Raw genomic sequence first — 70,939 nt, 5'->3', positions numbered from 1 at the left:
TAAGCCCGATGGTCAGTTTCATGGTGGTAATAATAGAGGTAGAGGTCGCTCTTATACAACCCGTGGTCATGGTCGAATTGATCAGAGAGATCGAAAATGTGTTTATAGTGGTAAGACTAATCATATTAATGAAAAATGTTGGGATAAATTTGGTAAACCTACCTGGGGCAATTTTATAGTCACAAATAAGGGTGCCCCCTCACACACTAGATCCCATGAGGAAATTCAGCAGTTATTACAGCAATTGGGTCAACTGACTGCTTCTTAGACTACCGAGACCTCTCCTTCTTCCTCAATGAGTACCATGATGGCTAGTACATGTATGAATGCACTAAATGTGTCTCATTCCCTCTTGGATCATTGATTCAGAAGCCTCTACACATATATCAGGTATGCCATCTCCATTTCAATCTATTCGTCTATCTCATTCATATCGTCGAATTACTTTAGCTGATGGATCCACCTCTCCCATTCAGGGGGAGGGTATAGTTTGCACTATTCCACAAATATCCTTAGATTCTGTTTTATTTGTACCAAAATTTCCAAATAATCTCTTGTTTGTGAGTCATATAACTAAATCCTTAAACTGTTTAGAAGACTATTTATGGACTTAAACAGAGTTTGCGGGCATGGTTGGAAAAGTTTAGTGATGTGGTACTACAATTTGGCTTTTATAGGAGTCATTGTGATCATTCTAAGTTCCTATTAAAAAGGAAGACTGGTAAGGTAGTTTTGGTTGTCTATGTAGATGACATTGTGTTATTTGGTGATAATCTTGATGGAATTACAGAAGTTAAAACAATATCTTGCCACATATTTTCAGACAAAGGATTTGGGCTCTCTTAAGTACTTCCTGGGCATTAAAGTCGCTCACCCTTTTCTTCAACATCCACCTGAGTGTTTTCAAAAGTTGCCTTCATAGAATCTAATGATGCCATCATTTGTAACCATATGAAAATACATAGAAAGAATGTGCTTTTGGCGAACATGAGAAACGAATTTCCATACTGTTTATGAAACATGTAATGTTTCCCAAAGTACATACCTTCATATGTATTTCCATGCCGAGCTTACAGAAAAATTGTGGATTCCATGTTTGGCTTGCAGAACATGAACATGTTGATCGTGTTGTTCCACGTATCTGGAACTACAACCCTTCAAGCCATAGGGACATCACAATGTAAATATTGTTGGGAAGGATTGGCATATAAATTAGGATAGGGATGGCAGTGAAACATCTCGCTTAATCAATCTGAGAAAATTGAATGGATCAATCAGTTTCGAGAAACTAGAAACTAATCTAAAATAAGCAACTTAGCAATCCACATAAGCATCTAATAAAGTCCAGGAGACATTTGTTTACTGATCATATAGATCATCCTCATTCTCCTTCTAATATCTATACTTATTGCTTGGAAAGGTTATAGAAAATTCTACTAAAATTTGAAGCTTCTTTTATAGGGAAAGATATTATAGATTCACTATAAGAACATTAAGAGAGAGAGAGATTTACAAAGAATAATCTTAATTACACAAAGAAAACCTTAAAATCCAATACAATCATACAACTACATCTACAAAAGCATTCACTCGCAAAAAAGATTCATCAATTCCCAATCATTTGAAAACTTTCATATTAAAAATTTATCAAGTAAATTAGATAACTTCAAGATAACTTACAGAAGCATACAAACCTGGAACCGACCTTAGTCATGATTTCATAACAACACACGCTTAGACGAGTCAGTAGCCGAAGGATAACGAAGTGTCTTCCTTCTCGTGAAGTCATGAATATTCTCATTAGTCGGTAAAAAGCCAAAATTTACATTGAAATTTGATTGCGCATCCAGTATTTCTCTAGTTGAATATAATCACTATTGCTTAATAAATGCAGAATCATGACTAACTTGTTGATGAAAAGTTGGTGGGAGCATGCGTCTGTTGTTATGAAATCATGATTGAGGTCGGTTCCAGGTTATGTATGCTTTTGTAAGTTATATTGAAGCTATCAAACTTACTTGTTAAATTTTAAATATGAGAGTTTTCAAATGATTGGGAATTGATGAATCTATTTTACGAGTGAATGGTTTTGTAGATGTAGTTGTACGATTTTATTGGATTTTAACGTCTTCTTTGTGTAATTGAGATTGTTCTCTGTAAATTTCTTTCTCTCTCTCTCTTAATGTTCTTATAGTAAATCTATAATATCCCTCCCTATAAAAGGAGTTTCAAATTTGAGTTGAATTTTCTATAACCTTTCTAAGCAATAAGTATAGATATAAGAAGGATAATAAGGATGATCTATATGATGAGTAAACAAATGTCTCCTGGACTTATTGGATACTTATGTGGATTGCTAAGTTGTTTATTTTAGATTAGTTTCCAGTTTCTCAAAACCGATAGATCCATTCAATTTGTTCAGATTGATTAAGCATGACGTTTCACTGCCATCCCTATCCTAATTAATATGCCAATCCTTCCCAGCAATGTTTACATTGTGATGTCCTTGTGGCTTGAGGGGTTGCAATTCTAGATACGTGGAACAACTCGATCAACATGTTCGTGTTCTGCAAGCCAATCATGGAATCCACAAAGCCAGGCATAGAAATACATATGCAGGTATGTGCTTTTTTGGAACATTAAGTGTTTCGGAAACAGTATGAAAATTTGTTTCTCATGTTCACCAAAAGTACATTCTTTCTATGTATTTTTATATGGTAACAAGTGATGTCTTCTTGCCAGACGAGTTAGCAGTTGAAGGATAACGAAGTGTCTTCCTTCTCGTGAAGTCTTGAATATTCTCATTAGTCGGTAAAGCCAAAATTTACATTGCAATTTGATTGTGTATCCAGTATTTCTCTAGTTCAATATAATCACTATTGCTTAATAAATGCAAAATCATGACTAACTTGTTGATGAAAAGTCGGTAGGAGCAAGCTTGTTTTTTTATGAAATCATGATTGAGGTCGGTTCCAGGTTATGTATGCTTCAGTAAGTTATCTTGAAGCTATCAAATTTACTTGATAAATTTTTAATATGAGAGTTTTCAAATGATTGGGAATTGATGAATTTTTTTTACGAGGGAATGCTTTTGTAGATGTAGTTGTACGATTTTATTGGATTTTAAGGTTTTCTTTGTGTAATTGAGATTATTCTCTGTAAATCTCTGTCTCTCTCTTAATATTCTTATAGTGAATCTATAATATCTCTCCCTATAAAAGGAGTTTCAAATTTGAGCTGAATTTTCTATAACTTTTCTAAGCAATAAGTATAGATATAAGAAGGAGAATGAAAATGATTTATATGATCAGTAAACAAATGTCTCTTGGACTTTATTGAATGCTTATGTGGATTGCTAAGTTGCTTATTTTAGATTAGTTTTTTGTTTCTCAAAACTAATTGATCAATTCAACTTGCTCTGATTGATTAAGTGAGACGTTTCACTGCCATCCCTATCCTAATTAATATGTCAATCCTTCCTAACAATGTTTACATTGTGATGTCCCTGTGGCTTGAGGGATTGCAATTCCAGATATGTGGAACAACTCGATCAACATGTTCATGTTCTGCAAGCCAAGCATGGAATCCGCAATTTTTCTATAAGCCAGGCATGGAAATACATACAAAGGTATGTGCTTTTGGGGAACATACGTGTTTCAAAAACAGTATGGAAATTCGTTTTTCATGTTCGCCAAAAGCACATTCTTTCTATGTATTTTTCGATGATTACAAGTGATGTCTTCTTGCTAGACGAGTCAGCAGCCGAAGGATAACGAAGTGTCATCCTTCTCGTGAAGTCATGAATATTCTCATTAATCAGTAAAGCCAAAATTTACATTGAAATTTGATTGCGCATCCAGTATTTCTCTAGTTCAATATAATCACTATTGCTTAATAAATGCAGAATCATGATTAACTTGTTGATGAAAAGTCGATAGGAGCAAGCTTGTTTTGTTATGAAATCATGACTGAGGTTGGTTCCAGGTCATGTATGCTTCTATAAGTAATCTTGAAGTTATCAAATTTACATGATAAATTTTTAATATGAGAGTTTTCAAATGATTGGGAATTCATGAATCTTTTTTACGAGTGAATGGTTTTGTAGATGTAGTTGTACAATTTTATTGGATTTTAAGGTTTTCTTTGTGTAATTGAGATTATTCTATGTAAATCTCCGTCTCTCTCTCTCTTAATGTTCTTATAGTGAATCTATAATATCTCTCCCTATAAAAGAAGCTTCAAATTTTAGCTGAATTTTCTATAATCTTTCTAAGCAATAAGTATAGATATAAGAAGGAGAATGAGGATGATCTATATGATAAGTAAACAAATGTCTCATGGACTTTATTGGATGCTTATGTGGATTGCTAAGTTGCTTATTTTGGATTAGTTTTTGGTTTCTCAAAACTGATAGATCAATTCAATTTGCTCAGATTGATTAAGCGAGACGTTTCACTGCCATCCCTTTTCTAATTAATATGCCAATCCATCCCAGCAATGTTTACATTGTGATGTCCCTGTGGCTTGAGGGGTTGCAGTTCCAGATACGTGGAACAACTCGATCAACATGTTCATGTTCTACAAGCCAAGCATGGAATCCGCAATATTTTTGTAAGCCTGGCATGGAAATACATATGAAGGTATGTGCTTTTGGGGAACATTATGTGTTTCAGATGCAGGATGGAAATTCGTTTCTCATGTTCACCAAAAGCACATTCTTTCTATGTATTTTCAGATGGTTACAAGTGATGTCTTCTTGCTAGACGAGTCAGCAGCCGAAGGATAATGAAGTGTCTTCCTTCTCTTGAAGTCATGAATATTCTCATTAGTCGGTAAAGCCAAAATTTACATTGAAATTTGTTTACGCATCCAGTATTTCTCTATTGCTTATTAAATGCAGAATCATGACTAACTTGTTGATGAAAAGTCGGTGGGAGCAAACGTGTGTTGTTATGAAATCATGATTGAGATCGGTTCCAGGTTATGTATGCTTCTGTAAGTTATCTTGAAGCTATCAAATTTACTTGATAAATTTTTAATATGAGAGTTTTCAAATGATTGGGAATTCATGAATCTTTTTTACGAGTGAATGATTTTGTAGATGTAGTTGTACGATTTTATTGGATTTTAATGTTTTCTTTGCGTAATTGAGATTATTCTTTGTAAATCTCTCTCTCTCTCTCTCTCTCTCTCTCTCTCTCTCTCTCTCTCTTAATGTTCTTATAGTGAATCTATAATATCTCTCCCTATAGAAGGAGCTTCAAATTTGAGCTGAATTTTCTATAACCTTTCTAAGCAATAAGTATAGATATAAGAAGGAAAATGAGGATGATCTATATGATCAGTAAACAAATGTCTCCTGGACTTTATTGGATGCTTATGTGGATTGCTAAGTTTTGCTTATTTTAGATTAGTTTTAGGTTTCTGAAAAATGATTGATCCATTTAATTTGTTCAGATCGATTAAGTGGGACGTTTCACTGCCATCCCTATCCTAATTAATATGCCTATCCTTCCCAAAAATGTTTACATTGTGATGTCCCTGTGGCTTGAGGGGTTGCAGTTCCAGATACATGGAACAACTCGATCAACATGTTCATGTTCTGCAAGCCAAGCATAGAATCTATATTTTTTCTGTAAGCCAGGCATGGAAATACATATGAAAATATGTGCTTTTGGGGAACATTACGTGTTTCATGTGCAGGATGGAAATTTGTCTCTCATGTTCGCTAAAAGCACATTCGTCGTATGTATTTTCAATTGGTTACAAGTGATTTCTTCTTGCTAGACGAGTTAGCAGCCAAAGGATAACGAAGTGTTGTCCTTCTTGTGAAGTCATGAATATTCTAATTAGTTGGTAAAGCCAAAATTTAAATTTAAATTTGATTGCGCATCCAGTATTTCTCTAGTTCAATATAATCACTATTGCTTAATAAATGTAGAATCATGACTAACTTGTTGATGAAAAGTCGGTGGGAGCATGTGTGTGTTGTTATGAAATCATGACTGAGGTCGGTTCCAGGTTATGTATGCTTCTGTAAATTATCTTGAAGCTATCAAATTTACTTTATAAAATTTTAATATGATAGTTTTCAAATGATAGAGAATTGATGAATCTTTTTCACGAGTGAATGGTTTTGTAGATGTAGTTGTACGATTTTATTGGATTTTAAGGTTTTCTTTGTTTAATTGAGATTATTCTCTATAAATCTCTCTCTCTCTCTCTCTCTCTCTCTCTCTCTCTCTCTCTCTCTCTCTCTCTCTTTCTAAGCTATAAGTATAGATTTAGTATAGATCCATTCAATTTGTTCAGATTGATTAAGCACAACGTTTCACTGCCATCCATATCCTAATTAATATGTCAATCCTTCCCAGCAATGTTTACATTGTGATGTCCCTGTGACTCGAGGGGTTACAGTTCCAGAGACGTGGAACAACTCGATCAACATGTTCATGTTCTGCATGCCAAGCATGGAATCCACATTTTTTCTATAAGCCAGGCATGGAAATACATATAGGTATGTGCTTTTGGGGTACATTACGTGTTTTGGATGCAGGATGGAAATTTGTCTCTCATGTTCGCCAATCAAAGGATAATGAAGTGTCTTCCTTCTTGTGAAGTCATGAATATTCTCATTAGTTGGTAAAGCCAAAACTTACATTGAAATTTGATTGGGCATCCAGTATTTCTCTAGTTCAATATAATCACTATTGCTTAATAAATGTAGAATTATGACTAACCTGTTGATGAAAAGTCGGTGGGAGCATACGTGTCTTGTTATGAAATCATGCCTTAGGTCGATTCCAAGTTACGTATGCTTCTGTAAGTTATCTTGAAACTATCAAATTTACTTGATAAATTTTTAATATGAGAGTTTTCAAATGATTGGGAATTGATGAATCCTTTTTACGAGTGAATGGGTTTAAAGATGTAGATGTAGTTGTACGATTTTATTGGATTTGATTATTTTTTTTGGGAATAATTCTTAGATCTTTCATGAGTAGTGGACTGGTTGGAGTTTTATTTGATATTTCTTATCAAGTTAAATGTTTTATAGTTTCGATAATGGAAGATTGTGAGATTTATGTGGTATTTGGTATCCATTTACACCTTTTATTTTTTCTGTAATGCAAGGTTGAAAATTAGTTTATAATGTTTGGCCCTAAACTAGTTGTCTAACAAGCACAAATTTGTATTATGGATTATTTTTTATCATCTATTGATACTCTCTTTTTTGTCTTTTTGTTTTTTTTTTTTTCATTATAAGACTGATATCGATCATATTTGAATTCTTTATTTTAATTTTTGAAGAAAAAGAAACCAATAAATTTATTCTCTTGTTCAAAATATTAGAATAGAAAATGGGACTCAAAACAGAATACCCTTATTCGGATGAACATAAAAAGAGGAAACAAAGTTGGCAAAACTAAATTATTAAAAACTAAAGTGATGAATAAAAATTTAAAACCCTTCCTGTCAAGGCTTAGCTTCACATATGTCACACGTCGGATCTCCATTAATCAATAATGCAACCATATAAAATGGATTGGGCATGTCATTGTTTGATGGGCCGAGTGGCCATCAACAGCCACCAACAGCTGTCCGACGACAACCTCTGAGAGGGAAACAATTGACCATCGCCGATGTATACCATTTTAGAGGCATTTATCAATTTATCAATCTCTACCCTTTTCGGACTCGCAAGTTGATGGATACCTGAAAGCATTGAAAAAATTAATCATATCTAGTTAGAGTTTCTTCGATTTTTCTCAAGGCTTTTTCTTTTCTGGTTTTCTGAGTTGGCTGAAGCGAGTGGTGCAAAAGGTGATGAAGCCAACAGAGATTTATCTTTCTTTGACAATGAGATCGCTTGTCATCCTTTCCAAACACTATGATTAGTATTGAAGAGAGGAAGGCGAAGGTCCAACTCGAAATCAAAGGCGTGACATTTGGGTTTTGAGTCATCAAAACACTAATCACTGTGTCTATAATGCGGCTTCCAAATATTCCTCGATACGGTCATGATGAACTCGATCATGACTAAATCAGTGTTTCATGAGAAGGGAACTTTCAGCCATAATCTATGACCAGGAGCTTAGATTCTTGACTCCCATTTCAATACTTTTTTGACTTTGGGGTATCACACTAAACTTTTTTGGTAGCTTGAGGAAACATCATAAGTCAAAGAGAGTGGGTGAGAAAACAAAATGTGGGGAAGCTCAGAAGATTAGGAAATCAAACATAAGAGCACTCTTGATCCGTTTCTTCCCTTTTAGATACGAAAATGGATTCTCTATCTATTACTGGTTCCCTCCCAGCACTGACATTCAGTTGGTCTATCTATCTCCGCCGGAAATCAGGGGAATCTCCCTCCGGTCTCCACCGAGTTATCCAACTGTAGAGCTTCAAATTGAAGATTGCTGGCTGTAAAACTATGATCTTTGATCAACACTTTCTCTCAAAGACATGGGCATTAGAGCATTGATGGGTCGGTTTTGATCGTACGCAAATGATTCTTCTGAACGACCTCCTGAAAGAAATAATAATAATAATCGCATCTTTAATGTAGTGATCACCTAACCATCTTTCCACCCATTATGCGCACTACGTTTCATTCCACAATCAAACGAGTGCCGAGGAATCAATGGAACAGGTGAAGTAATAACCCGGCAAAACCAAAGAGCACCGGATATAGGTAGGGTTGAAGGGTGATCCTTTCTGCCGCAGATCCCCTGAGCAGCATTGGCGGACATATGCGTCGCCTTCGTTTCATGAACACACACAATTACCTCGAAAGAAAAGATGGATTGGACACTGCATCCATCATCGTACCTCATCCTGTAATTCTGAAAACTGGGAGATGTACGTAATTGTTCTCTTCTCCAATATGGAAAAGAAAAAAACTATGGGGGGTGAAGTTGACTCTTTTGTAGTGGTAATTGACCTCACCAGGTAGATTCGCGAATCCAACTGTAAGCTTTCTTTTGTCCTTCAAGCTGGAATCTATTGAATTGTTTTAGCCAGTGCACTGCCCACTGCCCACTGAGTTTGATTAATACTTTCTCCTTCTCTTTCTCTTTCTCTTTCTCCTACTGCCCCCTGGCCCCGGTGTAGTAGTCAACATGGGATATCTTTGTTTAGTTGCATCGTTGATGAAAGATGTCGTTGACTTCTTTCCTAATTTGACCTTTTCTTCCTCCCAAGATCAGCAATCGCCAGAAACTTATTCACATTGTGAATATCCAAAGGAAAACTGCGTGAAAGAAGCAGCCCGTATGAAAGGCAGAAAGAGATAAAGATGCGATACTCATACAGCACAGAAAGAGAAACCTGATTGCATGCCATGTCACTGGCTCTTATCTCCACCAACGCGGCAGGCCGAGAGTATGGAAGGTCAACTCGATGGATTTGGGCTTTCATGTCTTTTTCAAGCCCAAGATGGAAAGACCCATGCCGATGCAGCAGACTAGGAGGACGTGGAAAAAGCCAAAAGGAGAGGGGATGCCATTGCCACCTCTTTTCCTGAATCACGGCAAGGATGGATTCTTTTTTCGTTTTCTGAAGAAAAAAAATAATAACCACTGCACTTTGGAGAAATTTATTTAAATGGAAGGGGGTACAAGTGACACTGTTATGTTTGGTACTTTGAGCGTGGGAGCTGAGCTGTGGCCTGGAATTGGCCACCGTACTGCCGCTACAGCACGTGCTACCATGCGTGCTCCATTCTCTTTTTCATTCTTATTATTATCTTTTATCATTTTCTAATTTATTTATTTGTATTTTTTTATTTCTAGTGTTGCCTACCATAGCACTTTTTTTCTGCAAAAAATTAATAATAATAATAAATAAATAAATAAAAGAGAAGAAGTGAAAAAAAGCGGCCACCATGAAAAAGGTCGTACAGAGATCGCACCAAAAGACGCGAAGAGAGTGGGGCGGCGGTGGTGTTCTCTCCAGGGTGCTTCCACGTGGCCCAATCGGTTGCCTTTTCCGATTTTTTCTCATTAAAAAACGGAGTGTATGATTGTCAAAACAACCGTTTCCTCTGCCAAGGAAACAACTTTCTTTGCTTTGGACCGACTCCTGGTGAAGATGTCTTCTAGAAAGTCTCAAGAAAGAGACTACGGGAATCCATATTCCTAAGACGGCTTTTTGTTTAACTGACATACGCAGATTCATAAATTTTGTTCGCAGAAAAAGCGGACAGGCGGATATTCTTAAAATCAGCATATTTTAAAGAATTTAAGCAAAGTGCGCAACCGAAACGTGACGTGTGTGATATATAGATATATCGGTTTCCGATTCGTAGTCTTTTATATTATCGTCGTTTCGGGTTACTAACAACTAGTAAAGGGGAGGTAAAGGAGCGAAGAGAACCATGAAAAGGGATGCAAATTGCAACTTGTATTATTCTATGACGAAAGCAATCGAGGAAAAGCTCTCCCTCTATAAGTCTTAAACAAATCCTCCAGCTTTTTCTTTCCCCCGATGAAAATCCGGGAGCTGCAAGGACCGTACAGTTTGGAAAACATCCCCCTTTATCGATCGACTGCGGGCATCAGCCAGAAAGTCGACTGTAAGAAACAAGATCGAACCATTACGAGGAGCCTCGCTACTGGGGATATGACACGGATCGCTCCATTAGAGACCTGGTTAAGCTCCGAATAGAGGGTGGAGAACGTAAGTGTTAAGTTTGTTAAGCTCCCAAAAAGCATGACACCGGTAGCTTGTGTACCTGATACATTCTCTTCAAAAACATCAAACCGTGATAACTAGTCCCGTCTTCGTTAGCCTTGCGCGGAATGAACGAATTGCGTCTTGCTTTTGCTTTAGACACTAACAAAAAAAAAAAAAAAAAAAAAAAGATTTCCTGTATTTATGGGTTTGTCAGTTTCTTCATATAATGTGCTCTGGACTATCCCCCAGGTATTGGGAAGTTGATATATAACAGTACGGTAGCAGCACTAGATAAGAGAGAAGACAAAGACAAATAAAGGAACCCAGAGAATCTCAGAAATGTTCATAAGCATCGAGATGGCAATAAAAACGAAAATGCGAATGCCTGTATTGAGGTTTTTAAAAGTGATTATTTTCTGGGAGCCTTTCGGTATGTTCAAGTTTTGGATATTTGCTAGAAGCTTATGCATGGGAAAGAAAGAATGACCTGAAACAGAATATCTGAAAAAAATAGTTGAGTAAGGACGGTGACGGTGACTCGGGAACTCAGGCCCACTCCTGGACTGGATCGGCGAATATTGAGTACCGCAGGTGAGTCTTGTAGGACGTACCGGTTGACACGTTGAAGGTGGAGAGTTGATGAAAAGTGGATGAGGTTTGGGGCGGGGGCCGCAAGTTGGCTCACGGAGCGTATGTCAGCGGTTTGGAGGTGGCGGGGCAGATAAGTACAAAAGACTGCAACGAGGAGGGGCCTACCTGCCTGCCTCTGAACCTGAAGCCAGCAGTTTCAGTTTCGGTGGTGTGTGCACACTGCACACAGCACTGAACTTTTGAGTTCAGTTTGGTTTAAACGTTCTTCAGAGAGGAACGAAGCCAAGGTGGAGGTGCGCACGTTAAGCATTACTGGAAAGGTAGGGAAGTCTGGAGAAAGAGGGGTCAGCTGTCTCCTTCCTCCCGTCTGCCGGCTAAATACAAGCTGCCTGGCAATACGGTCCCCTTTTTAATCAATCTCTTAGACCTCACTGGTCGTCTTCACATTCATCCCCCGTCAATGCCGTCAATTTTCTCATTTCCTCTCTCTCTCTCTCTCTGTTTTTAGTTTTTCACTCCAATTTGATGCGCTCCTTTCGCGTTTTCGACGCTTCTGCGTTAAAGAGTTTATTGCTCACTGTCCGGTAATACCTAACTACGAGATAGACTATACAGTTTTTTTTTTTTTTTCCCACTACCAGTAGCAGCAATATTTAAACTCTTTGACACGTTGAACAGTGATGTTGTAATCATAGCCGTTGGTTTTCCATCGTTTGGATGACGGAATCTAGCATTCGTCGTTTGGGAAGATCAGGCGCTAACGAGAAAACAGGGATACTTACCAAAAGAAAGGAAACAAGAGGGAACAGGGAAAAGAAATGGGGACGTCTCGGCTCGATTGAGGAGTCAAGTCGAGAGCTTAGTACTCAATTTTGTTGGCGCGCGTTATGACGCTAAAAAGCTTATCATCGGCTGTGTCGCAGAATTTCCAGGCAGTAAATTTTACGCCTGGTCCTCGAGGTCGGAACACGGACCCGTTTTAGGTTTCTCGACGCTTTTGCTGACGTTGGAGCTGGTACTGTCCACGTGAGGCACCAATCAAAGGGGAGGGTGCCGCCAGCCTGGTCTCCTGGCCGAACCAGCACGAGCGCCTTGTTCGTGTGACAGATCCAGCGATCGGATCCCCGTTTTTTCTGTTTCCACGTCACGATTCGACCAGCAACTCGACACTTTCCCATTATAGGAAGCCGATTTATCTTTAGCACTAGTGTTGGGCATTTCAGTTTTTTTTTTTTTTTGGCTTTTATTATATGACACTTTTAGCCGTTTTAAAGACTTTAAAAAGTGGCACTAGTTAAATCATCAAACTGTTGTGCTTAGTGGGGACTAACGTAAGTTGCAATTACATATTAAGATGCCTCAATATATCAAAACCGGGACTTTTTATACGCACGTGCGGAGTACTAAGCCCCCTTGTATTAAATTTGGTAGCATAAATGAATAATCACATGCGCTAAAGTAACGTCCGGACACCCAGTTGAAGAGTACTTGACTCACTCAAGGGCAATAAGGGATGTCTCCTGCTCCATTGCTGGGAAATTCCAGTTGACCCACTTAGTAGTTATAGCGAACCCAGCTGACAAATGTTTGACTCTTCCGGGAACGTTGAAGGGACAATCTGCGGGCCTTTCACTAATCCGGGACTCGAGCGCCAGTCGCACCTGCACCAGCGCGCGCCTGTGGTGGCTCCCTAAGCCCGCGGGTGAGGCACTTTATTGTCTTCCGGCAGTGATTACGCTGGAGCGCTTCATTTCCGGGTTTTTCCATTTTGTTGATCCATTATTCTATTTAGCATGGCAGTGAACGGGAAAGAAAATGAAAATCTATCAGGATGCCGTACTCTGTAGGAAATTCGTTGGAAATTGAAATTCTGACAAGCGAAACAAGTAAGAAGGAAAGAGCGACATGCCAAAATCCACCAAAAGCTTAAACAATTAAAAGAAATATCAATAATTCATTAGACCCATTGCTCCAACGCGCGTCTCCCTCGCCTCTCGCCTCTCTATATATTAACACTGCCTCTCAGGACTCATTTCAGCAAATCAACTACCGATTCGGAGAGCAGAGAATAGAAACATTTTTCTCCTCTGCAAGTATGTGTAATCCGAATACAAACACGTCGGAGAAAAGTGCTCCGCCACAACCGCATCTTTACCTCTCCGTAGTCTCCCTCTCCGAACCCGGTGACGTAAAACCGGGGACATCGCCAAAAGGGTCCCAATTCCAATATCCCTGTATCTCGGAAATAGTCGCGGAGTCGAGATCTCTTTTCCACCTTTCGTTTCCGATAGCGATGACAGCACTACTGCTCTACTCGCGCTCTGTAGTCTCAATGCTTTTTCTAGGCTCGCTTGGAGAGCTGGAGCTCGCGGCCGGGTCGCTAGCCATCGCCTTCGCGAACATCACCGGCTACTCGGTACTCTCCGGCCTGGCTCTAGGAATGGAGCCCCTTTGCTCGCAGGCCTTCGGTGCTCGCCGCCCAAAGTTGCTGGCCCTGACCCTCCACCGAGCTGTGCTCTTCCTCCTCTCCTCATCCGTACCCATCTCTCTTCTCTGGGTCCACATGTCGAAAATCCTCATATTTCTACGGCAAGACCCTAAAATCACCTTTCTCGCCCAAAAGTATCTCCTTTTTTGCCTCCCGGACCTTGTGTCGGGCTCCTTCGTCCACCCGATGCGCATTTACCTCCGCGCGCAGGGCATCACTCACCCTCTGACGCTGGCGTCCGGCGCCGGCGCACTCATCAACGTGCCCGTCAACCTCCTCCTCGTCAACCACCTCCGCCTCGGAGTGGCGGGGGTGGCCGCTGCCTCCGCGGTGTCCAACTTCGCCGTCGTGCTGTTCCTGATGGCTTACGTGTACGCGACGGGCATTCATGTGCCAACGTGGACCCCTCCCACCGTGGAGTGCCTACAAGGCTGGGGCCCACTCGTGAAGCTCGCGGCGCCGAGCTGCATATCCGTCTGCCTGGAGTGGTGGTGGTACGAGATCATCATCATCCTTTGCGGCCTCCTGCCGGACCCACAAGCTTCAGTCGCCTCCGTGGGCATCCTCATCCAGACCACTGCGCTCGTTTACGTATTTCCCTCGTCTCTCGGATTCGCGGTCTCCACACGTGTCGGAAACGAGCTCGGGGCAGACCGGCCGGATAAAGCCCGGGTATCGGCAGGCGTCGCTGTATCGGCAGCGGCCATTATGGGGATCCTCGCAACTGGGTTTGCGACGGGGATGAAGGACCGGTGGGGCCGTTTTTTTACTTGCGATGCTGAGATCCTACGGCTAACGTCCGCGGCGCTCCCGATCGTGGGGCTCTGCGAGCTTGGCAACTGTCCGCAGACGGTCAGCTGTGGGGTCCTTCGTGGAAGCGCGAGGCCGGGCGCGGCCGCGAACGTGAATCTCGGCGCGTTTTATCTGGTGGGGATGCCATGCGCGGTGGGGCTGGCGTTCTGGCTGGGGGTCGGGTTCTGCGGGCTTTGGCTTGGGTTGCTAGCCGCCCAGGTTTGCTGCGCTGGGCTCATGTTGTACGTACTGGGGACCACCGATTGGAACAGTCAGGCAGATCGGGCCTTGGTGCTGACCTCTGCCGGAGGTGGAAGCGGAGTGTTGGAAAAGCACGGGCACCAAGCAGGAGACAGCGAGCCGTTGATCACGATCAAGGTGGGATCTCAATAGAAACTCAAAACGAGTAAAAAAGATCGACGCTCTACCAAAAGAGATTAACTATTAAAATGTAATTTGTTAATTAATTTTTTTATGAGGTTGGCTTGTGAATCATTAATTTTTTTTGTTGAAAGAGAGAGAGAGAGGGTGGGTTCGTTAAAGAAAGAAACGGAGAATTTTTGTCCTTGAAACTGTTTTTATAATTGTAAGTTGTAACTCTTCTTGATTAATTTTTATATTTACTATTAATTACTGTACAAATATCAATTCCCTTCTTCAATGCGGAAGAGGTGGTTCACTCCATGCGTTTTCACCAGCGATGCGTTGGGCTTGGAAGGCTGAACCGGTTAGATGCTGTCGCATATGGAGTGAACTTTAAGATATGTCGTTACGTATGGGACATGGAGGTTGCAAACAAAAAAGAAACAAACATTTTAAGTTGTTGACCGGTGAATGTAAATAAAAAAGAGAGATAGGAATTAAGAAGGAAAAAAAATAATCTGTAACTGTCTAGACTCCACAGATTACAGAAGTGGTCCTCGAATTGAAAATGGTTAAAGAGTTTTTTATCAGCATATGCTATGCATGGCTGAACACCTTCGTCCAGTGGGTCCCGTGACACATGGTCTTTGGCTGATTATTTTAAATATCTCTCCGCTAAACAACACAAACGATACGGTTTGTATGTACCTCTGTGACTATGATATATTGGTTCTTTGTTCCGATGATCAGAATAGCACGGACTTTTCTGACTTTAGTGCTTCTCCTTTCTTGAGTGGAACTCCGACGATATCCCAATGACCCATTCAAAAGGCTTTATCATCGTACACGCTTTACGCTGCCTAAATCCTTGACTCTCCATGCATTAGCAACGGTGAATACTAACGCATAAAGTGCTCAATTCTCAGCGGAAACCATCGAAGCCCCCTGGATTGGAATATAACTTGCTTTCAGGAAGCGAGATTGGCAGAGATGTTCATGTATGCTTCTTCCTATTATCCTTCTCTTCGAGTCGCAGGAAGTGGGGAATCAATTGGGCGTTTGTTTTCTTCTTCCCCTGCAAACTGAGACTTCCCAAATCTCCAACCAAAAAAGTGGAGCTGCATTGTTTTCTGCACAGTTGCTGTTTATATAACTTGTACACTGATGAAAACCATGCAGCCGTCCAGCTACCCACTAATGACTGACCCTTCACGCAGTGAATTAACGTGGACACTGTGCCACCACTCGCGGCTGATTCGCTAGCGAACAGAGAAGCTTGATGTCTGACTGATTGATTGGTTTGGAAACAATTTTGCTGCGGAAAAGGAAGACGAACAGGCTATAATATTTGAGGGAAAGTAAAATCGATTTACATTTCTTTGCAAACTGGTTTCTCCGCACTTCACGGTGCCCGTATTCATGCTTCTGGAGATCTAGGCTGGCGTTTCCCAGTACCCGTTTTGGAATCGGGTGCTCCGCCTTGAAGGTTCGAATTTCGAGCAAGAAACAGAGATGATGATGCTGTGCAACAACGGAGGCTCCAAATTCTTCAGACTAGTATCTTCCTAGAATGACCAAGCATAACCGAGTATAAGCCTAATTTCAACTCGGACCACGTGCAGAAAATCATGATCGAAGGTCCTCCATCCGTTTTGGATTTCGGGCCCACCCAGATGCAAAATTGCACGTGCAACTTCTCGTGAATTCTGCCTGTCAACACATGCTCTGGTTTGACGACTCTGGCATTGCCCTTTGCAGGTTGCTGTAGCCACCGAGCAGTGAATAAAGGAGTGAACTCCAGACTCTGGAGTCTTGTCATCGCAGATTAAAAGCTGAAAAATAAGGACAAAATAGATTTACCGCTCATGTTGAAATTCAATGGAAGTCTCTCGTGCGGAGGCCACTGCCACTAGTTGTCTAAGGTCTTGACACTGGACGTCTCTAAGTAGGCGAAAGGAAGGAAGGAAGGAAGGAACGGGTGATTGTAATTTTTCGTTGGGTTGTTAGATGGAAAAAAACTTGGAAAATGAATGGAATGGATGGACGGTGAAAGGAGGCGGAGATGAGAGGTAGGCAGAGCAGGGGACGCAGCAAAGGCTGCAGATAAACGGGATGTCATCGGAAAGCGGGACACTGTACAGGGACGAGTCAGAACTGTTGTTGTTAGCATCTACGACAGGAGTCGCTCGGGGTTCGCGGTCGGGGGGCCATGACTTTTGATCAGAGGGTGCGTACTAAACCCTCTCGCTCCGTGCCTTCTTGACTGCACTTGGCCTTTGACCACTCGCAATCAAAACGAATTACAAGTACTACCGAGTTACCTGAACAAAATAATGGCATTTCGAGCGTATGCCACGGACGCACGGCCACTCGGCCTGCATCCATCAAAAATGCCCCGGCACCCTGCCCCACTGACGGTAACCCCTACTCTCCGTTGTTACTCCTCATCTGTTTTTTTTTTTTTTTTTTAGTGTGAACGATGAATCTTGTGGTCAAACTGGCTTTTCCACCGTAAAACAGGGACAGGTGTGGGTCCTCTAGATGGATGCATGCCACTCTTAGAGTTGCTCTTCTATGCGAACGCCGTGAACGTGCCCTTGTGTCGTCTTGCACAGCTGCTTTCCTGATGCCCCGGTCGTGGTCCTGCCCTTTAAGAATCATGAATCAGGTCCAGGCAGAAGACTCTTAATTTTTATTTTTATTTTTGTTAGATAGTAAAAATGAGTTAATTCATCTCATTGAGAATATCAACACAATTCAATGATCCTCCAAATTGAATGAAGTAGCAAATCACGTTTTCCATATGACTTAGATAAGAAACATAAATGAAATATTGGAATATTTCATAGTCAAAAGAGTAGGAAAGGGATGAGGGTAATGAGCGAGCCAGATGAGTTGAGTGGAGGTAGGAGGCATGATGCGGGTAGTGCGGCCACGAGTGAGAAGAGAAGAGAAGAAGTGGAGTGTGATGTGTGGTCCACAGTCGGTGAGTAGGAGTCTACAGAGCCGCCCCTCCCGCCGATGTGTGAAAAAATAGTGGTAGAGAGGGAGAAAGACAACATCATTCCCCACCCATGATGCAAAGACCTTTCAATCTTATCTGCTTTCGTATGTTTAGAATTGTAGCCGGGGCCTGACCACAAAATATTTTAAGGCTCCTCTCCTCACCCGTCATTTCTGTGGAGGCCTGAACCTGTCGATCTTAGAGGCAGCAGCTGAACACTCTTTTAACATCTTTATGATATTATTGCCGCCATGTGACTCGTTCGATGCGGAAGCCTACTTGCACGATTTTGATAATTTATTTTTCCACGTATTTGGGTGAAACAGCCGTGACATGTCCCTAAGGAACATGCCTGCCGCATGGCATCTGTATTTCTATTTCCGACTTATGTAGCAGCCCCATCATATTCAATCTCCTTTGATGGTAACACGTGGGGGCCCCCCCGCCGATGCCGACATCTGTGTTACCTAGTGCATATAGATATATTGTCAACCGAATCAGTCTCAAGGAAACAAGTGAGAAACTGAAAATCAAAGAGGGGACATACAATTTCTCCCAATTTTGATGTGGATTAAACAGATAAGTGGGAGAAGATAATGTCTGACAAAGTGAAGTCGCCCATTAGTTTTCAGTCAACAACGAGTCCACTTGCTGGACATTGGTTATCAACTACTGATTATTGACTTCCTCAAGACTAAAGCCAAAAATATAAATTTCCAACTTTTTGACTTTTTAAACAATGATACTTATTTTTGTTCTCTTCTTATCTGTGTTTCGAGCAAAGAAGGTGGAGAGAAAAAAAAAACAAAGAGAAGAGATGGAAAACGAAAGAGAAAATGGAAGATAAATATAGTTTTTTTTGTTTTGATATACGGCCATCATTTTGTGAGAGAAATATTATTAACTAAGAGGGAAAGTGCCAAAACATCAATTATTACCTAATTCTTTCCCCTAACTAGATCTAATTCAAACTAGTCCATGTAGGTCGAGACTAGGAGTGGCATCAAGCCGAGCCGAGTTCGAACCTGCCTATGTTCGAGCCGAACCTCGTCTCGAGCCTAAAATTGTTATCGTGCTCGAGCCCAAAAATTTTAACCAAGCCGAGTTCCAGCCTCAACATACAATTAAAATTTTTTAAAAAATATATATCAAATAAATTGTATATAAAATTATACATATATTTTACAAAAAACTGGACATGACTTCTACATAAAATTAGGCATAACCTATATATATAATACATGTATAAGATTGGGCATAACCTCTTCTTAAAATTGAGCATAATCTATATATATAATACCTGTATAAAATTCGGCATGACCTCTACTTAAAATTGGGCATAATCAATATACATAATACTTGCATAAACACTCCATAAACACTCCATAAAATTATCTATACATTCCATAAACACTCCATGAAATTGTTTATACACTCCATAAAATAGTCTTAACACTCCATACACTGCATAACATTATAAATAAACTCTATACAATAATCAAACACAACAAAATTAAATGAAATATTACTATCAATTTACAATTACCCAAATAAAAACTATAAATCCATTATAAATTTATAAACTACAGTTGTTTCTCTTAATGCTAGAAAATAATATACGTCCCTGCATGAGTAAAATCTCCACCGATGACAAAAACAAGAAAATAAAATTAGTTATTGTCAGATAAAAAAAATACTTTTCCACTACTAGTTACTTAATGTCGTTAAAAATATTAAAATTACCATGATGAGAGAAACATGAAAAATCATGTAGCTGGTAGCATTATCTCTACACTCTTCTTCTCAGGTTGTAATCATAAAATAAAATTTTAATAAATAAAATTAAAAAATATCATAATAAATAATTAATCAAAGAAATTCAACTTTTGATTTTTCTTTACACCATGAAGAACCCGAACCCGAACCCAATCACTGCCACAAATCAAAGCTTAAACTGTATTTGGTGCCAAGGAAAAACGATATGAGTTTATTACTCTACCACCAGCACTAAATGTAGACTCTAAAGCTACTGTGGATATGGGAATTACAAGGATGTCTGCTGCTATCTTAGATAATACCCGAAATTTCATATGATTCACTTTCCACCATTCTAAAATATCAAAATCATATTGTGAAGTTTCCTCACAACTATATACGCCTTCTTCAAGATAAATTTCCAATTCTGACCTGGTGAATTAACTATACCCTTTTGTTTCATATCATTAACTTTGACCAACCTGAACTTGATGAAGGCCTATGACTTGTGGAAACACTCATAGAGTTAGTACTTGAAACAATCTCTTCATTTCTAATATCCACATTATACAAGGATACATATTCATTGTAGATCTCATATAAGGTGCGTCGAACTAAATTTATATTCATTGTAGCTTCCTCCTTAAAATATATCACTGGAAAACACATTTTGATCAACTTTAATTTGACCTTTGGATTCAAAACTAAAGCAACAACCATCAATAAAATGCATTCACCCCAGTACTTCTCAAATTTCTCTTTCATTCTACTAACCATTGTCCTAATGAAAATATTTTCATTTGTAGAATGAAAATCCAGAACTTCTTTTACCCTATATACCTCACTAAGGTACAAATTAGAAGTAGGGTAGTTACTCCCAGAAATTATATTAGTAACTGCATTAAAAATTTCTAGAATCTCACACACCATGTCAACATTTTCCCATTCATCAAAACTTGGCAAACAATCATAAGTTGGTTCTCTAACTTTAAATCTAGAGAATGCATCTTTAAATTTTAATGCAGAAGACAACATGTCATAAGTGGAGTTCCAACGAGTTGGACAATCAATAACCAACCTCTTTTCACCAAGTTCTAATTGTTGTACAATTTCAGAAAAAGTGTGAAGTCTAGCCTCAGACAGATTTATGAATTTGACACTTTCACGCACATTATCAATGATATCCTTAATCTGAACAAGACCATCTTGGACTAAAATATGAGCACAACAACGCACATGAAACAACTTTCCACCACACACCAATTTTTTTTCCTTGAAAAATGTTGTTCCAAAACTCTGATACAAACATCATTATATGCAGCATTATCAACTGAAATATTAAAAAATTTATTTTCGATCTCCCACTCTTTCAAACACTTATAAATAGCATCTGCTATATCAACGCCACGAGGAGGAGGAGGAACATGTACAAAACTCAAGATTCGTTTTTGTAGCTTCTAATTACTGTCAATAAAATGCCCGGTAATAACCATGTATTCAATTTTTTATTTTGGGACTTCCAAAGATCTGTGGTAATACTAATCTTGTTAATCTTTTTTAACAAAAATTTTAATTTTTTTTTTCTCTGCTTCATACACCTCCATACACTCCTTCTTAATGGTCTTACGGGATATTTTCTCATAATTCATATTTGCCATCTTCATTAAAAAATTAAATCCCTTCTCTTCTACTATCATGAATCGATGCTCATGCATAAGAATCCAATGAACAATGAGTACTCTCATTTTAGGTTGATCATATTTTCCTCCAAAATCCATAAAAGGAAGTCCAGATGGACTCTGATCAACATTAGACCCCGCTCCCATTGGTAGAAAGTTTAAAGTTTTTTGTTTTCTCATTGCCACTTTTCTACTAGTGCAATGTTTCAAATGTCGACTCATATGTGTGGTCACTCCACTACTAATAACACTCAAATCGATTTTATAATGAACACACTAAGCCTTTTTTGTACCATTAAGTGATACTTCTTTGAATTCCAACCACACATGAGACTTTTATGTCTTTTTGAAGTATGGGTAGAGTCACATTCATCCTCATTTATGGTAATTTCATCTGTGCCCACTTCTATGACAGAGGGTAGTAACTCTGGTGGAGTTGAGTCACTATTTATGGCCACACTAGAACTAGTATTAATTATTGATGTCAATTGAGAAGGTGTTGACATTCTTACTTCTACAAAAAATCAAAGTTACAGATTAAAAACATAGTGAAAAGAAAGTTATCCAAACAACAAAGATCCTACACATAATTTAAGATATTTGTCTATTCTTAGAGGAAGGTACGTGACGTTGTGACAATTGGGAACGACCCTTGTCTTTCAATGCAGTGGGGTCTCTTTGAGCCTGTAGACCTGCACGCAATAGTTCCCAGTCCAATATATCGATCCTTTTTTTATATATAAATTTAAAAACTTCTAAGAAAAGGAAATAAGCACACCAACATTCTCTTCTAATATTCTGATGAAATTCAACCTCAATACAGAGACATTAATGATAAAAATGAAAAAAAAATCAAGACTTACAGAAACAGAAAGTGTGTTCGCCGTTCAAGGATATCTCCAAAAGTCTTTCTAAGAATGAAGGAGCACTGCTGAAACGAAACAAGAGTTAGAAATTTTGTAGGGTTAGGTCGTCCACAAAACAAAACAAAAAATAGAACATTAAATAAAATTCTTACCTCCCATCGGACCGTCACTTTCATCTCGTCAGCGAGGAAGAAGTTCGGATGAAGAAATCGAAGAGGAAGGATAAAAATCGATTGCAAAAAAGAGAGATAATTTACATCCGTATGTATCTAACGTATCAATTCAATGAAATATTGGGTATAAATGTACTGTATTCCAAAATGTTATGATCTAATATGTATGAAGAATACATGCTTACTAGACTTGTTACTAGTCTAACATAACAGAATTGGGTTGAGTTCCATATGCATAAAAAAAAGTTTTGTTTTGGTGAACAACAAATTAATTATTATGGTTGTTTTATGGACCACAATATTATATTTAGGAATAGGAAGAGTTCCATAGGAATAAGAAAAAGACACATAAAGAAAGAACAAACTCTGATCTCACCAGATAGGTTTTCTTTTTATAGTTATGCAGTTAGGACATGATTTTTGTCTACACAATTGCTTCAAAGAACATGTTATCTCTCAAGTTATTGAAAAAAAAAAAAAAAAACAGAACCAAGTTACAATAGAAGCTGCAGAAAAAAGATAAAGACTAATCATTGTATTTTGGATAAAAAAGTTCACTACTAGATAAAATATAATTAATATGGACATAATCTATATGAATAGAGATCAATATAAGTACTGAACTAGCAAAAGTAGATGTGCACTGTACATTGAAAATGTTGATAATCCACATTTTGTGACTAGAAGAAGGGCTTTGAGACTTTGTCCACAGGAAAATCGTATAGGATACCAAATGTAGGACAACATATGAATGACGACAATACAGAATGCAATGTCGAGCAAAGGATGAATGATCCTTTTCAGCTTAAACAGATTCTTAAGAGAGAACAAAAGTTTTATGCATTTAAAACCAATACCGCTGATAGCAATATAGGTGGAAATTGGAAGGTCAAAGTTTAGGCCTGTGAGTAATAAGATATTCTCTTCATGCTTAAAAAAAACCACATGATAGAAAACGGATACGAGATAAACTTATTGATTGAGGAAAAAAGGTTAAAAATGATTAAAATGATGTATTTAACTTTATCTGGAACATATACAACGAACCCCAGAGTCCTGTCAACCAAAGGCTAACTACACTTACAGAAGATAAAAATGAAAAAAAAAAATCAACACTGAAATCACAGAAGAAGAAAACGTACAGAAAATAAAAATGAAAAAAAAAATCAACACCGAAATCGCAGAGGATGAAAACGTACAAAAGATAAAAATGAAAAAAAAAAATCAACACCGAAATCGCAGAGGAAGAAAATGTACAAAAGATAAAAATGAAAAAATAAAAAAATCAACACTTACAGAAATAGAGTGTTCGCCGTTCGAGGATATCTCCAAAACCTTTCAAAGAATGAAGGATCACTGCTGAAACGAAGCGAGAGTTAGAGATTTTGTAGGGTTAGATCGACGACTCAAAAAAAAACACATTAAATAAAATCTTACCTCCCGTCGGACCGTGGCTTTCGTTTGTCAGTGAGGAAGAACTTCAAATGAAGAAATCGAAGAAGAAGAAGATAGAAGAGGAAGAAATCGCAGAGGAAGTCGAAAAAATCGAAGTATTTGACAGAGATTGAGGAATCAGAGAGGGAGAGGGAGAACGAGGGATTTGATGACCAAAATCCCCCATTTCCCATGAATACCCGCCAATGGACTGTGATTTTTGCGAGAAAATCATGCTGAAATGGCATGGAAATGGCAAAGAAGTATGGGTTCCCAGACAGTAGGACGGAAGGGAAGAGACGGGACTCTCTTTCCCGAAAATTTTCCTAACTCCCCCCGATTCCCGAATCGCTGCTCGTTAAAACGAACCGGTTCACGAGCCGATGAGCCGAACCTGGCTCTGCTCGAGCTCGATATATAACGAATCGAACCGAGCCGGCTCGGTTCAAACCACTCCTAGTCGAGACCCTCAATGGTACAAAATGCAACGACATACAAAGGTACAGTTGAATACATGGAAGAAAGAAGTTAAAAACAGAAAAGATCAAACTTAAACAATCATATCAATTAAAAATTTTACAAGCATCTTAGTAATTTTTTCATGTGGCAAGGTTTTGGAAGACGAATATTATACAAAATGTCAAGAGTATTCAACACTTCAACACTAAATTAAGATCGCCTCAATCTCCATTAATAAATGAACAGAATTTGGCACCACTTAAAATTCCACATAATCACCCAAAACCCAAGCACCACAAATATGTTCATATATATAGTCAGTTTGTAAAAGACAATGTAAGACCAATCAAAAGATGAGTTCAATGTTGTGTGAGAGAGAGAGGAGAGAGAAGATAGACGAGGGAACAAATGACTGAGAGAAAGAAAAAAGCGCAAAAAAGACTGAGAGAAAGGAAAAAGGAAAAAAAATAGTGTAAAATTGCCTCCCTGCTTTCCTACTTTACTTCCCTAAAGACTGTGTTTGGAACAGAGAAAGTGGAAAGAAAAGAAGTGAAAAGAAAATAATAAAAAGAATTTGTTTTCTCTTGTTTGGAAGCACATAGAAAATGGGAAAATAAATAAAAAATAGTAATAAATTAAAATTTTAATGATTAAAATTATATATAAACCTAAGAACTAAAATAACTCTAAATTAAAATATTATTAACACTTTTATTTATCCAATTACAATCAATATTATCAATAAATTTTTATTTATAAAATTATTATAAATAAACATACTATATTTTTAAAAGCTCAATTGTTTGTATATTTTACCTTACTATTTCTAAATGAAATAGATGTTCTAAGAATTGTTATATATTGAGTAGAAGAGTTTGCAACATCTTCCATTTCATTATTACCATATTTCAGGGAAGTACAACAATCTCTCAAGTTTGATGTGATAATCCCTTATTCCAACTCATTCACCTCTCTTTAGGAGTAATACCACTAGATCCGGTTGTACGATCTTTCAAAATAGATTTATATCAATTTTGTTTAGTATCTGGATCGGCCTACACATTTAAAAATTATTAAACAAAATTAGTCTACAAGAGAATTAAATTGTAAAAAAAATTAAATTTGTATGATACATTAAAGTAATTGTCTCACATTTGAGAAATTGTTTCAAACATTATTGTTGTTTGAAAAAAATTGAATCCTCAATCACTATTATGATGGAGCTCATGAAGTGTTAGTAAATTTTCTCTTCCCATGCACTTGTATACATTTCAAACAATTAGACTCAAAAAGCCTGGGTTATGGATCCCAAATCATAATGCAGTCTTAAATGAACTCGTAGTCTTTATTGAGAACTATGGGGCTCCAACTTACTTTTCCTCTTTTCTCATTGGTTGCTAATATCCTTTAGAAGCAATTAAGGCTTTGTTATTTGAAGGTTCTGGCTCCTGCAGGCTGCAGCTAGTATGTTTGATTCAAAATTGCGACAGGCACAACAAGACGGACTCACCGTTGCTCATCATCTCTTGCAACGCATGTCCCCCGAGGAGATCCTAAACTCAACGTAACTAGAACCTAGATGGGACTGTAGAGGAGTGGCACGACGTCGTTGGGGCTGCTCGTCTTCTTCCCCTCACATCGTAGAAGGATTTGCAGCACGTCTTTCATGGAAGGCCGAGCCGATGGTAAGGTACTCGTGCAAACGACGCCCAATTTGAATACCTTCTGCATTGCGTCTGCGTAATCAGGTTCCTCTATCGCCTTGTCCAGGGCATCCTCTATCAGGTTCTCCTCTTGAAAGAGCCGCCATGCCCATTCTGCCAAGGACGTGTGCTCCCCGCCGTCGTGAGGTCCCCTTCCGGTAGCCAGCTCCAGGAGCACCACTCCGAAACTGTAAACATCGCATTTCTCGCTCACTCTTGTCGTGTGCGCGTATTCTGTGTTTGCAGTCCAGACTCCGAGAATTAGTAAATAATTAAACTACCCCGCTTAAATAAATACGCACTGTAAACTGCCACCGATACTCATATTTCCAAATCCATTAGTTGGCCCCCTCTTTTTCGATTTAGGAGGAGGTAAGCCTCGGTACGTTAATTTGAATTTTTTGAATGGATAAAGAGATGAAGAAATGTAATTCAGGAAATAAATGAACTCCTCGTACCAGGTGCTATGTAGCCGAAAGAGCCGGCGACAGTGGAGACAGTATCGGGGTGACCGGACTTGGCCAGCATCCGGGCCAAGCCGAAATCAGCGATCCTCGCCTTGAATTCAGAATCCAAAAGTATATTACTGGATTTGACGTCGCGATGGATGATGGGAGGAGAGCAGGAGTGGTGCATGTAGCACAGTCCCTGTGCAGCGCCCACCGCGATCCCGTACCTCGTCGTCCAGTCCAACACCGTTCGCTCCCCTCGCATCTTCTCGTGGAGCCACCGGTCCAAACTGCCATTATCCATGTACTCGTACACCAGTAGCTTCGAGTTGTCGCTGGAGATGCAGCACAGCAGCTTCACTATGTTTGCGTGTCGAATGCTCCCCAGAATCTCAATCTCCGCATGGAATTCCTTCTCTAGTTTATCGTCCAGGAGATGCCTGTCGTTCCCGATCTTCTTAACCGCCACGTACTCCGTCCCATGACGCCTGATCGCGATTCGGTAAATTTTTCCGGTCGCACCCTGCCCGATCATATTATTCTCGGTCAATCCCTGCCGTATGCTCGACTCGTCGAAATCGACCCGTTGGAAGGAGGTCATCTTCCATGGGGCCAGATCTTGACCCTGCTTTCTCCGCCGGTGATCCATCCACACGACCCAAGAATACCCGATGGCCACGATGAAAACCAGACCCACGAGAACTATTATCATTACCAGCAGCCGAGGGGATAACTTGGTCGAATCCCTGCTCCCGGAGAAGCAGCGGAACACGTTTAATAACGTATGATCTGCACAAAGCCCACTGTTGTCAAGGAAGCTCTCGTCGTACGCCAGGTTTTGAAAATCGACAGGGATCGGACCGGTCAGTAGATTACACGAGAGGTTGAGATAGGTCAACCGCAGGAGGGAGAGCTCCGCCGGTATTTTGCCGGAAAGTTGGTTGTTCGACAGGTCAAGAGAGTTGAGGTCGCGCAATGAAGCGATCGACGTGGGAATTCGTCCGGAGATCCGGTTATTGTGAAGATTAAGAAGAGTGAGCGATTCCCACGAGATGATTGTGAAAGGTAACTCACCTGAAAGTTGATTTCCGTCTAGGTTTAGCGACTCAAGCAGAGGAAGCGCGGTCAAACTTGTCGGAATTTCGCCAGAGAAGTTGTTGTTGCTTGCCTTGATTACTTTCAAGTACACTGACGCAGAAATTTGCGACGGAAGCACTCCAGTGAATTTATTGTTCCCAATTTCAAGACGTTCTAACGCTCTCCCTAATCTATTTGGAAGGTTGCCAGTAAATGAATTCTCGCCTATCATTATTTCGTAAAGATGCTTCAAGGACCAGAAGCTTGCCGGGATTTGGCCCGAGAATTGGTTTTTGTAAAGTTGCAAACTTTCCAAGCTTTCACAACGAGCCAGAGATGCTGGCACGGTCCCGCTCATATTGTTCGAGAAGAGGACCAGACCTCGAAACGCGCTATTCATACATAGGTTTTCAGGCAAAGTTCCAGACAATCTGTTGGTAGAGACATCCAAATATTTCAGAGGAGAGTAAGTGCCTAAATCTGCAGGCAAGTCCCCTGTCAAGCTATTATTGAACAGCGATATATCGTCCAGAGCCGGTAGTCTTGCGAGACTCAGGGGAATTTCTCCGGACAAACGATTGTCATATAGCCACAGATGTTGAAGGCTATTCAGTTTCCCGAAGTCTTCCGGAATCGAACCAGTCAGCTGGTTCCCAGAAATATCAATTTCGGTTAACTTGAAAGCAGCAATTGACTTGGGAATATCTCCAGAAAATCGGTTAAATTGGAGAGACAATACCTCCAAATTCTTCAACTGAAACAGACCTTCTGGAATATTTCCGCTCAGCTGGTTGTCGCTGAGCTCGAGCTTCACCAAATCCGTCAGATTCGAAAAGGTGTCCGGAATTGCTCCGATGAAAGTCGACCGGACCATCGATAAATGCTGAAGCTTCTTCAAGCGGCCGAACTCCGACGGGATTCTCGCCGGCAAGAAGGGCGAATCATCTAGGCGTAGAACTCGGAGGTTGGAAAGATCACCAATCTCAGCTGGAAAAGTGCCGTTAAATGGATTCTGATGGAGATGAAGTTGCTCAAGGTTCGACAACCGCGTTATTGCTAGGGGGATGTCGCCGGTGAAGTTGTTGCCCGATAGGTTGAGGTAGCGGAGACTGAAGAGTCGGTCAATATGAGATGGTATCTGGCCAACGAAGTAATTCTGAGAGAGGTTAAGGCATTGGAGGTTGGTGCAGTCGAGGAGAGAGGTGGGAAATGTTCCAGGGATGAAGTTGTAGGAGAGATCGAGGTTGGTAAGGTTTCTGAGTAGGCAGAAACCTGAGGGAACTTCCGTCCGGATATTAACGTTGACGAGGGAGATTGAGGCGACGGAATCGTCAATGCAGGTGATTCCCGTCCAGTTGCAGTGCGGCCCCGTCGAGGGCTCCCACGAATGAAGAGCTGGAGGAAAATTCCAATCTCTCTTGATTCTGAGCAGGACGCTTTCTTCCTCTAAGAGAAGTGCTTGTGAGTTTCCAATTACGAAGGCGAGAGAAGAGATGAAGAAGCAGAGGAAGAGGAAGAGAGAGGCGGCAGTGGAGGAGGGGAACCCAGTCATTTGGGACACGGGAGGTGGAGACGCAGAAGAAACCGATTTCATTATGTCTGGTCGTGACTGGTCGAAGGTCTAAAACAGACAACATCCCCCCATTCCCACGTTGGCCTTTTGTCTGAGAGAGTAGAAACACGGTGGCGTGGCACACATTTCTGTACTATCTACAGTATCGTGAAACACGAGGTGCAACCCCCGTCCTCCAAGCCATAGTTTCAAAAGAAACGAACTCGTGACTGTTTTAGCTTTTCACGTCTCTTTTGCCAATATGCCAAAGCTGTAAAATCTCCATTAGGGACAGTAGTCTTGGTCTGCATTTCGAGTTAATTAAGTCAATTTCTCCCTGCCCCCATGCCCGCTGCCGTTCTTTGACCCCGCCTGTGGTTTCTTTCTAACTCACAAACCAAATCCTAATAGCCTTGGCTTGGAAGGATTTGTGTTTTACATATCTAAAATCAATGAACACATAATACGCTACCAAGGGCCTTCCCACTTTCAATGTTGAATGTGCCACCACTCTGTTATGGATTCCATAACTTTTAGATTAACTAATCGACGAATAAGGTGTATTATATAATTTGCACTTTTAATTCATTAATGGATTTTTTTGTAATTCGGTTGAAACTTATGGCCTCTTGCTTGGGCCCTTGTTGGCATCATTTCCTAATTCGCTTTATAGGGACGTCTGATTAATGAAAGACCAAGCATTGATCATAGTTGCAAATGTGATCAGGTTCTCTCTCAGGCCTGAGATCGGGTTCTCTCTCTGACGAGGCCTAAAGTGCAAGTTTCCTTCGAAAGCTTGGTTATCCTCACATCTTCCGATCCAGAACCAAGAAGAGATCGTCTGGTGGCTGATCCATGAAAATGGGGCATATCAACTTGGTATCAGAGCGGACCACCATCGACGATTTATCTTCTTTAAATGATTGCAGCACTCTGGTGAAGGAATTTATGATCGAAACACAAACCCACTACACCACACTCCACACTGGTCTTAGGGAAATCCAGGAGCTTATTCGTCAACTCACTCTTCGATTTGATGCAAATATTGCTCGGACTTCTGCTATTCTGGGTAGTGCCGTAGAAACAAAGTTAGATAAATCGGCGACGCCAGAAATCAGACAACCCTTTGTTTCTCCAGCGGCGGCGACGTCCGAAATTGGGGACTCCACATGTCCGAAATCAGAAGAATCTTCTCCACAAACTTTGTCGACAAAAATGAAGGGGGTTTGCCGTCAAACCCTTTCTCCCTGGACGCCATACGTCCTCCCGAACAGAAGACGCCGAAAATCCGAGAGCTCGTTGTCTCGGCCAAACTCCCCGAGCTCTAATACCAAGTTGATAAGCCCCATTTCCATCGATCAACCACCGGACGATCTCTTCCTGGTTCTGGATCAGAAGACGTGAGGATAACCAAGCTTTCGAAGGAAACTTGCACCTTAGGCCTCGTCAGAGAGAGAACCCGATCTCATTTGCAACTATGATCAATGTTTGGTCTTTCATTAATCAGACGTCCCTATAAAGGGAATTAGGGAATGACGCCATAAGTTTCAACCGAATTACAAGAAAACCCACTAATGAACTAAAAGTGCAAATTACATAATCCACCCTCTTCCTCGACTAGTTAATCTAGATGTTATGGAGTCCATAACACACTCTCTGCATTTGCCACGGTTGCACCTAGGACCAAATCTGAAATGTCCACTCCATTGAATCAGACTTTAGATCTTGGCTTGGGTTGGCCTTGTATTTATATAAATACACATTTGATCATAGCTCGTTCTCACTAGCATTGGATATCAAATCCATATGCGGTTACTGCTCTAGATTTTGAATTTTAGGTGAATTTTGTAAGTTCTTATATATATATATATATATATATATATCCTAGGGATTATTTGTATTCAGGGTTTAATGTGGTTATTAACTTTTAAAAAAATTCCAAAAAATCCAAACTTAGGTGGTAGAGAGACAAGAGATAATCTTATTATTAAGAAATTAAGATATTAAATTACTTGGATTTAGATATAAATTTATCTAAAATAAACAATATGGTTTCTTAAATTAAAAAAATAAAAATTTATAATAATTCATGGAATTAATAACTTATATTACATTCTCGATAGTTTTTAATTAATTTTTAATTTTTTAGTAAATTAACTTATTTAAATATTTTTTTAATTTTAATGTTGTTTTACAACATTTTTTTATATTTTATTTAATCCATTATTTTAGTTTATTCATTTTTAATAACTCATTTAATTATTTAAAATAGTTAAAATTCGATCTTAAAATTATATCACATTAATTAACTAATTAAATAAGACTAATACATGTAATACTTAAATAAATATTATTTAGATTAAATATTTAATAATATGATAATTTTATTAAAGTATGGGATTTAAAATCCAATCTTACCAACCCGGACACGAAATTATACTCTCGTTTCATGCATACATTGGAATGTGGATTAGACCACAACTTTTCATTTACATTAAACAAAACAGCTCTTATGAAGGAAACAAAAAAAAGTGTAGAGATCCGTACCCTCAAACACCATGTTAATCCGATCACAAAAACAGTGTTGTGCGGTGATTGGAGGAACATGGTGTGCCGGGAATAGATAAGCCGGCCTGAAAAGGCAAGCAAGCAGATTTCCCGTGTTACTCATTTTGATTCTTTGCTATACGAGTCATACGTTGGAGGCCGCGTCACGCACGTCTACTGCCTCTGATGAGCTCTTACTTCTGCTATAGCCCGAGAGAGGACTGTAGAGGAGTGGCACCACGTCCTGCTCTTTTCTACTCTTCTTCCCCCCGTACATATCCGGATGCCCATGGTCGAGAAGGATTTGCAGCACGTCCTTCATCGCAGGCCTCTCTAATGGCAACGAACTCGTGCAGACGAGCCCCAATTTGAAAGCCATACTCATGCTTTCAACACAAGAGGGTTCCTCGATCTCCTTGTCCAGGGCGTCCTCTATCGACTTACCCTCCTGAAACTGCCGCCATGCCCATTCCACCAGCGACGCCTCCTCCCCACCGTCGTGGGCTTCCCTTCCGGTGACCAGCTCTAGAAGCACCACACCGAAACTGTAGACGTCGCATTTCTCGCTTACCTTTGTGGTGTACGCATATTCTGTAGATCATTTGACATCGATACATCAGCGGGAGACTAATTAAGAATTTTTTTCGAGTTTGAGGAGATTAAACGATCTAATATTTTTCGAATAAGAAAATAATGTTGAATGAAGTAATCAACACAGATGAATATGCTACCGAATTACCTGGTGCCATGTAGCCGACAGAGCCAGCGACAGTGGAGACGGTATCAGGATGGTTAGGCCTGGACAGCATCCGGGCCAGACCGAAATCGGCTATCCTGGCCTTGAATTCAGAGTCCAATAGAATGTTACTGGATTTCACGTCTCTATGGATGATAGGTGGGGAGCAGGCGTGGTGCATGTAGCAAAGCCCCTGCGCGGTCCCAACCGCGATCCTGTGCCTCATCGGCCAGTCCAGTACCGCTCCGGCACGATCACCGTTCCTGGTCCCGTGAAGCCAGCGGTCCAAGCTGCCGTTCCCCATGTACTCGTACACCAGCAGCTTTGAATTGTCGCTAGAGATGCAGCACAACAGCTTCACTATGTTTGCGTGCCGAATTTTCCCCAAAATCTCAACCTCCGACTGGAATTCCTTCTCCAGTTTTTCGTCCATGAGATGCCTATCGTTGCAGATCTTCTTAACCGCCACGAACTCGTCCCCACGGCGGCCTAGGGCAATCCGGTAAACTTTCCCGGACCCACCCTTTCCGATCATATTGTTCTCGGTCAATCCCGGGAGTATGCTCCACCCATCGAAAGTTAACCGTTGGAAGGACGTCACCTTCCATGTGGCCAGATCTCGCCCCTGTTTTCTTCGCCGGTAATCTCTAAACACGAACATGGCGAATCCGATAGCGACGGCGGAAATCAGACTCGCAAGGACCACTATCACCGTCACAAAGCGTGGAGATTTCTTGCTCGAGTCCCTGTTCAGTGACGTGCAGCGGCGGGCCTTAAATAACGGACTGTCTGAGCAAAGACCGCCGTTGTTGAGGAAGCTCTCCTCGTACGCTCGGTTTTGAAAATCGGCCGGGATCGGACCCCAGAGCAGGTTGGACGAGAGGTTGAGCTTGGTGAAACGCAAAGCCGCAAGGTCATCGGGTATAGAGCCCGAAAATTGGTTGGCCGACAGGTCGAGAGAATTGAGGTTGGGTAATGAAGCAATCGACAAGGGAATGGATCCGGATAGCCGGTTTTTCCTAAGATTAAGAATAGAGAGCGATTTCCACGAGATGATTCTGGAAGGTAACTCACCTGAAAGTTGATTTCCTTCTAGGTTTAGCGAGTTAAGCCCAGGAAGCGCTGTCAAACTCAATGGAATTTCGCCAGAAAAGTCGTTGTTGCTTGCAGTCATTACCATCAGGCTCACTGATGCAGAAATTTGGGATGGAAGCGTTCCACTGAATTTGTTGTTTCGGATTTCAAGTCGAGCTAATGTCGGCCCTAATCTGTCTGGAAGGTTGCCGGTAAATGAATTCTCGCCTATCATTATACTGTTAAGATTCTTCAAGGACCAGAGGCCTGCCGGAATTTGACCCGAGAATTGGTTTTTGTAAAGCTGCACGCTTGTCAAGCTTTCACAGCTACCAAGAGATCGCGGCACCGTCCCGTTCATATTGTTCGAGAAGACCACTAGTGCTGCAAGCACACCATTCGCACAGAGGTTTTCCGGCAAAGTGCCGGATAGTCTGTTCACACAGACCTCCAAATTCCTAAGAGGCGAGTGAGCTCCTAAATCTGGAGGCAATACACCCCTGAGGCTATTATTGAACAACCGAATATCGCTTAGTTCCGGTAGTCTTGCAATGCTTGGCGGGATTTCTCCAGATAAACGGTTGTAATATAGGAATAAATTTGTCAGCTTCTGTAGTTTCCCGAGTTCATCCGGAATCGAGCCGGTGAGCTGGTTTCCAGAAATATCGACGTGGGCTAAACTTAAACCTGCAGCAATTGTCTTTGGCATCTCTCCTGACAACCGGTTGAATTGGAGAGAAAGGCTTGTCAAATTCTTCAACTGAAACAGGCCCGGTGGAACATTTCCGCTCAGCTTGTTGTCACTGAGGTCGAGGTTCTCCAAATCCGTTAGATTCGACAAGGTATCCGGAATTTCTCCAATCAAATTGGAATCGGTCATCCACAAATTCTTCAGCTTCTTCAAGCGGCCAAACTCCCTCGGGATTCTGGCGGGCAAGAAGTGCGAGTAAGCCAGTGCTAGAATCTCGAGGTTGGGGAGATCACCAATTTCTGCGGGAACAGTACCGTTAAATAGATTCATATGGAGAAAAAGGGTCACGAGATTGGGCAACCGGCTTATGGCAACAGGGATATCGCCAGTGAAGTTGTTCCCTGAGAGATTGAGGTGTCGGAGGTTGGACAGTCGGTCAATATCCGAAGGAATAGTACCCACGAAGTAATTCTGAGAGAGGTCAAGGATTTTAAGCTTGGGGCAGTCGAGGAGAGAGATGGGGAATGTTCCAGGGATGTAGTTGTTGGAGAGAGTGAGATTTTCAAGGTTTCTGAGTTGGGAGAAACCAGAGGGGATTTTGGTAACGATACTCACGTTCACGAGGGAGACTGCGACGACGGAGTTGTTGATGCAGGAGATTCCCGTCCAGTCACAGTGCGGCCCCGTGGAGGAGGTCCACAGATCAAGAACCGGGGGGTTCATCCAATCTCTCTTGATACGAAGCAGAACCTGTTCTTCTTGCTGTGATTGGGAGTTGGCAGGGAGGGGCAGATAACAGAGAAAGATGGAAAGGAAGAGGAGGAGGAGGAGGGAGTGGGAGAGGGAGGAGGAGGAGGAGGATAACCCCCTCATTTGGCAGATGTTAAGATTTTGAGCGGACACGCCTTACTGGGACTCCTCTTCCTGGCGATTTACCTGAGCAGTGTGGCGCTTGCCCATTTTATGTCGCCAACGCTGGTGGATGGAGGGACCCATTTAGGAAGACAAAAGAACCATTTTTCCCCCACTAGGCCACTGCTACTTTAACTCGCCAGCAAAATTAAAAAAAACGGCCATCACTCGTGCGTCACATTTGTGTTTGGTTAGGATAGAAAGGGAAAAGCAAAGGAAATAGGAGTTGGCCGTGTTTTACGAGTCAACATAACAATTTTCCTACTTTTTCTCTGACGTAAAAAAGAAAAGATTGCTTGAAGCAGCGTCGACCCTTTCTCTTTCTTTTCTGAAGGAGGTTGAAGCCACTGGATAATCATACGGGCGTTCATAAAATTTCAAAATCTTCTAACAAGAAAGAAGGTAAAAAGGATTAAATCCATTTATTCTTTAGCTAAACAAATCCTGATCTAAATTCTAATGATTCCATTTATGTTCCAGATGGTAAAATCAGGCGTCGGAACCTGGATTTGTCCATTCAGAATCGCCGGGGAATCTATACTCAGGAAGTAAAACAAGGAGCAGGACAAAATCCTTGAGACTCCCTCTCAGGCCTGAGCCCGAGTCAATGACCCAATTTGAAGACTTTGACTGGAAGAAGCTTCCGACTGCTGCAGCCACCGCATGCTGGCCCCTCGTTTGTGTCCGCTGGCTTTCTTTGACTTTGAATAGGTCTGTCAATTGTCATGGATAATGGATTCCCTCTCCACTCCAAAAGAAGCGTATACTCTTGTTTTTTTTGAGTAAATCCGGCAAGCGAGTGGTTGTAGAATAATAAAGCCTCAATCGCTTTCGTTTTTTGTTTTTTGTCCTCGCTCTCCAATCAATGGTGTACAAAATTCAAAAGAAAGTGATAGGCTTTTTTAATTGAAAATTGGCAACTCAAGAAGATTCAATCCATCTAGAAGCCTACTTGGTTGCTGGGCGGATACTTTTTTCTCTCTTTATTTAAGGAAAAAATAAATGACATAAAAATCGATTTGGTCATTGATTAGAGGTTGAGATGTGGGTTTATGAGATGATTTTGGGTCCCATTGAACTCAATTCAATGAGATTTAGAGGGCAAGTGGGAATTAAATGAGGTAACTCTTTTGAGTTCATTTGTGTTCAGATTGAGCAGATCCCTTGTTGGTTGGTTTTTTCAAGACACGGAGTCAGCTCGGATGCGAGGGGGTGAAGTCGACCTCACTCGTGCTTAACTTTAGTATGGGTTCGAGCCGCAAGCATGCGTAGTGCGGTTCGAGCCAGGACTCACTTGAAAGGAGGCCGATAATGTCTTAGTAATTATACGTTAAACAATAAATTAATCTTTAATCGTGAACATAATATCATAACTTTTTTTATGACTGGAGAAACTTCAACAAAAACCAAGAAAGTCGTGTTTGTAGGTCAATTGTTTATGGCCAAAATGCACCACTGACTTAGATCGTGGACATTGTGGCGGCCGGGAGGAGGTGTGATGATTGTTTTCCACTCCAATCTCATTAGGTGCAATCGTATCTACTAATTGGATTCTCCAAGTGAAGCTCTTTGGATCTCTCCTCTGGTTCATATATAGATCCGGCCCAATGACTATGGTTGGGTTTGGAGTCTGTCAGAAATTCCCTATTACTCAAATTGGAAAATATTGTTTACTAGATTGACTCAATTAGATTATTTACTCCACTCTAAATACTCAGAAATCAAGTGGTAGAGCAAACGGGTCTTCTAAAATGAATGGAAGGGAGAGATGAAGAAACAAAATAAGATAAGAGAAGAGAAGAGAAATGGAGAGAGAGAGAGAACACATTTAGGCTACAAGAAAGCCCGGACGAATTAAGAGAAAGGGAGAGAGCTTCAATGCTCTACCCAAAGTTAAGGGTCTCTATTTATAATTTTGTAGAGGATATTAAAATATCCATAATGCATTAAGGGGTATAAGTTTTACATAAGAAAATACACGTTCTTCCTTAATTAATTACATCCTTGTGTCATCTAAATGAGAAGTCTTCTTATTTATCACGATGCCACTTCTTTTGGACGTGTGGGCTTGAGCCCATCTTCTGATATTCTCCTCGAGTAATAACTTGAAGAGAGAAAAACAATAGAGGTTAGCAATTGTGTGTGCAAAGTTGTAATGTAAAATTATGAGTTGTATAATTAGCGTAATTGTAGGAAACAATTTGTTTCTATGATTTTAGGTTGTAAGTGTATGTTAAATAACCTCCGTTTGAGAGAAGAATATATTGGAAAATCATTGTGTTACTCTGTTTGACATGGTATCAGAGCAAGTGAAGTCTTCTGTCATTGCCGTAAACGAAGAAGTTATCCTATAGCAGAAAAACAGAGCAGAAGCTTTATTCTAAAGTCGAAGAGCAGAGCTGCAACTCTGTCGTCGAAAAAAATAAAAAATAGAGCAGGTCTGCTCTGTAGTTGTCGTGAACGAAGAACTGGTTTAAACAGGCTTTTGAATGTCGCTGACAACCGCACCACAAAACCAAAGACGCTCTGTCGTCGCGGAAGACTCTCTATTTCGTCATGAACATTGTATTCTTCTCTGCCGTTGCCGTGACTAAAGCCACCGTTAGAGAAGTCCGACGGCATTCCGAACGTCGTCGTGAACAACCGAGCTACCGCTCAGCCTTTCAACAAACCGCACCATCGACCGACGAAGAAGAAGTTGCATTGTCTTGAGGAACAAGACGAAGGTACGAAAATAAATTTTTTTGCTTTCGTTAACTTAGGTCCGTATTTTGATTATTCTGCTGAGCGAGCCAAGCTCGGACCGGACCGGAATCAAGACCCAAACCAGTCAACCCAACAAATAGTTCTTGGACTATACCAAAATCAACGACCCAAATTGGGTCAGCCCAGTGGCAGACCAGACCAGTTCCCAAATCGGACTAGACCGAAAATAAAAAAAAATATTGAAATAGATCAAACTCGACAAGGATCATCACACAATCGAAACACTCAATCCTATGGAAAAGCTAACAACTGGGTATGCACTCACTACGGGGAAAAAAAGTCATTCGCAACGATGTTACAAGATTATTGGCTATCCGGAGTGGTGGGACTTCTAAAAAAAACCTCGAAAAAAAATTGTTGGGAAAGCCATGACGACATCCACAGAAAAAAATCAGCTGCCTATGGCAAATGTTGCCCATCCTTGTATTATCAATAAAACATCAATATTCTCTACATATTCTAATAATAAAACTTGAATTATTGATACAGGTGTATCTGATCACATGATGAGGGACTTTAGTCAGTTTAAATCTATCATATCTTCTCCTCAATTCGTTATTTCTACCGCCAATGGTAGTACCTCTCCGACTACTGGAGAAATATTAGTTATCTTGTCGAATAATCTTACATTAGATACTATCCTTGTTGTTCCATATCTTGAATACAATCTTTTATCTGTTAGCCAAATTATTTCAACTTTTGCTTGTATTGTAACTTTCTGGCCATCATTTTGTGTCTTTTAGGACATTCTAACCAGAAATATTATTGGTTATGGTGTTAGACGGGGCAAACTTTACTATATGGAGTTGACAGAGAATGAGGGATCATGGTTATGACACTGAAGACTCGGCCATGTTGCCTTTGGTTATCTTAAGAAATTGCGACCACAACGTTTTTAAGGTTTGAATAATTTGGATTTTCATTGAGCACTTGTGAACTGGCTAAGAGCCACCGTGTCACTTATTTACCGAGTTTGAATAAGAGTTCTGAACCTTTTGAGGTTATTCATTCTAATGTTTGGGGTCCTACAAAGGTTCCCTCTATTTCTAGAGCTCGTTACTTTGTGACATTTATTGATGAATGCACCAGAATGACTTGGGTATTTTTGCTTAGACAAAAGAGTGATGTGTGTCTAGTTTTTCAGAAATTTCACCAAATGATACACACTCAGTATCAGAAGTAGATTCTGTCAGAGTGGTTCCGTCCACTCTTGTTAGAGTTTGTGTTCTGAGTTAGATACTTAGCTTTCCGCACCTTAAACGGCTAGTCTTTTCGGGTTGTATTGGCTAAGTATCTGACTCAGAACTTCGTAGTTAAGCGAGTTTGGGCGAGAGTAATTCTAGGATGGGTGACCTCTTGGGAAATACTCTTGCCTAGGACTTTGACATGGTATCAGAGCTAGGCACGCCACGGCCCGCGTTCGTATCCCGTGAGAAGCGGCTCCAGAATGGGCGGGGTGGGTGTCAGAGTGGTTCCGTCCACTCTTGTTAGAGTTTGTGTTCTGAGTTAGATACTTAGCTTTCCGCACCTTAAACGGCTAGTCTTTTCGGGTTGTATTGGCTAAGTATCTGACTCAGAACTTCGTAGTTAAGCGAGCCTGGGCGAGAGTAATTCTAGGATGGGTGACCTCTTGGGAAATACTCTTGCCTAGGACTTTGACAGATTCATGTTTTGCAATCTGATAATGGTACTGAGTTTGTCGATGCTTCTCTCAGTAATTTTCTGAACAATCATAGAATTCGTCATCTAACCTCATGCACCTATACTCCCCAACAAAATAGATAGACAGAGAGGAAGAATAGACAACTTTTGGAAGTAGTGCGTGTCTCCCTCTTTGGCATGAACATGCCTCGGTTTTATAGGGGCGAAGCTGTCAAATCTGTTGCCTACCTTATCAATCGAACACCTTTCCGAATTATAGACTTTCAAAATCCTCAACAAAAAGTGCACTCCTTAATTGTCATTCCCCATCTTCCGAATCTTGAACCTTGGGTTTTTGGGTGTATCGTATATGTACATATCCCAAAAGTCTTGCGAAATAAACTTGATCCATGTGTCAAACTATGTGTTTTTGTTGGCTATTCTAATTTACAAAAAGGACAACAGTACTATTATCCACACACCAGAAAACTCCATGTGACTCTAGATGCCTCTTTCCATTAATTAACACCTTATTACTCAGGGGGAGTCTCTCGGAATTCTCTTCAAGGGGAGAGCTCAAGTAAAAAGAATGTTCAACAAGAGAATAGCAGAGGACCAAAGTTTATTGAGTTAGAAGCGGTGAATGAATTTTTTAATCAACAAGAGAATAGCGGAGGTGTTGAGTTTATTGAGTTATAAGTGGTGAATGATTTTTTTTACGCAACCAGGTCATCGTGATGTGCAACAAGACTATGATCACAACCATGAAGTCGAGAGTGAATCATTATTTGCTCCTAAAGAACCCTCAGAGTTGCCTCCCTCTACACCATCAACTGAAGAATCAATCCAGAATATTCCTCCTCAGGTAAATACGAATCCTGTGTTTGATTAGTCTAATGAAACATGTATTCCTATTGAAAATTTAACTTCTATATATCCACAAAGATTGAATAGGGGAGTTCCAAAGAAATAGTATGAACCTGATCTTAAAACCAAGACCAAATACTCAATCAACAACTATGTGTCCTCCCATAGGTTGACTAAATCGGATGTATTTACTATTGATCAATTATCCAGGGTTTCTATTCCTAGCAATGTGCATGATGCATTAGATGATCCAAAATGGAAAAAGGCGATGAACGAAGATATTAAGACTCTACAAAAGAATATCATTTGGGAACTTGTTCACAACCTAAAGGAGTGAAGACAATTCGATATCGATGGGTGTTCATGGTGAAACTCAAACCGGATGGAAGTATTGAAATATATAAAGTTTGGCTAGTTGCAAAGGGATATACACAGAAGTATGGGGTAGACTATCAAGATACTTTTGCACCAGTAGCTAAGATCAATACAATTCGCATTCTTATATCTATAGCAGCAAATCGAGACTGACCTTTGCAATAATTTGATGTTAAAAATATCTTTCTCAATGGAGACTTAAAAGAAGAAGTTTACATGGAGCTACCACTCGGAGTTAAAAGTAGTTCTTTGTGTCAATGTGAAGTTTGTAAATTGAAGAAATCATTGTACGGGCTGAAATAGTCACCTAGAACATGGTTTGGGATATTCTCGGCTACAATTAAGGAGTTTGGTTATAAACAAAGTAATTCAGATCATATTTTGTTTATAAAACACAAAGAAGGAAAAGTAACAACTCTAATTGTGTATGTTGATGATATGGTCTTGACAGGAGATGACCCATGTAAAATGTAAACTTTATAGGAGTATTTAGCTACTAAATTCGAAATGAAGGATATTGGACAACTCAAATATTTTTTGAGAATTGAGGTTGAGAGATCAAAACATGAAGTCTTCTTTTCACAACGGAAATATGTGTTGGATCTTCTAGCCAAAATCTATAGAAATGAATCATAAGTTCAGAATCTCCCAGATCAAACTTCAACAAACAAAGGGTGTTATGAGCGATTAGTTGGAAGATTAATCTACCTATCATACCCAAGGCCAAATATCGCAAACACAGTGAGCATTGTGAGTCAGTTCATGCATGCACCAAGTGAAGAGCATGTGGAAGCGGTCTATCGGATCTTGAGATAACTAAAGAGTACTCCGGGAAAAAGGTTTGTTATTCTCAAAAAAATGTATCTCTAATATTGAAGGATATACATATTATGATTGGGAAGGTGATCAGACAACCAGAAGATCTACGTCTGGTTATTTACTTTTGTGGAAAAAAATCTTATCACTTGGAAAAGTAAAAAACAGAAAGTAGTATTAAGATAAGTGTTGAAGCTAAATTTTGAGGCATGACTCATGGTGTATGTGAGTTGTTATGGATAAGGAATATATTGAGGTACTTAGGGATTGAATACGCTAAACCTATGAATCTCCGCTGCGATAATAAGGTAGCCATCACAATTACACAAAATCCTGTTCAATATGATCGCACTAAACATGTTGAAGTTGATTGCCATTTCATCAAGGAGAACCTCAATGCAAAGATTATACAATTTCCTTTTATTCAATCCGAGAGTCAGCTGGCGGATATGCTCACGAAGGCAATATCAGGGAAGGCATTTCATGGTATAATTGACAAGTTGAACATGATCGACATCTATGCGCCAATTTGAGGGAGAGTATGTGAAAAGCTGCAATGTAAAATTATGAATTGTATAATTAGCGTAATTGTAGGAAACGATTTGTTTCCCTGATTCATTTTCTTGATTTTAGGTTGTAAGTATATATTAAATAAGCTCAGAAGAATATATTGGAAAATCATTGTGTTACTTTGTGTGACAAGTTGGTTAGCAAGGATGAGAATGGTCGAGGATGAGGCGTGGGGAGCAGAATTCGAAGTGGACCCGACCAGATTGCAAATATCCCGGTGATCGGAGACAAGCACGCCCCTCCCATGGAAAGCATCAAGATTGATCAACGAATTCAGTGGAGGCGAGAATCCCCCTGTCTCGAACAGGAATCTCCCACCGAACCGAACAAGCATGACAGTGATTCTTCGTTCCCATCGGGAAGAATGGCAAACCATATATCCATGATATCTTGAAGATTGTATCTCTGACATAGTGTCCAGCGATGGAGGCTCTTAAAGTCCCACATGAAAATGAATCACCGGTTGACTGTGCATGGCAAGTTGGGGGACACACAACCAACTGATCCGTCGAACTCATTTATTAAACAAGCCCTTTCTTCCTCGTTTATCACCATACTACCTCTACCAGTTTTAAGATGAAATGTGAACACAGAAATCTGCTCGATGAAGTCTCCCATGTTAAATCTAATCCAAAGATGCTTTCGTATCATCTTCCGAGAACAAGAGTCTTATTTATGATTCACGTTTATGTTGTTAAAAATTTAGAAAGCAAAGAACATGCATCTACTTCCATAAGAGCGCCATTATCAGTCGTGAAACCCACCATTAATGAACCTTTGCATGTTTAATAAATTGTTCCTTTCGAAAGGAGCAAAGAGAACAATGTCGGTGGAGTGGGTCTCCAAATCTCATCCCCAGATACATCACACGATCGACGGTCCTAATCAATGCCAGAAAAGAAGTACGCAGAAATTTTTGAACGGTGGTGTTTACGTAATTACATTCATTACTTGGGCCGAATTCAATTCTTTTCCCTTTTTAAAACGGCCATCCTGTCCGCTTGTCACTCTCGGCAACAGGAAGCGGAGGGCGGGAAGATCGAACGAGAAGGAGAGAATACTGGAGCATCCAATGAAGGGGTACATGGCAATGGCGACGAGGGAGGACGGGTCGATTTCGCCGAGCCCCGGCCGAATCTGGCGGTTCCGTCGTCGTTTCTGGTGGCTCCGTCGATTCGCTGAGACAATCTCATGCAGGATAGCGGCTTGAAGAGCCTATGTGGAGACAACCCCTACCTACCTCGTATACTGTGTATATATACGGCAGACAGGGTAAGCCAGGCAGTAGCAGCATTTTCATACGTAATCGGAGATCCAAGGACGCGACAAAGTCGTCTATTGGCCCTAACAGGATTTTTTGTTCCTTTGTTTGTCATCATATACGCCGATACAAGAAGCTAATACGGTGGATTCCTACGCTTTCTCTTTCCTTCTCTCTTATTTTTTCTTCTTGTTTTTCAATTCCGATGTCTATTGAGAATGTGATTGGGGGAATGGAGAAACAACTTGAGATATGTATTGGTGTAAGAATAACTTTTTTTTTGGTTTCATCTCTATTAGTATGAATGTATTTTTGGGTGGAGATGGGAAACCTTGATCCGATTGTAGGTCTGCATTCGATTCGTTGGCATTGATGTTGAAGCTCCTTGGATTGATGAAATATTTTCTCCTTGCCTGAATGATTCTTAAAAGCGAGCTAGTATTTGAAAGTTTAGGTAAGATGATTTGGCTGCCTTCCCCTCTGCGTTTATTTTCTGGGAATGTTCAAGTCATCACCTTGTACCCCGAACAATGAATTTTCTTTCTGTTTAAACAGTGGGATAATTTTCGCCAGGTAATGAACTCTTGGACTAGTTCTTAGCCCAGTTGATGCAGCTCTAATATGTCACTAATTTCGTTTCATAATTATCGTGTTGTTCTCATTTTAGAGATGGATGCTCTAGTATTAACCTCTAGACGTTTATTTATTTATTTTTTTTCTTTCTTATTAGTGTGAACATTTTAGCTTGGACAAGTTTGTTTGTTTTTTTTTATTTTTTGAAATGTAGGTAGTACTTCTTTTGAAGCTAGAGAGGATTAATGTCTTCTTACAATGATAAATTATTTTAATTTCTGACAACGCTTAAAACAAACTGATGTCTATTGACATTTCAAGGATTATTATGTTGTTGTGCTTCAGTGCCACATAGGGATCTCACTCGTCTTCACTTTGTGGGCTTTTTTTTTTTTTTTGTTTTGTTTGCTGTTTTTACCTCTCTATGGTGATACTGCTGCTAAAGTCTGGTCGTCACATAGAAGTGGAGGTTTTTCATATGCTTAGACAATACCTTCTGTTTCTGATGGGAGTTTTGTCACATAATTTTCATGCTGCACTAGCGTTACTGCTTGGAAAGAAGAATCTGTTGATTAAATACCTACTGATTGATATGAACTTCTCCCCACAAAACGGTTCTGAATGGATGGGGAATGTTTACTGCTGGAAAAGATATGGACCGTCAAGCAACTTATGGTGTTCTACTGTTGCATGTTTTAAGTCAATAAACAGGATTATTACTGGGGCATTTGAGCGTATTCAGGACCATGGATTTATTTTTTGCTGAAATCTCTTGGTCTTTCTGTTTGTTATACTCTTTCTCCTTTGTTCTGATATTTAATCAGATGAGCGGATGGCTATAATTAAACAGTAATTGTCGGTGTTAATTAATATTTTATTTGCTGTACAAGGCTTTTACCATAAAAACCTGTGTGGAGATTTTATAGCAGACAATATTACCTAAAGTTGCTGTAGATGGTTCTCAGTTTTATCCTCATGTCCGGCATCAGCATTGGGATATCAAGCTTGACCACTAACTAGTCTTTGAACATTTACTCCTTTCATCTGATCTTAGTTTCATTCACCGTTGTTGCTTTTGTTTTAAACTCCAAAGGTATAATGGCTGCTAAATGACATATTATTGTTCTTCTCCACATTCTAGTTTAGGTGCTGCTTGTTACACTAGTGAAGGTCAGATACTGTGACCCTTTTTTTTTTTTGGTTGAATTGTCAAATATTCATATGATTTTTCCATATTTATAGGAGTGTTAAAATGTAAAACCGAAGCCTAAAAGGACCTGAAGAATCAACTCAAAGACCACCTATCCATTCTGGTTGGTACCATGTATATGTCTTTTGTTGTATGGTCAGTATTCCAGAGTAGTGCTAAAAGCTCTCCTTTGCTGTCATGTCTCAGCTTCTCCTGGTAGTTCTCACAATTCCCGCACATATAGTTGTGATGTCCATGTGATTGCTCAACAATTTGGAAGCATCTGTTTATTCTTTTATTCAGCTAGGCTGGTGACTCAGCTGGATTAAATCCTACAATGAAAGCCTCTTTTTTTTTTAAAGATCTACCTGTTTTATAGTTTTTCAATTTGGTGCTACAGTGTGCATAACTGTGCCAATCTTCTTTTCTTTATGTTTTAATTCTCTTTTGCTGTTTCCAATTCCAAGAAAACAAAGTATTGAAATTGCATCCTTATAAAAAAAATTCTTTTTTTCCTAACTAATACTACCTAAACGGAGGTTTTCTTATTCAATTTATTTCAGATTGTAAGTCTTCTTTCTAGCATCTATTAGAAGTGCTTTATTTTCTAATCAAGTGACTTGCTTGCACATTTGACTTGAACCGTAAAGTTTCAACTTATGGACATGTAATGGAAAGCGCCCTGTTATGACCAACTTTTGGACATGTAAAGATGATGATTGATGTCGACAATACTGTGTGGACAGGAAAGGATTTGACCGCATTGGAGATCCCTTTATGGTCTATCATCAAACTCACTTGTGCTGTTCTGCTTTCAGAGATAGTTTTGTCAGTTCTTTGGCTTATGGAACTGCTTCATATGATTCTATCTTCCTCTACTCCTTGGGTTCGTTTGCATTTCCGTGAGATGTTAGTTTTTTTACAATACTTTTAATTAATTGCACCTTTTTCTTCCATAATTATATTCTTTCTTGTCAATGTTGGGATCCCATGCATATATTATTGTTTTTCCCCTTTGGCTCAATGGCGTCGGCCACATGGGTATATTTAAGGTGATGAATTTTCCTTTTTAAGTGTTAATGAATCAATAGACCCATCATACTTCTCTCTGACCCATTTATATGGCATACTTCAGTTTCTGCTAAGCTCTTTTTTTCCCCTAAATTTCTCATTTTTCCTATTGATTTTTTTTTTTTAATGCTGAACCCAAAGCATTGTTGGACCAAAAAATCAGCTTCTCTGATGGACAGTAGTAACATAACGGCCAACAGTGGAGCCTGAAAATTTTAGAAGGGTCTTGATGGAAAAGATGATTTGGTGTTTCTTGTGAAACAAGATCCGGCTGACACTGGTCTTGATAAAATATAGGTTTTGCCTTCAGTTTCTTACAGGATCCGGCGCAAATGTTTAGCAGTAGATCTCATTCCTGACAAATTTGTTTTATGTGACGACATGATATCTGAATTTGAGAATGTCAATCAGCCCTTATCTGAAGATATTTGGGTTTTGCCATCAAGTTGCTTACTGTTTTTCAAGCAGAGATGAAAGGTATTAATGTGATCTGTCGAGTATCCGACAAGATTATGGAAGCTTAGTTTTAAAGGAGCCGCTGAAAAATCTCCTTCCTTCTTTGCAGAAAGAAGGTTCTCTCGAAAAATCTTCATTATGTCAAGTACGAAATATGTCTGAACCAAAAATTTTCAAGGCTGATGCGATGGAATTGAAGTTTCAAATGAAAATGGTCGACATTATCACCAGAAAAAAAAAAAAGTGGTAACTTTGGAATCTTTTCAGAAAGCAGGATGCTGAAGTTTGTGATCAAACGCAGTTTCTTGAAAACCCACACTGTAACAGTTAAAAAACTAGATTGAGAAAGAAATCCAGGTGCCGTTGATGTCTGTCACCTGGCTGGTTTAGCCCCAGCGACAGTTTTGTCATTGCTTGGTTTTGAAGGGCTTGTAAACATGGAGTCCCTCGACCACGCCTTGGATGGACCCGCAAGCAGCAGCTAAGGACACGAGAAGAGATACAAAACTGAGGAGTTGCAGCATGATCCACTTGCGTGAGAAGACCTGAATCTTGTTTTGTGCAACGTACATCTCTACAGGAAAATATACTGTCAAGGGCCAGAACCCAACGGATCCCAAGAGGGCGAGGACGTCGTTGAAGAAGGGCATTGACATCGCCAGCACAGTGGTTACAACAACAAAAACCGCTCTCCAGATGAGCTTAAAAACATTAATTTTGTAATTGAAGTGCTTGTGTTGGATTATAGGATGTTCCTGTGTCAGGAACTTGGCGTTCGGCCACTTCATGGCGGTCCAAGACTCAACTGCAGCAAATACCGGTTGGCTGAATACCTGATAGTTTATCGCATATCAGTAATCAGAACAAAAGTACTGTGGTCTCGGTTTGCTTTGGCTTCAGGGAAAGTCGAGGATGTTACCTGATACGCACAGACTAAGTGCACCACAATACAGACATTAGCAAAATCAACCAACCAGTAGGGCTCATAAAACCCAAACCCTGTCAAGAGGTTGCCCGGAGCGTCGTTCCCGAATGCAGCATAGCCCAGGCACCCGCACAGGGAGTAAAACAATGTGGTTGTTGAAACGCCCACGAAGCTAGCTTTCTTCATTCTCTTGTTCTCAGCTGGGCCCCTCAAAGTGTCCTGAAAGCGCAGCAAAAAGAATAAATTGCCCATTTACTTGCTTTTTGAGTGGTTGAAATTTGGAGAATAACAAGTCCTTGTTCCCCTTACCTGAATGGCAATCAAGATCAAAGAATAGGAGTAGGCGAATGCGATGTCACCGAGGGCCCGAAATGTCGTCCAGATTTTCTGAGCTTCAGTCAGATTGTCTCCCACCCTCACCCCTGTAATGGAGGTCTTTCCGGTGCTTCCTGCTCACGCGTCAATGGTTCGACTCGTCTTAGTTTATCAATTTGGTCAACAATGAAATTCGGGTAGAAACAATCCCTCTACCCCGAAGGCTAGCAGGGTAATTAATTAATTCCGACATTCCGACTAGAATTACCCGAAAGAAGCTTGACAATGGCGAGACCGACCCCAGTTAGAGAATAACCAAAAGACATGACTGAGGCAAGGATGGAGAGCCATGAGAGCTTGTGAAAGTTGGGGATCTGGGACAAGAAAATCTGAGCGATTCCAAAGCCGACCATGGACCAATTGTTGGAAGCTTTGCAGGAGGCGGCGTGTCCTTCCTCGTGGAAACAGTTCGACTTCCCTATAGCTCTGCAAACAGTAGACAAATATACAGCATTTCGACATCCAAGTGAAGAACGATTAACTTTTAATTGCACAAAAAGCAAGGGTGTTTTTACCCAATGCTTATGGATGCTGTAATCGTGTAACCGATGCAGATTCCGATGAGATTAACGTACTGTGTCAACCCACAAAGCCATATCTGGGTGCCACCTGAAATAAGAGGTAGGTGATTACTGATTAATGAATCTTAATCTTTAATTAACGACGTCGTTAATGACATGGGAAAGAAAGGCGCATACGCACCTAAATTGGCTCTTACTGCATCCAAGTAAGTGTAGTTCCTCTTCCCAGAGATTGGATCGGGGGACCTGTAACAGTCGGCTAAGAGAGTGGAAGTATAATATGTGATGAAGGCGAAGATGAAGAGCGTTGCTGGTCCGGCTATCCATCCGAGCTGTGCAATCGCCCAGGCCAGTGACAGCACCCCTGACCCTATCACTGCCGTTACAATGTGTGCGCTTGCAGTCAATACAGTCCCTGCAAGTTGAATCCCTGATTTTGTCACCAGTCTTTGTTCTTCTTTCAGAAAGCCAAAAAATTGGATCGTTTTCCATGGTAATGGGCTGGACTGAGTCTCTCTCGTTTATCAAATTTATCAGCACTCAAAAAAGGGTTAACCACTTTTGTCGACTCCGAGAATTGGACTCTTTTGTTGTGTATGTGCCTCTTCTATTACAATCCTACGAATTAATGGGCTATCTAAAAGAAGAAAGAGGATGCTTATTGAGGTATTGAGGTGGTTCGGACTTTCCATCTTTACTTACCCTGGAGAAGACGACAGAGGTAAGGGAAGATTGGTTGAGCCATGGCTGTTATCTGGCCAGTATATCAGGCCCACTGGTCCCAGGTGAAATGAAGGTCTACATGCAGTTTTAAGTCATGGATCCTTTATCTTCAAATATAATTCTCAGATTCCTTTACCGTAAAAATTTATGCATCCCACCTCTAAAGCGTTCAAATCGCACCAATTCCCGTCAAAAGATTCTTTATACCCTATCTATAAAGTGGGACGTGGACAGACGGGTATGTTGGCCTATCGTAATTCTCCTCCCACTCAGGTATTTCTCTGTCGATTACCAAGTAAATTATTTGTTACGTACGAATTACGATATCTCTGTGCAGGTAATGCAGAAGCCAGTGTTTCACAGAGATGAACGAAGAACCACTGAAACCAAACTCCGAATTTTATCCTCATTTACAGAGAACCACACCATGTATCTCTCTCTGCTTCTCCTTCAATTAATGAAAAGTGAACGGATTTTTTTTTTTAAAAACGACCCTCTCGTACAAGAGCATGCTCGGCGTTCTATCCATTGTTGCTACAACTGTACAAGTGTTTAGAGGACGCTTGACTGATGCTGTGAAGGCATGGGAAATCTCTTTGGGCTCCTACCCGTTCAAGAGAGATGAAGAGATCAAGCTAGCTAGCTGAGACTAAATATATATGGTTTCTGAATGAAAGTAATACCAGGGGAAGAAACGTAACAGAAATTAGAAACTGAACGAGAGCTTGCTTACCACTTCTTCTTGGTCTTCCATCATCATCTATCTCCTCCACCGTATAGCTCTCTTCCCCTTTGAGAGCTCCTAACTCGAAGTCTCTCTGCTCGCTCATCTTTCTTTTCTGCAGGTCTCCACGCTCTGAACGAGGGGTAGCCTTCTGTTTGTGGTAGAACGTCCAGAGGGAAGTTACGTATTTATTGAATCTTCCCAAGGGCAGGCCAATGAGAGAACCAAAAAGACAAGAGTCCATGTTGTAAAAAGTGAAAAGCAAAGCTAATTTTTTATCCTCATATATCCTCTTCCAGTCTCCCTTTTCTTTTATTTTACAAAAAAAAAAAAAAAAAAAAAAAAAGCTTCGTTGAGTAGAAGGAAAGGCTCTTTTCTATAATCAGGTTTTCAGGGCCGTGGCTGTAGTGGGCTCTGCTCTCTTTAGCGACCGTCTCTTCTTCAGCAAATGTCCCTTTCTCCTTCTCAAACTTTACTGTCAATTGTAAAATCTGGACATGTAATTGGGTCTCGGGAAAGGTTTTACAGTGAGCCACAAGAGTTCATCGTCTCAGCGGAAGCACCAGAGAGCACGGATCCCTCGTCTCCGTACGTTGTTGTCTCTAATCAGAGAGCACCACATTTGTCGTGGCATTAATACGGAAGCTTGGAAGTATTAGCTCCCCTCCACGCCGCTGTGTGCACCATTTCAGTACGGACATAGGGCGCTTCATCAACAGCCACCAAAATCCGTATTTCTCTGCAACCGTTTTTTGCAGGTAGATTTATCGACAAACAAAGCCGTCGTATGAATTATGGGTAAAAACCAAAATCCCATAAAAATTTTAAACGGTGGCCAACTGATTGAAAATTCATCACGGAAAGTTCGCTTTCTGTGGGCTACCATCAAATTCTGGTAAACCAAAGAAGAGTTAAAGAATGAACGCACTGTTCATCTCACAGCTCCCGCCGATGTGTTCTCACGGCAGAACAGTTTTAATCATCTGCGAGCAGTGTCTGACACATCATTGTGATTAGTTTATTGAAATTATCAGTCCAAAGGGCATATGTGTGGCTCCAAGAAAGAAGAAAAAGTTCTTCGTGATGCTACTGACTTTGACCGACGAATGGTACCTGAGGAAGTGGGATTCTGCACAAAAACCATTTCAAGGACTATATAAATCATTTCAGAGGGGACTTCTCGCTCTCTAGACACTTCTTAAACACAGCACCGTCCGTAATTCAATAATTCCACCTTCGCACATTGGAATCATGTCCATCTCCTGCAACCAATTAATCGAGTAATATTTATGCGAGATCGTTCCATGAAAATTAGGAAAAACAGCATTGGTACTTGCGGGCATGTGGGAGCATATAATCTATTTTGGTTTTCGAATATGGCATCTCTTTATGGAGAGATGATTGTATGTTACTAAACCCAGTTTGCTTTTCATCTCAAACGAGCGGTGGTTGGATTTGGATGGGATGACTGGGTGGTGATTGGATACGCACGAACCCTTCTAGCGAATGTTTTTGACTTTTGACTCTCAGTTTTTCATTCGCCGTTTGTTGTCATTTTTTTCAAGCCATTACGGAAATAATTGTAATGCTTTTAGATGTCTGATGTCGATAATAATTTACAGAGAGACAGAGTGAGACCAAAAGAAATAATTTGGGAAGGAAGTTCAACCTGGCCGACTCAATTTTACTTCTCCAGTCTGGTGATGACAAGGTGGACGACGACCCAAGCATTTCCACAAAAGGAATGATAGTTGGGTTGGTGAACTGGTGTCGAAATTCAATAGACTTTCTTCCATCTTCTCCCCCTGCAGATTCAAGCTTACTCAATGGCCTGCAATGGGGATGGCCGAAGAGTTACGGATATGCTTTGATAAGCTCATACCATTCGCTCTCAAATTCTCGTGCGAATGAAAACCATGATCCTTACTTGGTAGTGCATAGTACTGTAGGAATGGTACTTTGAAAAATAGAAGATTGTTTATAACTACAACATGACCGCACTGAGGATGGAATCTGATTCAAAGTTTTTCAGAACGTTTACAGTTAAAAAACATTTTATAGAAGCTTAAAGGTGTTTCTTATCCGACTTTTGACGTTCTTTCAGAAGTTTAAAAAAATGTCAAACAGTCGCGAGGAATTCTGTTTTTGTTCGCGAAACGAGATTGCCGAACTGAATACAAACTTTCCGGTAACCATATATAATTTGAACTATTTACTGCGTTTTTTCGATCAAAAACTCTTTAACCTCAACAGCTCTGTTCTGTCCTTTTCTGAGTAGAAGCTGAAACTCAGCTCAAGCACAATGACCCAACTTTCCAACTCCTTGGACATCGACTTTTTAATTATAACCAAATCAAGCAGTCGCGTCATCTTGTTGAAGCTATTTGGAGCATCACAAGAGTCTTCACGGAGTCTTCAGACTCAATGAGGTGACAGGGTTCACAGTTACGGGATTCAACTGGTTAAATAAAAAATAAATGGTCACGGCAGTTCTTCCCCCTTTATTACAGTGCTACTCCCAAACATTCTCTACCCTCGTCCACATTTCCCTTTCCAGTCCCACGCGATTGCCCAACAAATTCGTGGGATTAGTTGCACAAGCCTTGGAAAACAATTAGCGTTTTGGGACAGCTGCCAGAAAAAAAAAAAAAAAAAAAAAAAAACACAAACAATCCAAATGTAGATCTTTTACTTCATTTCATTTCATCATTTTATGTATATGAAATACATAATAAGCATACAAGCATGACTTAGGTCAACAAGTTCCTGCAACTTACTGAAGAAAACAATTAGTTGAATTGCCCATGAACTTCTACGGTGCTTGAATCGTATGCTATGACGAGTCTTTAAACAATCAGGTCAAATATAAAAGGATCAAAATTGCATTCCCATCCCCTTCCATATCTTCAAAAACCTAAATAAGAGTAAGAAAAGTGGCGTGAATCCTTTATCCATTGAGTATTGACACAAAGCATCTTCTGCATCAAAATTGAAAAGCCAAATAACCAAAAAAAGGATTTTGCAGACAAAGATTATTCAGTATAAGCAAAACACGCACATGGGCAGATCATCTCCTGAGTGGACAAGGAAAGCAAATACCATAGTCAATATTTCACACTAGTGGACACTGAAATGAGAAATAAAATCTTAACAATCAATGTTCTAATCAATAACAACTGAAATATGATGTGCTTAATTTCTCAAACGTGACATTAGAGACCAGTATTGTTAGGTATTTTAGCATATACACAACAGCTATTCGGTCCTTAAACCTATCCTTTACTAGGTTGCCCCAACCACCTATACCTCAGGTGGGCCCCACAGACCTAACAATCCACCACGCTTGTCGACAGCAGCCCACTCTATAATGGATTCCACTCCGGGCCATGTAACCTTTTTCACCTATGTAGTGACTCTCTTTGGCAGAAAATTCAAATACATGACATGATGCCTGCTCCAATACCAAATGTTAGGTACTGTTGATTTTCAGGATTCCATAACCTTAAGATCTTTGGTAATGAAGAAGAGAAAGAAGAAGAGGGAGGAGAAAAAAAAAAAGACGTCCAAGGAGAGAGAACACATTTGGAAAAAAGAGGATGAAGAATAGGGTTATAGACCTGTCCTAACCCTCCCCCCTTACGTTTTATTTATAGATGCTAAAACTACCAATATTACAAGTATACCCTTCACCTTAGTAGGAGTAGATAAGAGACAAAAATCATAAGATAATTACATCAATGACACCCCAACTTATTCATATCTTTCAACAGGTACCTAACTAATACATCAAAAACTTTGAAACTAATAGAATATGAAAAATCAGGCCCTTAAACCTATCTCATATTAGGTTGGCCCAACCCAACGTCTATACCCCAGGTTGGGCCCCACAAAACCACAAAAAGTGCAATAATGTGTACAATAGTTTTTTTTTTTTTTTTATTGATGACAAGAAAATTCATAATTAGAAAACCTATTGAGGGACAAAATACAAAGTTTAGCAACTTACAATACATGGAGGAATCCAACCAGGAAAAACACACAAACAGAGTACACCAAAAACATGGAGAAAGAACAATAAAATGAACAATGTCAATAGCCATGAAAGGGGAATTGAGGTGCCAATAACAGAATGTCATCAGGTCACTCCTTCCCTTGCTAGAGAGGCAATGCTGTTGGTACACTGTGACTTGTGCTGCCATGAGATGTATAGCATGCTGGAAATGTCTGCAATCTCATCAAAATGGCACAAAAGCTGCATATAATGAGAAGTGTTCCACACAGCCCAATTAATCATAGCTGCTGAGTTGCCCTCAACCACAAGGGATGATGAAAAAGTGCCACAAAGATAAAGCTAGAAATTGCCATTTCCCTCCTTTTTTTTTGGAAATAGGTCATATCCCCTGTCCTCCCCCCTTGGTACAGCACTTGCGTGCATCAGAAGATTAGGAAGTGTAGGGTGAAGCTTATTTGGAGACCAAACTAGAGTAAAAAAGCACTCCAAAAGAACCCAGAAAATAACAAACACCGAGGAGATATGACCTTATTTTAAGTAATCCACAAAGCTTACAGGTTTGGTATTGAAGCATGTTTCCACTATACAGTTGATCACTAGTTAAGGCTTCACCCAATGCAGCATACCACATGAAATGTTGCCGCAGTCAGATAAGCCAAGGATAATGCTATTAGGGGTTCTGTCAAGGAATCAAAGCCACTGACGAACGCATAATAAAGCACCCTAGTGTCAAAGGCACAGATATAAAGGGAAAATGTAATAAAGGAACGGAAGACACAACCTTTGCAGATTGGTTGAAATTTAATTAGCTTCTCTTGACATGTGCTGCCATCCAATTCTCAATTGATTACAATGGTCTGAGATTTCCACACATATAAGCAAGTCTCCATGGAGGCAGTGAGTTTCTTTCATCCAATTAATCATGTTAGCATACCCTCCCTAACTACAGGAAGAATTTCACTACAGGAGCAACGAAATGCCCTAGAACTAGCTTTACTCCATTTAGAAGAGCCATAACTTCAGCTTCAGCTGCATTTCAACAGCTTAGGGGTCCAGAGAAAGCAAGGAGAATACTTCCCTCATATTGCAAATGATTTCCCCATACTCTTCAGACCCAGGTTGCTAGGGAGGTCCCATTGAAGTTGTCTTAACTAACTTAGCAGTGGAGGAACCCCAAAGGATTGCTAAACAATTTTTTTTTCTTTTCTGAGAAAAGTGATCGTATTAAGAGGCTCAAAGGCCAGAAGCAAGCTGCAAAGCAAGAAGAGCGATGGTCATAACAAGCTTCAAATGTTTCGCCATGAAACAAGCTTCAAATGTTGTATAGCATTTTTTTTTTTCCTCAAACAGAAAATTGTTCGCTATCTCTACATTAAAATTCATCCAGGCTTCACCTTGATATAGTTTTTTGTGTAAAAGTGTATTTTACATTTATCATATTTTTTTTAACAAAATTCAAGTTTGGGAATTTAATAGTCCGAAACATCAAATCCTCCGAGCCATGTTATAGGAGACAAATTCGTTATTAACATGATGGGCTCGTTAGGTCAGGCTCAACCTCTCTTTCCTTTTTGCTTTTCTTTGTAAAAAGAACCGTAGATCAAACAAATTTTAACGCTTCTTAATGGCAGTTCAAGTTTTGCCATGTTCCAAAATTTGAGCAGAAAAATGCTATCAATGAGATCCACTCAATTTTAAACTTATTTGGGGACTCCAACCAAGGGCCAACTCCCAGTTTCTTCTCTGAGGACCTGAAGTTTTTGTCTCGTACATGCTTTCAGGTGTTTATTGATACAACCAATCAAAAAATAAAGTTACCCCAGAAATTGGCAATAATCAGAAAAAATACAGCACCATCTCATCCAAATTCTAAATCAATGCGAGGTAGCTTCCACTACTCTGTTTCCATGACAACTACTTCTCAGAGAATATCAGCAACTCAGAAGACCATGAGTAATTTGCACCAAATTCACTGAAATCAAGTAATATGTGCCAGAATTTCTGTAGCCAATGGTGATTTAAGGTGACCACAACATATTTCAGGTAAGAGCAAACCAGACGAAACATTCAAAATGAAGAACAATTGAGGCACACAAAAAAACGCCATAGATACTAATGAAACTCATGTCAAAGTTCCAATGCAGCAGCAGCCACTTGGATGCAGACAAGGTAGCAACTGTCAAAAGTCATATGGATTACAATTCACAAGTGAATAGACACAAGCACCCATACTCGAAGAAAGGGAAGAAGCAATATGTGAAGAACTGACAACAAATAATAGATTAAATTGACATGTAAACCCTGTTTCCCAAAAAACAAGCAAGGAAGTTGATGATGATCAAGCACCCATAGAAAAAGATAAAATACAAGACAAAAAGAATACGCTCCTACCTCTCCCAAATTTACTTGTACTCAAAGGTCGGGATTGGGGTACTTGGTGTATCAAAGCTCTCCAAAATCTCAGTCTTACTCCCACTCCCACTAGATGTTTCTTTCTTCTTCTCATCACCAAAAAACCCTCCAAACCATGAGGAACTTGAAGATGTGTCTCCAGTAGATTCGGGTACATGAGTGGAAGCTGGAAAAGGCTGCCCCATTGGGAAACCGAGCCCACCAGCCATGTTGGGAATGGGCTCCTCCATCGGAAAATTTTGCGGCACACTGAGCATTTTGTTCAACATGATCCCAGCTCCCTCGATAAGGGCAAGGAGGATCCCACCAAATGCCGCCGACCTCGCTGCAGGGCGAAACCCTTGTCGCATCTGCAAGAAGCCACCAGTGGCAGCCCCTGCAATAATGGAATTCCAAGGATCTTCCTTCTGACGGACGTACACCATGGAACAGTCAAAAACGGAGAATAGACCCCCCCAGACAGCAAATGACCCACCAACACGGGGGGCGTTCATACGAACAGCCTGGGATCCGCCAAGAAGGCGCTCTCCGCGAGGAGAGTTATACACGCCCTTGAGGAAGTGAAAAGCCGACCCACCAACAGCGCCCATGCCAAAAGCACCGCCGATGTCATCGAGAATACGATCGGGGCAAGGCTCTCGGGAAGTCTCCGGAGTTCCCATAGCCAAACGAACTGGAAAGGGAAGTAAGCTTCACAATTTAACGAGAGTGTCGCCCGTCTCCTCCACGGAGGGGAACCACAAAGTCCTTTCCACGTGTACCGTATTCAGTTCGCCCGCAACACGCGTCTGTCAAGAAACGTATATTGGTGTGCCGGGAAAATATGTATAAAATGAGGCAAAAAATCAAAGCTCAAAAGAGATTTTGCGCAATCCAAGAAACCAAGCTTCCCAATGACACACGGGAAACCAGTAAATTTATGTGAAAAGAACCCAATTTTAAATTGTCCTCGCCTCATTCTTTTGTCGAATGAAATTTCACATACACAAGTTCAAAAAAAAATCCTGGTCCCAGAAATAAGAAATTAAACCTATTTCTGCGAAAGTGTTCTTTTTTAAAACAATAGAATGAAAAAGAAGAAGAGAATCGCCGAAACAATAAATACTGGTCGTAGAAAAGGGTGAAAAATACAAAAAAGAAGACGAAAAAGAAAAAAGAAGAAATCACTGGAACAGATGAGATTGACGGACTCACCTTAGGATTGGATGGTAATGGCTGGAGAGTTGGGAGATACAACGTCGAACAGAGGAACCTTACTTTAGGGTTCTACAAGGAGCGTTTATTTGGACGGACAACTTGGGAGTCATGGATGGACATTGGCTCATGAATCATGAAAAAATTGACCCGGCTGAGTTTCGGCCTGCGGGTCATCCGTGTTTTTCCACGAACTCTACCGTTTTACACTTTGATAGAGTTCATGTCGAACCGGTCCGCTGCCGCTGGCCCGTCTAAACCGGTTTTGTACAAAAATTAAAAGATAGATAAGTCAGCACCAGCGCCCGATGTCAGCAATGAGCGATAGGCCGAAAGTTCCTTCATCCTATTTTCTCTGACATTTATCGCTTCCGTTCTTGAAAAATATCTTGGCATCTGGGAAGTGCTTCTCTGTAGAGCATCCTTGCTTATTTTCCATCCGATGAGTCGTTTGAATTCAGGTTTCGTCTTCTTTCTTTTACAGCTTTAACTTTTTCCCTTCGTTTTCCTTACTGCTTGTTCATCATGTACTGCAACTACACAAAGTGCCACGCTTTCCCGCTCATCTCTAGGGTTTCCAGACAGCCTAACTGCTTCGTGCTCTACCAAGAGTGTAATACTCTGTCTCTCTCGGATTGTTTACGGAGAAATCCTATAGAAACTTTTCGCACTTCAGAACGCAGCAATTCCTCAAATGGACTGCATTTGAAAATCGTAAAAAACATCAATGCTATAAGAACCAGAAACTTTTCTCATGGGTGTTTTCAGGATTCCAGTGAAAATGGTGGTGAAGTAAGAGAGAAAAGCACGCTCCCTTGGATCGCAGCATACAATAAAAGGGACCATAGAGGGATTGAGAAGCTATCGCCTACGAAAACAAGTCGGTCTGCTTGGGAAGAATCAGCAAGTAGTTATTTTGTGAGAAATAATGGGGAGGTTTTGAAAGATTATAAGGAGGTTGGAATCAGAGAGGACGAAGTTGAAACCAGCAGAGGTAGATATCAACATAAAAAAATGGATGTAGGTGAGGAAGAAAAAGAAGATATCGGCCCAGTGAATGATCCCAGATGGGACCGAATCAAGGATAAGTACAAGAATTTCACTGGTAGAGAAACAGACAGACCAGAGGTTCGTCGTTGGAATAAGCAAGAAGATTGGGGAAGAAAAACATGGAAAGAAGCCACGGTATCAAGTGTACCCAAGATGATTGGTGAAGGAATTTATGGGGTAGGTCCTGTTTTGGCAGCATTGACAGCAGGAAGGCGTGAGTTTTATGCTTTATATGCCCAGGAAGGTTTGGATGTGAGCGGGAATAATAGGAGGAAGAAAGACAAAAGGGGGATTGAGAAGGTTCTCAAAATTGCAGATAAAATAGGGTTGACCATAAAAGATATTTCAAAACATGATCTCAACATGATTGTTGATAACCGACCCCACCAGGGTTTGATCCTAGATTCTTCTCCATTAGAAATGGTTAGTATTAGGGAGCTGGACCCTGTTTCAGAGAAGGAAGAGAAGACCCCACTTTGGGTTGCTTTAGATGAGGTCACAGACCCTCAAAACTTGGGGGCTATTGTTCGCTCAGCTTATTTCTTTGGAGCAGCAGGTATAGTTTTGTGTGCAAAAAATTCAGCTCCTTTGAGTGGGGTTGTGAGCAAAGCAAGTGCAGGTGCACTTGAATTGGTTGAACTAAGGTCTTGCAAAAATATGATGCAGTTCTTGACATCCTCGAATGAAAATGGATGGAGAGTTCTTGGTGGCTCGGTGTCACCAAGAGCTATTTCATTGAATGATGTTAAAACGGGAGTACCAACAATTCTTGTGCTAGGTAGTGAGGGCAGTGGATTGAGGCCACTGGTGGAAAGGTCATGTACACAGTTGATAAGAATCCCTGGGAGCCTTCCTATAGAAGCCCCAGCACTTCAAGCAGACGATCAGGTACAAACTGGGAGAGAATACCTGTCATTCCTGGCAGTGGAGAGCTTGAATGTGAGTGTGGCCACTGGCGTGCTCCTTTACCATTTAGTTGGTAACTCTGCCAGTCTTGTAGATACAGTGGCAACTCCAGTAGAATGAGGTTGAATTGTTGTCTCCATGTTATTTAATTGATCAATGGTTTTCGTTGTTGTTTACTGCAAGTGACTCATTCACGCCTATTGAGTTCTTAGCCAAAGTGATTTGATGGTCAAACACCTCATTATTTACACAGGCAATGTTTTTTTTAAAGAGTTGGAAAGTATGGCTGATTTTTCTGTATGTAAACTGGAGCATCTGCAAATTGTGAACTGGCTGAACTGTTGAGTAGTCAATTGCTGTCTCAGGTACATTCAATTGCTGTCTCAGGTACATTGTCTATATCGTGATAGAGTGGATTCTCTATGTTTCTCCTTTCCTTTCGTTGTATTACAGGGGCACTATGTTTAGAAGATTAGTGCATTCACAAGTTATGGAATTTGCTTTTACTAGTAGATTATGAGTCAAGGAGGACAGTGCCCCTTGTGTTGGATCCCTGTTAACCATTTGGGGGACAGCAGGAAAAAGGAAAAAACTCCTTTTGTATACCCATGAAGGTAAATTTAGTGTTATTGTCATCCATATAATTCAAAAGGAAAAACTTTATTATCTGCAAGGCAAACATGCTTGTGGCAGTGGCTGCACCGGAAGGCTTCTCAAATTGATGTGTTTGGTTCAAGTCTGAAAGTATGGTATCTTGGAGTGTATTGTGTAGCAAATAATTAAAAAATAAAAAAATAATAAAAAGCAGTTTTAGGAGGTCTCTGATGTTTATTCTCTGTCTTAAGAATGGGGAATTTGAGTTTGTAAAGATTGGTTCAATTCAAAGTTGCTTTTAGTTGTCCCTCTGTCTGTTAATGACAGTAATGGTTATTTAGTCAATATCTTTAGTAATTTGATTTATTTGCAAGTTTTTGTTTTTATTGTCAATTTTTTTTTTCTAGTAATTGTAATTTCCTGTTATCACCAGTGGCTGGTAAATAGTCATTCTTTCATCTTTGTCACTAATATCTTGATATTCATGTTGCATTGTCTAATTGAAAGGATTGTTCAAGGGTCAATGAACAGGATGCAGCCTCACCTTAATAAAATTATGTAATAACAAAGGGGGAAAAGTAAGGATATTTGTGAATAACTGCATTGCTTTGTAAAGAAATAAAACATAAGAGAAAAACAGAGGAGCAAGTGAGAGAGAAGAAAGGCTGAGCAGTCTTGACTGTTTCTATGTGAGCATCAGACCTTAAATAGAATTTCATTGATTGAAGCTCTGGTGAAATAAGGAGTGCTGGAACTCTTAAAAACTGAAAATAAATAGGATTTCTACAGCTAATATACTTTTGACTTCCCAAATATAATACTTCTAACTTAGAAATTGACATAGAAAAGGAAACATGCTAACATCTAGAAGTTCAGGAAGGGGATGCAGGCGACCCGTTGCTTGGTTGAAAATCCCCTTACTGTAGGCGAACAAGACACCAACTACGCCGCGGAATTGGATGTTCTAAATCGAAATCGGAGGATCCGCGGTGACGCTTTTGACCGAAAAAAGCGAAATTCCAATTTCCTAACCATGCTGCCTCCCCCTTGCCTTTCGACGTTATTTCGTCCGCGCGCGTCTAGAAGATCTTGTCAGGTAACGTAGCTTCACTTACCACGCGGCACCATCTCAGTCGTCTCATCCGCAAAATCCCGTCAAAGCGGATGCTTTTCATTCATCGAAGTCCACTGCAGCCGCCTCGGTCACGTGTCTCGCCTGCCCTCGCTTATCTATAAATTTCTGTAACATTTCATCGCGTTCGTTAAGTTCTTCTCAACTGCTCGCTGCTCCGGAAAATTAAAATCTGCTTCGACTTGCACCGTGACCGCTGAAAGAATGAATTCCACGAGAGTACACGCCCTCCTCTTCGTCTGCTTTTTCCTGTTGGCTATTCTCCATCTAGGAAATGCTCAGGACATGATGGCGCCTTCCCCTGCCCAGACCAGCGACAGTATGTATCAATTTTACGCGCTTTCTTTCTGCTCTTTCTTCTTCGATACGCACTTCAATTTCGCCTTCTCATGAAATTAAAACTACACTAGTTTCAAGCAAAGTCGATGGATTGAATGACTGCGAATCACAAATTGGATTGCCCAAACATTTTTTTATCGGTTGCTTCCTCTTTTCCAAATCAATGCGAAGGTCGGGGTTTTTTTCCGTAAACTGGGATACGAAGAGCACAAAACGCAGAATCAAGGATAGATCCAGGTCTCATAGTTTGAGAGTCTACAGTTTAGTAGGAACCAAATGACATGGAAACGTTGGAAATTGAAAATTTTATCATCATGTTTAATTATTTTTTTTTGTTTTTTTTTTTGCATATTCCTTTCTGGTAGCTAGTTGTTTTTGAATTGGTCAACGAGATCTAATCTACGTCGTCGACTTTATCGGTTTGCAGGTAAAACGATCGATCAAGGAATTGCTTACGTCCTCCTGCTCGTCGCTCTGGCTATCACCTATACTTTGCACTGATTTTTTTTTATTTTTTTTATTGCGATACATGGATCAGTGGCATATTCCTTTTTAGTACATTTTTTTTTGTCTGGAAACCCTGTAATCATATTTTTAGTCTTCATAAAGCCTTTTTCCTTCACCTTTTTCTGCTCCGATTGATAGTCATTTTGCATCGTTTCTTGAACGGTTTGTTTGGAAAAAGCGCTCGGCATGAAATTAAGGTAATCCTTGTTATATCACTCCAGAGCTCATTTTTTTGGATGGTTAGACACCAAAATTTGAACTTCCTGAAGAAGGGGGATGACATTTATCTGGAGAGAGGTTGGGGCGTTGGGGGCAAAGTGAGAGCGGTTAGCCGGTGTTACTGCTTGAAGCACGAATTTCCACCAGCGTAACGCCTAAATAACCCTTCAACCCATTTTTTAATGAAACAAGCAAGAAAATAGATATCGATATTAGATTGTTAGGCTTCGTTCGCTTGGATCATTCAGGAATTAAAAGTACAACGAAATCAGAGGTTCACATACGTCTGGCTAAGTCTATCTTTTCCGATAATTGAAATTTAAGATCTTCAAAACATAAGGGCACATTGATCCACAAAGTATTAGGTCCAGATCTATTACATTTTTTTTGTCAACAAAATGGATGTAAAACTTGTACGTCATGGATTTGCATCGGAACAACAGAAGCGATCAAACATGGCCCATGTCACAGACCTGGGCTAGATCACTCGCCCAGCCCACATGTTAATGGACTGCCAAAGGTAGTATAAAGTTTTTTGTAGAGTCGCATGATACTCGGGTTTTGAATACCCAACGGTCACCCACCTCTAGAGAGTGGTTAGGGTTTAGGTAAATTCCCTGGTTTGTAGAATGGTTCATCTTCCCGCATTATTATTCTGAATAACACTTGAACAGTGTAGACATAAAGCTCACTGTTCACTCTGAACGAGGAGCCCTCGACTTTCGCTCTCGGACTTCGTATTCGGACAACTTACTCTGCACAAAAGAATCGAGTGAGCGCGATCAATGGGAGATCCCGTGCCTCCCACATATTTGACAGATAAGGACGCCTCACTCGCCTGGACCACTCCAGTATTTCACTGTAGAGCTCGAACACTGCTCAGGTGTGAAAATGACTGGTGCTGTAGTCTGTCCCTGCTTCCCATGGAACTCTTCTGCATGTTTCGTCCGTGAAAACCGAGAAGATCTCTCCAGCTTGACTGATCTCGCTAGGGGAGCCCCCAGAATATCCTTTTTTCTCCTTTTCATATTCACTTTTCCGTAGAAATTGTCCAAGTTATTCGAGGGAAGCGATTGCTGATAAGGAGCTAGTCTGAAGGGACTTGCGCAACGTTTCTTCTCCATATTTACACTGTGGCATCTTACACAGTATCATGAGGTCCTTTAATGGAGGGCTGCTGTCTTGTGTCTCTTTGTTCTGTACAATCTTTCATCTCTTTTCCTTTAGCGAGTGACGTGCCAATCGACATTTCGCTCTTCTTCATTGGAATCGTCGTCTGCCGTTCGTATGTCTAGTCTCCGTCTGGACATAGACCCACCACAGAGCTACCGATTAGACCTCCATTGGCCTCGCCATTTAAAACCCCCAGAAAAAAAGAAAAACCAAGTAAATACAGGAATAGAGCTTGATAATCTGCCACTAGAGCCATCCCCGGTGGAAATCCCCCAGATGCTAATACCCATTGGCGTTTACGACCCGTTTAACAAGAACAAGCAGATAAGCATTTTCTGGGAAGATTTTTTAAGTCTTGACTGTAGAAAACGATTTAGGGGCGATGGAGACGAATGAGGCACTGGGGTCACGCTCCCTCTGGTACGTGAACCTACTGAAATTTGTTTCGTGATGGACCGAAACTCCAACAGCCCAAAGTTAGGCACCTTTCCATCCAAAAGGTGTATACTGACAGAGACTCGACGATATCAGAGCATGGTTCCTCCTCCCCCACGCTCCTGCTGTCCCGCTATTGCATTTACATTATCGTTTCACTTTATCCCAGCAATTGAAAGCTAGCTAGCTTTGAATACTAAAAGCGAACAGTAAGTGGGTTCTACCTCGCTTTTTAGCTCCAAAGTGGCGCTGGAAGTGGCTTTAATGATCCAAAAGTTGACTAAGCTTTTAGGGGGAATGATCATAAAAAGGGCTGAAGCCATGAAAGCCATAGTCGACCTACTCTGCTTTCTTCCTCTCTCGGGACCCGCTCCACCTTATTTCAAAGCATAAAAGAGGACAAAAGGTTCACAGAATTCAAGGTCCACGGAAGCTTGAGTAAATTTGCCTTTCCCACTAACAAAAAACAAACACTTTAAATGTTTCCGGAAATTATCTGTGGATCTTCATCTCTTAGAAATAGTTAGTCCACAGTTGGTCTGAGCAAACTATAAAGAAACATTTAGAGATAAATAAAGGGAAACAAAGACATACATAGCCAAAATCTATTCTAAAAGAAAAAAAGGAAAGATTCCATTTGCTCCGACACTCAAAACAGCCAGTGGCATCGAAATGGCAGCAGATTTTGTTCTCAATGGAACTTCACAAAGTGAAGGTCTTTCATTGAAAAGGAAGATATGATGGCCCCCCTTTGAATAAGATTCCTGATTCCCAAACTGAAATGCTATCATTTGGTTATGAAAATTGTACAACACTTGGTTTTGTTTCTCGAGTTCATTGGTACACTTGTTTGAGAAGCATCTTTTAAACAGGGAAAAAGGAAATCAACCAACGAAGAATCTTCCACAGGGGCTGTAGTGACCAATAATGCACTTGGATTAACCTGGATGGATCAGCAAGCATTCCGAAGAGCACCTTCTTGCGCCCATATCCATCCAGTCTTCGGAGAAAGGAAGAACCGCATCCCAAAGGTCTTCCATCAAAGTCTCTGCAAGTTGTAATTTTGCTTCGCTTGACTTGTAACCAATTTACTGAATAGAAGTGGCGCACTAAAATCCTTAAATTCAACATCCATCGTTATGAAGTCACTGTTCTCTGGATTAATCCCATCCGAAACGCCCCTTGGGTACCAACATTAAATAGGGCTTATCCACGAAACATCCACGGGTTACCGTCTCATAAGTTCAGGGTCGTGCAATCAATGATAGCAGGTGCCTATTGCCATCGACAAAGCCAGACAATATTGATGCGGATGGGAAGAATGAAGAGACCCCATTATCTTTAAGACGCACGCGGACAATGTTCAGTGAACCTCGCGCCTAGCCCTAAATTATATCAGGACGTCCTTCACGGAAATGGTTCGTTCCGATGAAGTGCTTCTGATCTTTACCCAAAACCTAAAGCGTTTGTACACAGAAGACGAGAACGTCAAACCATGTTTGATCAAACAGGATGGCCGGGATGTAGATGTTCGATTTACAGACACGTAGTAATTTTAGATTTGAAGAGCTGCGATTCGTCACTCCTGGAGCGGAGGACAGCAGAATGCGAATACTGCCAGAGAGACGGAGTGAATAAAGACTTTTTAACTTGTTAAAATTAGTGATATATCCACCACAACCACCTTGGATATTGTAATATTTATAAATGCTTTCCACAATCCAAGATGTGATATAAATACCAGCGAAGGCTTTTTAACGGGTTTCATTTTCTACAGGGCCCTAAGAAAAAGGAAAAAGAAAAAAACAAAAACCATCCAAAACAGCAATGTGGAAACCAGACACCCCCCCCCTACGGTTACAACCACAACATACCAGTTACCCCCAAGATTTGTCAAACTCCAAGAACCCAACTCTCGCGGAAGAACTTCATTTTTCTTCACCTTACAACACCTGCCGACTGCAATTTGTGCTGTTTACTACTGCCAACTGTGTGAAAAAATATAAAAAAGGGGCAACAACACTGATTAGTCAAAAGGAAACCAGCAAATTGATGACACAAAGTATTACAACATCTGCAAGAAATAGACCCACATCATGTTCTGGTGCACGGTGAACTGTCCGGCATCCCCCCTCTTGAGGGGAGCTGAGCAGGGTGCACCATTTACCAAACGAGGCAGGCTCATCTGATCTACTCCAAGAATGGAGCCATAAAAGAATGATGCACAAAGATTAAACAGAAATGAAGAAGTTGAGAGTTACTAGATAGTAGTTACTCACGGGAGAGTGCAGACAGCTCAGAACTCTTTAACACGCGTAATCGTTTCACAGTGCTCACAAACATTCTGCATAACCATTTAAAGAATCAGAATAAAAAAAGACGCACAGCAGGGGGTAAGTTAATGCATTTGCAACTGTAAATAACACCATAAAAAGGGAAGTCTTTTTTTTTTTTCTTGAGAATGGGAAGTCTGATTTAATCTAGTTGCGATATATGGTTGGGTTTTCACATATTAATTTCATATGCTAATAAAGCTTAAATTAACTGTCCATAGGCATAACAGCAGTTCCAAAGGAGACCAAAAGGGGAGGCACAGAAATAGAATAAGGATCATCTCCAATAGCCTTTGTCATAATAGCATTGCCAGTGCATCTGAACCCATATAAATAACCCACAGCAAGTTATTTGGAGGAAAAAAGCAGCTAAAGCATAGCTAGCAGTCAGCCAAGAGGGCACTTGTGTTTGTTTACTCAAACAGTCTTATATATAATTGGCAAGGAACGATCATATCCAGAGAATTTTTACATACTATATATCTACTGTGTCCTTTCTCATCTAGAGATCCAGACCATATTGTCTGGAATCAGAGATAAACTAGTATTATAGAACACACAAGGTATTTTAAAACAGCCTCCTCTATCCCATAGTAAATAGAAAATGAATGTTTTCATAAACTGAAGTTTTTGCTCCTCATCAGGCAGTAATTCTCACTGGTAAAAGAATCTCCGGGAGAACAGGAAAGAATTTCGCAGAAGACATAAAGAACAAGCCAAGATTGTGATAATAAATGACAAAATTAAGAGATAAAAGATGCTTACACCCAAGGAACATCCCCAACCAACATTCTGTCCCCTTCGTTATCTTCATAAACCAAAGTGTACTCCCCAGTCCCATCTAATAGACCTGAGATGGCCACCCTTTCTTCGGTATCTTTCCGACTTCTAGCAATAGATGAGTCCTCTTGAGCTGAAATGAATGATAAATGAAATTAAGAAAACCCACTCTTCCTATCTATACTTGTAAGCTGAAAAAAGAAAATAAAACAAAAGAGTCGATCTAATTTAATATTAAAGAAGACCATGCCTAAAACAAAATTTGGATGTTCGTCAATAACCTGCAAGAAGGCCTCTGAAGAGTTCATCTACAGCACATGAGAGTTTTTCATAGCTGTCATACGCTTTGAGATCCACTTTTCTGCCGATAGGAACTCCATCCATGTTAATCTTTACAAACAGTCCCTTTCTGACTGGTTGTTCAGGTAGCTTCTCAACAGCCTTAGCTGCTCCATTTTGTGATTCTAGAGCAGGTTTAGAAGAGCTGCTTGCAATATTCTTACGGAAGGAGCGAATTGGAGGCCAACCAACCACAGGACCAGATGTACCTCTGATTCCAAACACCAAGGATTGACAAAGATATGTGACAAATCAGCATGAATTTATCACTATAAAATGGCATTCCATTTCAAAACAAGTAAAAAAACACGAGTGAAAAAAAAGCAGAGAAATATCAAAATTGGAATAAAACCTGCCGCCAATAACACCAGTAAAAATCAGCACATAATATATCCTCCATTAACAAATATTTGCTTTTAAAAACTTTAAGCAAAAAGCTTCCAACTCATGCCCAAAACAGACTACAATCAGACAAACTCAACCAAAAAGGAGTTGAAGCTCATGCATACATGTGAAAGATATACAGTTGCAACTCCTTCCACAAAAGTTAGCTATTTTAAGTCGTTGATGACATGAAAAGAGAAAGCTGCAACGAAAAAATCCCTTTTTTTTTCTCCATAAAACAAACAAACAAACCGTACCTCAATGACTCTAAATGTGACCAATTGTAACCAGTTTAACCAGAGAAGGATTAAAACTCTGTATTTGACCAGAGTGGCGAATGAAACAAGAAATAACAAAGAATCAAAGTTAAAGGTCGCCACTAGAGGCAGAATCGAGTAGAGGCAGACGAGCTAAACTAGCTGAAAGAGAAACGAAGCAAAAAAGAAGAAAATACAGAGAGATGAGTACGAAGTGTACCTCGTCTGAGAAGGATTGCTAGCACTTGAAGGCGAGGCCGTAGAATATGCTTTTTTCTCATGATTCAGTAACTCCGCCTTCGCGCCATTTGCTTGTAAGGCTTCCTGTCCCAAAGCTGGCAATTTGGGACCAGTTTGGAACGGCAAAAACGCTGAGTTATGCTGATGAGCTTTTTGAATAGTTGAATGGGATGGTGAAGAAGACGACCAAGAACAAGTAAAAGAAACACCGGAAGAAAGCTTCTGGTTTTGATTTCCACTACTATGTCCACCCTCGGTATCTACAAAGCCTCTCTTCGCACCAGCAGCTGTATTGTTCTTGGAAGGATTAGCGAAACAGCCGAGTGATAGAAGGGAGTCGTCTTTGTCTCTGTTGCTAGCGTTTTCATTTGGAGCCCAATCTCCAGGAGGCGCAAGCCTAAGCTCTAATTTTCTGTCTTCAGGAACTCCGAAAGTTTCTTTCTCTCTCACCATCCATTCTCTTCCATTAGGCACAAGATCAAGAAAGTGTTTACAAGATCCATCTCTGTTTGAACTAACACCCATTCTTCTCCGAAACAGCAGGAACGAAAATAAATAATCGCCAAGGAAATAATCAACAGTTAAAGCTCAAGGGTACGATGGAAGTCGGAAAACGTAGAGAACATCAACTTAAAGTCGAAAGAAGTTCGAATTCGAGGAGGAAAGGATCAAAGATCAGATAAATCGTGCACAGGCAGAAGACCGTGTGATTCACCTCCTAATACCACACAAATACACAATTGTTAGCCCAAATAATGGAAACACAGCTCTAAAACTCTTCTCGACCCATCAGATCCCTCACATCAAGGTAACGTATACTCCGAGTGGGATCAAAGAAGCTCTGACTGAAGCAGAATCCAACTTCCTAGCTAAAGAAAACCCTTCGAACCAGGAAGACGGGAAGAAAAAACAAAAGAAGCAGCTAGCACCCACTACCACCTGCTAAAACTCTTTAAACACCTCCCACCCAAATCCCAAAAATGAGAACCCAGATAAGAAAAGTCCCAGAAATATCCGAATTTCAGAAAGAAAACCCGTATAGACAGAGGAGCAAGGCAGTAACGTTTTCTCCCACTCTGTTTTGTTGGATGTCTGTCGACTCTGTCCTCCTCTCCCCTCGAGCTCTTTTACTGATTAAAGGAGGGAGCGAAAGCAGCAAAACAAGAGAGATTCCTTCACTCAAAACTAAACCAGAAACGGAATTGGAGCTTTGCTCACGCAAGGGTGACAGAAGAAAAGCGCTCAGGAAGCGTGCCCATACGACAGACAGCACATTACCCCAGCCTCTCTTTCGTGCTCCAACATTTATATACGCTATATACACATAGGAAGACTGCTCCAGATTATAAAGACATTTTTCTTAAACAAACCCAAAAGTGTGAAAGCAGTGCCGTTAACAGTTAACATTCATTAAAAGGTAGTATCGCTCCAGACCTCCAGCAACCTCTCCCCCCAGCGGCGGAGATAAAAAGTTATTAATTTAACTTAGTTAATTAAACCCACGCTCTCTTTAACTATTTTTGTGCTACATGTTTGTGTTTTTACGAGAAAAAACAAGAAAGGCGAAAATATTTTCTGAAGAGAAGATCTGCGTGATCCATTGCTGCAGGGATTCTGCAATTAAAACATGCAGATCCCATGATCTTGTCTGCTGCCCTCTCTGGTTTCCGTCGATCATCAAATCTCTCCGAGTTTCACTACGGCAATAGATCGGCAAAAATCTTCAACATTTACTTAAATACCCTCGTGTCTCTTTACACTCAAACAAACTGTCGCACTTTGCGTGTCTCTTTACGCTTTCAACCTTCCGCCGCTGCGCATTGCCCTCTCCAACCGCCACGCGGCCTTTCGTCTTCGTCACCCATTCTATGTTTCTTCGTTTCCTTCCTTTAGTCATCTAATCGCCACACCTGAGATTTGTTACGTCAATACGTCAAGGGGAATACCGTTTATAATCCGCGTGACGGTATGTTACGAGTGGAAACCCGAATCACAGTAACAGAAATAGGCATTTGTCCGTTGAGGACATTTGTTTGATCATCCGAGGTTACGTTGTGATTTGAATCTCAAAGTCTCGAGTCCATTTCCAGCAAGAGGGACTAAAATGGATAAAAAGCACGTTATACGGCACTGCTCTATTAAAGAAGGTGTTCAGGATCCACAGGGGAGGGAATGTGTAAATAGGATAAGGATTGGAGGGGTAGCATGGGAATTATACGGTTGCTTGTTTTGTTAGCTGTATATACGCCTTTCCCAAATCCCAAACAAAACCAAGTCTTGTTTCCTCGTTCCCGATCTTTTGTCGCGGCTGTCGGCGACTCGCTGCAGCGGGTCAGGCGTTGGTTTACCTCACACCTAACCTTCCAGTCAATGAGACCTTGTCCAGCTTCCCTCGAGGAATTCACCGACCCCGGGCGGCCACGTGCGGGAGACATAGCGCTTTTTAGATGAGTAGCACCGAGCACCATGCGTCATGCTGGTGGGCCCTCCTGTGGGCACAAATAAGCGCAAGTGCCGCCACCGGCCACCACACTCGCCCCGGGCTTCAGAGGCCGAGTCGGCGTATGAGATTATTGCCATCATTACCGATTGCCACCATCCAAAAGCGCACCCACGCAGAAAGCCAAAGCCCTCGTCCTGCCTCGACTCCGAAAGTGTTCGATGAATGTCCCGTGAAAACCCCACTCGAAAGTTCACTCCGGCTTTCGTGTCTATCTAATCTCCCACGATCGAGAGGCGGGTCCCTTTGGGGAAAGGT

The 70,939-nt window shown here is 40.6% G+C and overlaps 6 protein-coding genes across 7 annotated transcripts; 2 read left to right on the top strand and 4 right to left on the bottom strand.

Annotated features, from left to right (window-relative positions):
• The first annotated feature begins 13,363 nt into the window (after nt 1-13,363).
• Nucleotides 13,364-14,978, top strand: LOC137942172 (protein DETOXIFICATION 52-like). Its single transcript, XM_068787867.1, has one exon. It carries the CDS (start codon nt 13,364-13,366, stop codon nt 14,939-14,941), a length of 1,578 nt encoding a protein of 525 aa, XP_068643968.1. The 3' UTR covers nt 14,942-14,978.
• Nucleotides 14,979-25,856: 10,878 nt separating this feature from the next.
• On the bottom strand, nt 25,857-35,029 carry LOC137940757 (uncharacterized). The gene is made up of 4 exons (XM_068785887.1): nt 32,349-35,029; nt 31,761-32,200; nt 26,443-29,131; nt 25,857-26,218 (listed from the first exon to the last, which is right to left on the bottom strand). Exons 1-4 carry the CDS (start codon nt 34,981-34,983, stop codon nt 25,857-25,859), a joined length of 6,126 nt encoding a protein of 2,041 aa, XP_068641988.1. The 5' UTR covers nt 34,984-35,029.
• Nucleotides 35,030-46,839: 11,810 nt separating this feature from the next.
• On the bottom strand, nt 46,840-50,019 carry LOC137940407 (amino acid permease 1-like). 2 transcript variants are annotated; one of them, XM_068785453.1, is made up of 7 exons: nt 49,885-50,019; nt 48,610-48,843; nt 48,423-48,516; nt 48,116-48,333; nt 47,842-47,981; nt 47,527-47,751; nt 46,840-47,440 (listed from the first exon to the last, which is right to left on the bottom strand). In XM_068785453.1, the coding sequence occupies exons 1-7, from the start codon at nt 49,979-49,981 to the stop codon at nt 47,015-47,017; spliced, it is 1,434 nt and encodes a 477-aa protein (XP_068641554.1). In that variant the 5' UTR covers nt 49,982-50,019; the 3' UTR covers nt 46,840-47,014. The 2 variants fall into 2 exon arrangements, with proteins under 2 accessions (XP_068641554.1, XP_068641555.1); XM_068785454.1 differs by lacking the exon at nt 49,885-50,019 and having other exon boundaries at nt 48,626-48,837.
• A 2,541-nt stretch (nt 50,020-52,560) lies between these two features.
• On the bottom strand, nt 52,561-57,585 carry LOC137941578 (mitochondrial import inner membrane translocase subunit TIM17-2-like). Its single transcript, XM_068787048.1, has 3 exons — nt 57,494-57,585; nt 56,279-57,087; nt 52,561-52,789 (listed from the first exon to the last, which is right to left on the bottom strand). Exon 2 carries the CDS (start codon nt 56,959-56,961, stop codon nt 56,290-56,292), a length of 672 nt encoding a protein of 223 aa, XP_068643149.1. The 5' UTR covers nt 56,962-57,087; nt 57,494-57,585; the 3' UTR covers nt 52,561-52,789; nt 56,279-56,289.
• A 243-nt stretch (nt 57,586-57,828) lies between these two features.
• LOC137941121 (uncharacterized) lies at nt 57,829-59,719 on the top strand. Its single transcript, XM_068786387.1, has one exon. The coding sequence runs from the start codon at nt 58,019-58,021 to the stop codon at nt 59,567-59,569; it is 1,551 nt and encodes a 516-aa protein (XP_068642488.1). The 5' UTR covers nt 57,829-58,018; the 3' UTR covers nt 59,570-59,719.
• Nucleotides 59,720-65,516: 5,797 nt separating this feature from the next.
• On the bottom strand, nt 65,517-69,422 carry LOC137940462 (auxin-responsive protein IAA26-like). The gene is made up of 5 exons (XM_068785539.1): nt 68,162-69,422; nt 67,243-67,511; nt 66,947-67,094; nt 66,128-66,192; nt 65,517-65,836 (listed from the first exon to the last, which is right to left on the bottom strand). Exons 1-5 carry the CDS (start codon nt 68,704-68,706, stop codon nt 65,787-65,789), a joined length of 1,077 nt encoding a protein of 358 aa, XP_068641640.1. The 5' UTR covers nt 68,707-69,422; the 3' UTR covers nt 65,517-65,786.
• Nucleotides 69,423-70,939: the final 1,517 nt, after the last annotated feature.

This window comes from Aristolochia californica, unplaced genomic scaffold (assembly GCF_029961685.1).
Source record: "Aristolochia californica isolate CCGP_79_NKW_82.1479 unplaced genomic scaffold, dmAriCali1.0.hap1 SCAF_9, whole genome shotgun sequence".
Lineage (NCBI taxonomy): Eukaryota > Viridiplantae > Streptophyta > Magnoliopsida > Piperales > Aristolochiaceae > Aristolochia > Aristolochia californica.
This window is presented reverse-complemented; position numbering and strand designations above follow the sequence as displayed.

Bases quoted from the DNA above. Each gene is read 5' to 3' on its own strand.
- LOC137940407 (XM_068785453.1), bottom strand. From the start codon at position 49,981: ATGAGCGAGCAGAGAGACTTCGAGTTAGGAGCTCTCAAAGGGGAAGAG. The intron at 48,334-48,422 runs GTAAAAACACCC...TACTGTTTGCAG, and splicing joins ACAGCATCCATAAGCATTGG to AGCTATAGGGAAGTCGAACT. The intron at 47,752-47,841 runs GTAAGGGGAACA...CTGCGCTTTCAG, and splicing joins TGATCTTGATTGCCATTCAG to GACACTTTGAGGGGCCCAGC.
- LOC137941578 (XM_068787048.1), bottom strand. From the start codon at position 56,961: ATGGGAACTCCGGAGACTTCCCGAGAGCCTTGCCCCGATCGTATTCTC.
- LOC137941121 (XM_068786387.1), top strand. From the start codon at position 58,019: ATGTACTGCAACTACACAAAGTGCCACGCTTTCCCGCTCATCTCTAGG.
- LOC137942172 (XM_068787867.1), top strand. From the start codon at position 13,364: ATGTGTAATCCGAATACAAACACGTCGGAGAAAAGTGCTCCGCCACAA.
- LOC137940462 (XM_068785539.1), bottom strand. From the start codon at position 68,706: ATGGGTGTTAGTTCAAACAGAGATGGATCTTGTAAACACTTTCTTGAT. The intron at 67,512-68,161 runs GTACACTTCGTA...GTTTGGAATCAG, and splicing joins AGCAATCCTTCTCAGACGAG to AGGTACATCTGGTCCTGTGG. The intron at 66,193-66,946 runs GTAAGCATCTTT...ATGGTTATGCAG, and splicing joins GTTGGGGATGTTCCTTGGGT to AATGTTTGTGAGCACTGTGA.
- LOC137940757 (XM_068785887.1), bottom strand. From the start codon at position 34,983: ATGAGGGGGTTATCCTCCTCCTCCTCCTCCCTCTCCCACTCCCTCCTC. The intron at 29,132-31,760 runs GTATGACTCGTA...TGTCTGTTTTAG, and splicing joins TGCGTGACGCGGCCTCCAAC to ACCTTCGACCAGTCACGACC. The intron at 26,219-26,442 runs GTACGAGGAGTT...CTGCAAACACAG, and splicing joins TTTCGGCTACATAGCACCTG to AATACGCGCACACGACAAGA.